This window comes from Dermochelys coriacea, chromosome 26, assembly GCF_009764565.3.
Source record: "Dermochelys coriacea isolate rDerCor1 chromosome 26, rDerCor1.pri.v4, whole genome shotgun sequence".
In the NCBI taxonomy this organism is placed as follows: domain Eukaryota; kingdom Metazoa; phylum Chordata; order Testudines; family Dermochelyidae; genus Dermochelys; species Dermochelys coriacea.
In genome coordinates this window covers 11637528-11698475 of record NC_050093.1, presented here as the reverse complement: position 1 = coordinate 11698475, position 60948 = coordinate 11637528, and the positions used below count along the sequence as shown (strand labels likewise).

The window sequence follows — 60948 nt, the reverse complement described above, 5'->3', positions numbered from 1 at the left end:
TCTCCCCCAGGGAGCCCCCCTCCTTCCAACCCCCCCCAGCGAGCCCCCTCCCTCCAACCCCTCCCCAGCATCTCCCCCAGGGAGCCCCCCTCCCTCCAACCCCCCCAGCATCTCCCCCAGGGAGCCCCCCTCCTTCCAACACCCCCCAGCGAGCCCCCTCCCTCCAACCCCCCCCAGCATCTCCCCCAGGGAGCCCCCACTCCCTCCAACCCCCCCAGCATCTCCCCCAGGGAGCCCCCCTCCTTCCCACCCCCCCCCAGCGAGCCCCCCAGCATCTCCCCCAGGGAGCCCCCCTCCTTCCAACCCCCCCCCCAGCGAGCCCCCTCCCTCCAACCCCTCCCCAGCATCTCCCCCAGGGAACCCCCCTCCCTCCAACACCCCCCAGCATCTCCCCCAGGGAACCCCCCTCCCTCCAACACCCCCCAGCATCTCCCCCAGGGAGCCCCCCTCCCTCCAACCCCCCAGCAACCCCCCCTTCCAACCCCCCCCAGCATCTCCCCAGGGCACCCCCGACCCTTAATGCCCACGGGAGCCCCCCTCCCTCCAAGCCCGCCCCCGCCCGCCGGGCGCCGCCTCCCGAGCCCGCAGACGGCAGCGCGGCGGGATCCCTGCCCGGGGCGAGCATGCGGACCCGGCTGCCTGCGCCCCTGCCCCTGCCCCTGCCCCTGCTCCTGCTCCTCGCCTCCCTGGGGCGGGGGGCGGCGGGGGCCAGCGAGCTGCGCTACCCTCCCGGCAAGATCGGTACTGGGGGGGCGGGGAGAGGCCCGGGCCCAGCTGCGGGGGAGAGGGGGCCTCGGGTGGGGGCCCAGCTGCAGGGGACGTGGGGGTGGGGAGGCTGGGGCCCAGCTGCAGGGGAGGGGGGCAGGGGACGTGGGGTTGGGGGAGGCTGGGGGGCCCAGCTGCAGGGGAGGGGGGCAGGGGACGTGGGGTTGGGGGAGGCTGGGGCCCAGCTGCAGGGGAGGGGGGCAGGGGACGTGGGGTTGGGGGAGGCTGGGGCCCAGCTGCAGGGGAGGGGGGCAGGGGACGTGGGGTTGGGGGAGGCTGGGGCCCAGCTGCAGGGGAGGGGGGCAGGGGACGTGGGGTTGGGGGAGGCTGGGGCCCAGCTGCAGGGGAGGGGGGCAGGGGACGTGGGGTTGGGGGAGGCAGGGGCCCAGCTGCAGGGGAGGGGGGCAGGGGACGTGGGGTTGGGGGAGGCAGGGGCCCAGCTGCAGGGAGAGGGGCAGGGGACGTGGGGTTGGGGGAGGCTGGGTCCCAGCTGCAGGGGAGGGGGGCAGGGGACGTGGGGTTGGGGGAGGCAGGGGCCCAGCTGCAGGGGAGGGGGGCAGGGGACGTGGGGTTGGGGGAGGCAGGGGCCCAGCTGCAGGGGAGAGGGGCAGGGGACGTGGGGTTGGGGGAGGCTGGGTCCCAGCTGCAGGGGAGGGGGGCAGGGGACGTGGGGTTGGGGGAGGGAGGGGCCCAGCTGCAGGGGAGGGGGGCAGGGGACGTGGGGTTGGGGGAGGCTGGGGCCCAGCTGCAGGGGAGGGGGGCAGGGGACGTGGGGTTGGGGGAGGCAGGGGCCCAGCTGCAGGGGAGGGGGGCAGGGGACGTGGGGTTGGGGGAGGCAGGGGCCCAGCTGCAGGGGAGAGGGGCAGGGGACGTGGGGTTGGGGGAGGCAGGGGCCCAGCTGCAGGGGAGGGGGGGCAGGGACGTGGGGTTGGGGGAGGCTGGGGCCCAGCTGCAGGGGAGGGGGGCAGGGGACGTGGGGTTGGGGGGAGGCAGGGGCCCAGCTGCAGGGGAGGGGGCAGGGACGTGGGGTTGGGGGAGGCAGGGGTCCAGCTGCAGGGAGGGGGGTCAGGGACGTGGGGTTTGGGGGAGGCAGTGGGCCCAGCTGCAGGGGAGGGGGCAGGGGACGTGGGGGTGGGGGAGGCTGGGGCCCAGCTGCAGGGGAGGGGGGCAGGGGACGTGGGGTTGGGGGAGGCTGGGGCCCAGCTGCAGGGGAGGGGGGCAGGGGACGTGGGGTTGGGGAGGCTGGGCCCAGCTGCAGGGGAGGGGGGCAGGGGACGTGGGGTTTGGGGGAGGCAGGGGCCCAGCTGCAGGGGAGGGGGGCAGGGGACGTGGGGTTGGGGGAGGCAGGGGCCCAGTCTGCAGGGGAGGGGGGCAGGGGACGTGGGTTGGGGAAGGCTGGGGCCCAGCTGCAGGGGATGTGGGGTGGGGGGTTGGGGAAGGCTGGGGACAGTTTGGACCCAGGTGTTTTTTTTTTGTTTGTTTTTTTTTCCCCCCCAGCTCACTAAAATCCTATAGGTAGCCACAAAGTTCAGGAAACTCCCCAACGTTCATAGACTCTTGAATTTCTGTGTTGGCGTAGGTCATCTGTAACAAAACCTAAGTGAAGCCCATGTGATATTGATTGGATATCTAGTTTTGAAAGTTTGTGAGAATTTGTTACTGAGCTTTAAAATACTTCCTGGATTCACAGTTGGCTCATTACTTTCTTTGCCCTTAGGAGTCTATGTTCTCAATAGTTTCCCCCCACACACACAAGCTTTGAAGAAATGAATCTTGTGTCTCTGGTGTCTTGCACCTTGTGCAGTCATTTGTCCCAGTGCAAGGTGGTGGAACGTACGACCCTTCTCATGTGGTAGCATTTTACACCCACTTAGCATGTTTTTATGCTGGTGCAGATGACTACTGCCGAAGGACCAAGACAGTGCAGGCCCAAGGTGTAATTGTGCAGGCCCAAGATGTAATTATGAAGCCTAGCTGACTCTGTAGTATAGGGAAAGGAGTACTTGTGGCACCTTAGAGACTAACAAATTTATTAGAGCATAAGCTTTCGTGAGCTACAGCTCACTTCATCGGATGCATTTGGTGGAAAAAACAGAGGAGAGATTTATATACACACACACAGAGAACATGAAACAATGGGTTTATCATACACACTGTAAGGAGAGTGATCACTTAAGATAAGCCATCACCAACAGCAGGGGGGGGAAGGAGGAAAACCTTTCATGGTGACAAGCAGGTAGGCTAATTCCAGCAGTTAACAAGAATATCAGAGGAACAGTGGGGGGTGGGGTGGGGGGGAGAAATACCATGGGGAAATAGTTTTACTTTGTGTAATGACTCATCCATTCCCAGTCTCTATTCAAGCCTAAGTTAATTGTATCCAGTTTGCAAATTAATTCCAATTCAGCAGTCTCTCCTTGGAGTCTGTTTTGAAGCTTTTTTGTTGAAGTATAGCCACTCTTAGGTATGTGATCGAGTGACCAGAGAGATTGAAGTGTTCTCCAACTGGTTTTTGAATGTTATAATTCTTGACGTCTGATTTGTGTCCATTCATTCTTTTACGTAGAGACTGTCCAGTTGGCCAATGTACATGGCAGAGGGGCATTGCTGGCACATGATGGCATATATCACATTGGTAGATGCGCAGGTGAACGAGCCTCTGATAGTGTGGCTGATGTGATTAGGCCCTGTGATGGTATCCCCTGAATAGATATGTGGACAGAGTTGGCAACGGGCTTGTTGCAAGGATAGGTTCCTGGGTTAGTGGTTCTGTTGTGTGGTGTGTGGTTGCTGGTGAGTATTTGCTTCAGATTGGGGGGCTGTCTGTAAGCAAGGACTGGTCTGTCTCCAAGATCTGAGAGAGCGATGGCTCGTCCTTCAGGATAGGTTGTAGATCCTTGATGATGCGTTGGAGAGGTTTTAGTTGGGGGCTGAAGGTGATGGCTAGTGGCGTTCTGTTGTTTTCTTTGTTGGGCCTGTCCTGTAGTAGGTGACTTCTGGGTACTCTTCTGGCTCTGTCAATCTGTTTCTTCACTTCAGCAGGTGGGTATTGTAGTTGTAGGAATGCATGATAGAGATCTTGTAGGTGTTTGTCTCTGTCTGAGGGGTTGGAGCAAATGCGGTTATATCGTAGCGCTTGGCTGTAGACAATGGATCGAGTGTATGATCTGGATGAAAGCTAGAGGCATGTAGGTAGGGAATAGCGGTCAGTAGTTTTCCGATATAGGGTGGTGTTTATGTGACCATCGCTTATTAGCACCGTAGTGTCCAGGAAGTGGATCTCTTGTGTGGACTGGTCCAGGCTGAGGTTGATGGTGGGATGGAAATTGTTGAAATCATGGTGGAATTCCTCCAGGGCTTCTTTTCCATGGGTCCAGATGATGAAGATGTCATCAATGTAGCGCAAGTAGAGTAGGGGCATTAGGGGACGAGAGCTGAGGAAGCGTTGTTCTAAGTCAGCCATAAAAATGTTGGCATACTGTGGGGCCATGCGGGTACCCATCGCAGTGCCGCTGATTTGAAGGTATACATTGTCACCAAATGTGAAATAGTTATGGGGCAGGACAAAGTCACAAAGTTCTGCCACCAGGTTAGCCGTGACAGTATCGGGGATACTGTTCCTGACGGCTTGTAGTCCATCTTTGTGTGGAATGTTGGTGTAGAGGGCTTCTACATCCATAGTGGCCAGGATGGTGTTTTTAGGAAGATCACCAATGGACTGTAGTTTCCTCAGGAAATCGGTGGTGTCTTGAAGATAGCTGGAGCGGAACCACCTGATCAACATCCTCTACAGCAAACAGGGGAAGATTAAGAATGAGCTCTCAAAACTGGATACTCTCATAAAGAACCAACCTTCCACACAAACTTCCTCGTGGCTGGACTTTACAAAAACTAGACAAGCCATTTACAAAACACACTTTGATTCTCTACAAAAGAAAAAGGACACTAAGCTATCTAAACTACTATATGCACAAGGGGCCACAACAATGGTTCCCGTAACCCACCCAGCAATATTGTTAATCTATCCAACTATACTCTTAGCCCAGCGGAAGAATCTGTCCTATCTCGGGGCCTCTCCTTTTGCCCTCCACCCCCACGAACATGATACAGTTCTGTGGTAACCTAGAATCCTATTTTCGACGTCTCAGACTCAAGGAATATTTCCAACACACCTCTGACCAACATATTAACCCACAGAGACCTTCCTGCCAACACTACAAAAGAAGGATTCTGGGTGGACTCCTCCTGAAGGTCGAACAGCAGCCTGGATTTCTACATAGACTGCTTCCGCCGACGTGCACGAGCTGAAATTGTGGAAAAGCAGCATCGCTTACCCCATAACCTCAGCCATGCAGAACACAGTGCCATCCACAGCCTCAGAAACAACTCTGACATCATAATCAAAAGGCTGACAAAGGAGGTGCTGTCGTCATCATGAATAGGTCGGAGTATGAACAAGAGGCTACTAGGCAGCTCTCCAACACCACTTTCTACAAGCCATTACCCTCTGATCCCACTGAGAGTTACCAAAAGAAACTACAGCATTTGCTCAAGAAACTCCCTGAAAAAGCACAAGAACAAATCCGCACAGACACACCCCTGGAGCCCCGACCTGGGGTATTCTATCTGCTACCCAAGATCCATAAACCTGGAAATCCTGGACGCCCCATCATCTCAGGCATTGGCACCCTGACAGCAGGATTGTCTGGCTATGTAGACTCCCTCCTCAGGCCCTTCGTTACCAGCACTCCCAGCTATCTTCAAGACACCACCGATTTCCTGAGGAAACTACAGTCCATTGGTGATCTTCCTAAAAACACCATCCTGGCCACTATGGATGTAGAAGCCTCTACACCAACATTCCACACAAAGATGGACTACAAGCCGTCAGGAACAGTATCCCCGATACTGTCACGGCTAACCTGGTGGCAGAACTTTGTGACTTTGTCCTGACCCATAACTATTTCACATTTGGTGACAATGTATACCTTCAAATCAGCGGCACTGCGATGGGTACCCGCATGGCCCCACAGTATGCCAACATTTTTATGGCTGACTTAGAACAACGCTTCCTCAGCTCTCGTCCCCTAATGCCCCTACTCTACTTGCGCTACATTGATGACATCTTCATCATCTGGACCCATGGAAAAGAAGCCCTGGAGGAATTCCACCATGATTTCAACAATTTCCATCCCACCATCAACCTCAGCCTGGACCAGTCCACACAAGAGATCCACTTCCTGGACACTACGGTGCTAATAAGCGATGGTCACATAAACACCACCCTATATCGGAAACCTACTGACCGCTATTCCTATCTACATGCCTCTAGCTTTCATCCAGATCATACCACTCGATCCATTGTCTACAGCCAAGCGCTACGATATAACCGCATTTGCTCCAACCCCTCAGACAGAGACAAACACCTACAAGATCTCTATCATGCATTCCTACAACTACAATACCCACCTGCTGAAGTGAAGAAACAGATTGACAGAGCCAGAAGAGTACCCAGAAGTCACCTACTACAGGACAGGCCCAACAAGAAAACAACAGAACGCCACTAGCCATCACCTTCAGCCCCCAACTAAAACCTCTCCAACGCATCATCAAGGATCTACAAACCTATCCTGAAGGACGAGCCATCGCTCTCTCAGATCTTGGGAGACAGACCAGTCCTTGCTTACAGACAGCCCCCCAATCTGAAGCAAATACTCACCAGCAACCACACACCACACAACAGAACCACTAACCCAGGAAACCTATCCTTGCAACAAAGCCCGTTGCCAACTCTGTCCACATATCTATTCAGGGGATACCATCACAGGGCCTAATCACATCAGCCACACTATCAGAGGCTCGTTCACCTGCGCATCTACCAATGTGATATATGCCATCATGTGCCAGCAATGCCCCTCTGCCATGTACATTGGCCAACTGGACAGTCTCTACGTAAAGAATGAATGGACACAAATCAGACGTCAAGAATTATAACATTCAAAAACCAGTTGGAGAACACTTCAATCTCTCTGGTCACTCGATCACAGACCTAAGAGTGGCTATACTTCAACAAAAAAGCTTCAAAAACAGACTCCAAGGAGAGACTGCTGAATTGGAATTAATTTGCAAACTGGATACAATTAACTTAGGCTTGAATAGAGACTGGGAATGGATGAGTCATTACACAAAGTAAACTATTTCCCCATGGTATTTCTCCCTCCCACCCCACCCCCCACTGTTCCTCTGATATTCTTGTTAACTGCTGGAATTAGCCTACCTGCTTGTCACCATGAAAGGTTTTCCTCCTTCCCCCCCCCCTGCTGTTGGTGATGGCTTATCTTAAGTGATCACTCTCCTTACAGTGTGTATGATAAACCCATTGTTTCATGTTCTCTGTGTGTGTGTATATAAATCTCTCCTCTGTTTTTTCCACCAAATGCATCCGATGAAGTGAGCTGTAGCTCACGAAAGCTTATGCTCTAATAAATTGTTAGTCTCTAAGGTGCCACAGTACTCCTTTTCTTTTTGCGACTACAGACTAACACGGCTGCTACTCTGAAATCTGTAGTATAGGGATACCTTGAGAAACAGAGAGCCTAAGGTCCAGGAAGTTAGGAGCCTAAATACATTTGTACCTAAGTGACTTGCTCAAGTCCATCAAGTGCTTGCAAGTCCCTTATCTTGCTACCACAAATGATAAATATGAATTACTAATTGATGCTGCAACCCCTGCCCTGCAGCAAGATTTGCCAACATTCCTGGAATGCTAAACCGGCTACATAACACAGCCAGCTACATTACATACATGATACATGTTACCATGTGGATGTGAGCAACTCATAATCTTTGGCCTTGTCTACACTTGAAATGCTATAGTGGCACAGCTGCGCCGCTGTAGCGCTTCAGTGTAGACACTACTTCCAATGGGAGGAGATCTCCCATTTGTATAGGTATTCCACCTCCCGGAGAGGCGATAGCTAGGCTGATGGAAGAATTTGCTGTCTACACTGGGGGTAGGTCGGCTTAAATTGCGCCACTCACGGGTATGGACAGTTAAGTTGACTAATTCTCTAGTGTAGACCAGGTTTTCCTGCTTCTCCCAAATTAATGTTCAGCTGAAGGATTGTGGATTTAAAGAATTTAAGGTGGGATTTTCAAAAGCCCAAAAGAGATTTAGGAGCACAAGTCACTTAGATGCTTTGGAAAATTCTACCCCTCAAATGAAACTCCGTCTCTGTCGTCCCAAGGATAGAGACATCCCTGGAGGAAGAGAGCCACAATTGACACTGGCAGGAGGGCTGCCTGAATTCAGAGGGAAATTAACTTCCTTGTAAAATGTATTTTCAGCTGTTATCGGGGCTGGTATTGGGGGGCACCTCGGCAGCCTATTTCTACGCCAGAAAGTTTGGGAAAGACGTACAGATTGACGTGTTTGAGAAAGGAACGGTGGGGGGGCCGTTTTGGCGACTATTAATGTGGAAGGAAAAGACTATGAAGCAGGAGGAGCCATCACTCCATCCTCTTAACCTGCATATGAAGCATTTCGTCAAGGTGCTAGGTATGTGACTTTTTCCTAAGGAGCAGAAGTCTCTGGGCGCATTTCTCCACTCACCACCAATGCAAATACGGAGGAACATCAATTTTAAGTCAATGGAGTTACAATTGGTATCCATGAAAGGACAATCCATCAGGCTGCTGTGACATAGTGGGGTGCAATCCAGACCAATGGGTGGCTTTGTCATCCCTGCCTTCTTACCTGGAGTGCCTTGCAATGTCTGAATCATAGAATATTCGGGATTGGAAGGGACCTCAGGAGGTCATCTAGTTCAACCCCTGCTCAAAGCAGGACAAATCCCCATCAAAGCAGGACCAATCTTGCTGAATGTAGCCTCCAACCTGGACTACTCAAAAACAGCCTTCCAGCATGCAGGTCACTCCCAGATGTGTTTGTGTAATTGCAGCTTGCCAATCACACCCTGACTCTCACCAGCTTTGGTTATACTGCAGGTGATCCCAACACACTCCCAGTCCTGGATTTCCCCTCAGAAAATGTATGCCTTGTACTGCCCCATCCTCTCCTGGGTACAGTCCAAATATACTAAGTCTGTTACTCCTTTAAAGGAATAATATACACTAGCCTGTTATCTTAGAGTTACCCAGACACTTTAACGTAAACCTACATGGATTAGAAAAAACAATAAAACAAGATTATTAACTACCGAGAGAGATTTTGAGTACCGATATGAGGCATAAAAGTTACAAAGGTTACAGAAAAATGAAGATAAAATGCTTTCTAGTGCCTAACTTAACAAACGATATTAGAGTCAAGCGAAGTTTCTCAGCATATGCTTCAAACAGTTTATTGCACCAACTCTTCGGGTCAGGACTCCTCCCACAGAGTCCAAAGGCTGTTTCCTTTCTCTTCTCCGTGCGGAGAATGAGGTGGGTACGGTGTGTGTTTGCTTTTATAATTTCAGTTCCCTCTTGAAAACATTTTCAGCTGAGAACCGGAGAGAAAGTGTGTGGAAGGATGTTCTCTGCTGGTTTTTTCACTTATGTGAGCTTTCTTTCTTTATTTCTCTCCCGTTTCCCCCCTTCTCCTATGAGACTCTGTTTACCGCTTAAATGCAAATTAAGACAAGCATAGCACTCCTTTGTTCAAGACAGGTCTGTTTGAACCAGTTTGGTGCTATGTGAGTCTAAACATGTATTTTAATGTCATACAGGGGAAATGAATAACTTTAGTCCTGTCCCCTGAACTTCATGCATAGATGATCTCTCGAGGTCCCTTCCAGTCCTATGATTCTAAGCTGTTACACACATTTTATCATGACATTAGTGATCTGCAAGTAAAGAGTTTGCAAATGATACCTCACAAGGCATATCTTGTACAAAGATTATTACAATAGTGTGTATGATGTGAACCCAGGGGTGTATTCCATTACATCTGCCCAACTAACACAACTGTTATTAGAGTCTCCTTGGGTTTGGAGGCTGGCAAGATTCAGTTTGGTGACTGTAATAAACAAAACAAAACAAATCTTATGTATTACTCACGGCTACTACTCTGAAAGATGTTATTTTAGAGGGTTGGAACCGCTTGATTTTTTTTTAGGCTTTTTTGCAAGATCCTTTTGTTCCTTCTAAGTGTTTAGCTGCTCTTGACTAAACGGGATGACCACAGCAAAATATCTAAGATATATTGTAATATCCATGAAATTCCTGGTTATTGCTATACTGTATACCACAGCCACTCTGAATTTTAAAGCCAGACAGACTAGAACACAGAGCTTCTTGATTCAAAATACAGGTTCATAGTGCTTGAGCTGAAAGGAAATCTCTATTAGCAGTTTGTGGCCTGTTTGAGTAGCTTTGATTCTCTCCACTCAAGGACAATACTGAACATACTCACTATCCTGCACGTTACATTATTGTTTACTTGAGTTGAAATAATCCTGGTGTAATCTTAGAGGAAGTCATTTTGAACTCCTGCACTCTTGGGGCACCACTCAAATTTTTCAGAGCCAGCTTTGCTGCTCAGATTTTTAAAAGGAAATAATAAAAATCTAGACAGTTTGGACTGATAAGTCAGAATTATTGAACTTGTCATTGTTTATAATGATGCACCTTTTATGCTTCCTGAGCAGTACTGTGCAATAGATAGTCCTGTTCCTTTTTAAATTATGCCAGCAGGCCCTGTTAGCTTATGGCAGATATTTCTCTCCTTTGCAGGACTCTCTGTTCCTGAGAACCAAAATGGCCTTCTGGGCATTTACAACGGAGATGAGTTTGTATTTGAGGAGAGTAGCTGGTACATTATCAATATTCTGAAACTTCTCTGGCATTATGGATTCAACCCTGTGCGAATGAACATGTGGGTGGAAGATATCTTGGACAAGTTTATGAGGTAATGATGTAAAGCCTGAACTAAATTAATTCTCCTACTGGAGTGATTTAAAAACTGGTAGGTACTGTCTATGACGACGAATGCTATAGAAACATTTATTAATAAAAAGGTGGCAGTTGAGGTTTGTTTTTTCTTGACCCTCTTTCTGTTTCTCTCCTGTGATCTTCCAGGGTCTTTTTTCCTACAAGGGTATGTCGCAATATAGATAGGGCAACCCAGGATTCATTCTTCATGGCAGTGGGGTGATCTCTATATGTAGTTTTTGTTGCCTGCTCTTTTACTTTGTAAACTGTTCTAATTAAAATAGGATTACTGTTTAAACAGTGCAGTTTGTAGTAGTAAGCACAATCACAGCAATCACCACTTCTACATTGTAGAATGTAGACCAGACAATATAATTTTGAGCGAAAGGAGTCATCAGTACAATTTGCCCTAATGTAGCGTGTTCATCACACTGGCATTTGGGTGCATAAAACACAGAAACAGGCGTTAATTAATAACTGCCTGCAGTGAGCAAAAGTACCCACCCATGAGGAAAGAAGTCAGAAAAGTTATGAAAAGATCCACAGGGCTTTGTTTTAGATGTGTTAGGCTATGGTTTGGCTGGCAAGATGAGCCTTGTCCCTTGTTCTGAAGGTTGAGAGATTCTGATGGTCCCATTGAGAATCCCTTGTCTCCAGTTTCCAAGAACGCACTGCCGAGGACTATCGGCATGAACACCACAGTTGATCTCAGTTGTCAGGAAAGGAGTACTTGTGGCACCTTAGAGACTAACAAATTTATTAGAGCATAAGCTTTCGTGAGCTACAGCTCACTTCATCGGATGCATTTGGAAAGCTTATGCTCTAATAAATTTGTTAGTCTCTAAGGTGCCACAAGTACTCCTTTTCTTTTTGCGAATACAGACTAACACGGCTGCTACTCTGAAAGTTGTCAGGAGGGAGCAGTGGAACAGAGACAAAATCTAAAATGGTCAGACCGCCGCATACTGGTCTTTGCAGAGAAAAATGAAAAACTGGAAGTGCACTGAGAAATTTTGCTATTTCTGTAAATGTTTTTCATTTACATTAAGTCAGTGACTGCAAGTCAATTGTTCTGTGCTAACTTGTATAGTCAATATTAGTCTTTTACTAATATGTCTCTCCTTTTGGATAAAGAATCTACCGCTATCAGTCTCATGACTACTCCTTCAGCAGCACAGAGGGCTTGCTTCGTGCGCTTGGAGGGAATGACTTTATCCAGATGCTGAATCGGACCATTGATGAGACTATGCAGAAGGCTGGCTTCTCCCAGAAGTTTATCTATGAGGTGGTTACTCCAGTCATGAGAGTCAATTACGGCCAAGGCGCCAACATTAATGGGTTTGTAGGTGTGTGTTTAATTGTCTTCCCTTACTTACATGTTTCTGTTGGCAGATGAAACTATCATTAAAGGGCTGGGTGTTGTGACCTCTGCTGTGTTGTAATGGAAACTCATTCTTAGGATTCTTGCTCCCTAGGCGTGGGTAGGCTTTGAAGGCGATGCATTCAGCCCTAAGGAAACGGGGATTACTTCTCTTGCTCACTGTGATATTCCGATAGCTTCTGAACAATTTTCTTTCCTATTTGGCACCATTATTTTTAGCAAGTTTTGTGGGTCGCTTTCCTAGAGATCTATAGTTTTCTTAGCTCCATTTTACTATTCCAGCCCTGATTGAAGATCAATCTCCTGCTTAATTCAGTGAATGGGATGTTAGAACAGTGTGTCTGGAATATTATTCTGTTCCCTTGCAGGTGCGGTGTCTATGGCAAGTGCAGACTCTGGACTTTGGTCAGTAAAAGGTGGCAACAAACTTGTCTGCACTGGCCTTCTTTATGCTTCCAAAGCACAACTTATCTCTGGCACGGTTACCTCTATAGAGGAGAGAACGCGGCCCAAACGCACAGGTGAGGTGCGCTCGCTTTCTTTAGACTTAAGAGGAAAAGGCTTTAAAACTAGAGATCGACATATGCTGAAACATTTGGATGCCGATCTCAAGAACCCTGGTATTCAGGTCACTACGTACATATAGGGCCCATCTGATTTTTAGGCCCCTTATAAGGAGTCAAATTGAGCACCCAAAAATCACTAGTCTTGTGATTGTTCTAAATTATGTCAATAAAGGATCCGGTGTGCAACATGTGATGCAAAAGTTCTTATTCCAATAAGGGAAAATTCCCCTCCATCCCTCCCCAAAAAATTCTAGTTTACAAAAGCATTAACCCAAAAAAATACACTCATGTCTTGTTGCCAGGAAGATTCTGCATTTTCTTAAATATTACCTTTTTTCCAGGAGGTACAGTTAAGTTGTATGAAGTGAGCTACAACTCTGCATCAGGGTCAACTACAGACATGTATGATATAGTTCTTATTGCTACACCATTGAATCATGAAATGTCCAACATCACCTTCCGGAATTTTAACCCGCCCCTTGCACAATTCTCAGACCATTACCATCAGACGGTGGCAACTTTTGTTCATGGGCGCATAAACGCATCCTTCTTCGGCTACAAGGACCCCTCCCACTTTCATTTAGTTGGCATTTTCACAACAGAAAATCCAAAACTATTTATCAACAGCATAGCTGTTGTCTCTCCTGTCCAAAACATACACGAGGAAGTGAAACAACCCATGGGACCTGCTGTTTGGAAAGTGTTCTCAAAAGAACCACTCACCAAGGAGCAGATGAATTTGCTTTTCTCATCCTATGAATCTGTGAAAGAGAAGAAGTGGCTGGCTTACCCGCACTACAGTCTCCCAAAGAAATGCCCACCTATAATCCTCCATGATAGAATATACTACCTTAATGGCATAGAATGGGTGGCAAGTGCCATGGAAATGAGTGCAATTGCTGCCAAAAATGCAGCTCTCCTTTCTTACCATCACTGGTATGGAAACGTGAACATGATTGACCAGGAGGATTTAAATGAGAAACTCAAAACAGAGCTGTGAGTTTTATCCAGGTATGAGCGGCAAATCCCCATCGCTGATGGGAGTCTAGATTGCCCAGTGATGGCCAGAGGAAATTGGTGATGGTATTGATCAAATGCTACGTCCTTCTTGCCCACCTTACTGTTAAAAATGAATATATGGCAATATTTTCCCCTCTAACCTGATACAGTAATCGTAAGTGTTACCTATCACAACAGTGAAGGTGGAGAAAGTCCAGAGAGGTGTAGAGTTTTTAAATTGCTCCTTCCCCTATGTGTTCTGATCCCAGCTCAGGAAAGCACTTAAGCATGTGCTAAAGCCCATCCCTATTCAAGATAAGCATTTAAGCAAGTATTTAAAGTTAAGCATGTGCTTAAGTACAGTCCTGACTAGGGACCTGTTTATATATAATTACCTAGTTCCTGATCTTGCAAACAGGTAAGCATGTGGTTACGTATTTGCAGGATAGAGGCCTTAGTGTCTCCTGTGGTGTGTGTGTGACTGTTTTACACAGCAAGGAGGGAGGAAACTCTTAAATAGAGGAAAAAGGCAGGTGGATGTGGAGCCAGGTGTAACACACTTTTATTTTAAAAATCAACATCAGATTTTGAAAATAGCGTGTAAGAGGCTGTCTGATCACATGTTATTGGCTCACTTCATTTCCAACTGCTCACCCATGTTAAGTTCAGTACAAATTAATTCCATGGTTTCCTAATATAGTATCAGCTTTCCATGTTAAGCAATTGCTTTTGTTGCTACCGGGGTCTTATATGAATAGAAAGAGGCAATGCTCTACCATCTGAAAGGGTTTGAGAGCTACTAAATTTGACTTTGCCTCTTTTAAGGAAAATAATTTTAAATTGGTTTTAAAGGGGTTTTTTGTATTTAGTTTTGAAGTATGGAGCAGTCTAAGTGCATGTTCTGTAATAATCTTGATTTTTTTTTTCCTTTATTCTCCTATTTTTATTGTAATCTTAGCAGCCACATTAGATGCCCTTTCCTTTGGGAGACAATAGTGTTAGGTTCTACAGTAGAGCACCTGAATATAATTTGGATAACTGTGAATGTGGCTTCTTCCCAGCTGAGGTTAATATACAGCTCTGAAAAAGGCCATAAGTCACGGGATCACAAGGAACTGCAATTGTATTTTTTAAAGTTTGGTTATTCATACATTAGAATCTTACTTTTTTTTTTTTTTTGGACAATCTCAGTACAGAGTATTGGTTTGACATAGCATGTATTAACAGTACTGTAATTTATTTTAAAGCATGCTTTTCAGGTGAGTGAATATAGAGGGAATTTAAGAGGAAGAGAAATAAAATATTTATGAGGGCGACAGAAGGAGAATGGTAGATGGTATAAATTTAATGCAACAGAATCCTAACTAGTCAAAGTGGTTGAGAGACACCAGAAACGTTATGAAAGTCAGCAGTCAATGAAATCACAAAGACATGCCAGCCACGCAGTAAAGAGGAAGACTGGAATAATTTGGGGATTTTACTTTCTAAATAATGAGGTGGGGGGGGTGTCTCTTGTTTCTTTTGATTGCACAACTTGTGTAAATTATTTTGCTTGTAGGGCACTGGGGCCATATTTTTACACGAGGCTAATTCTTGATAATTTTACAGCTTTCACAGACTGATCAAGCACAGTAAATCTAACACGTCTTAATTAAATCTTCTTTTGCTTTAAGTACCAGCACTCCAGAGAGATTATTAAATGTTTGCAGAAATATGTGGTTGTCAGTGGTCAGTTTTTTTGTTTTTTTTTTTAATCAGGCTGCTTTAACCAATTAGTGAGCTGAAGTCCTACAAGTAGTTTAAAGAGTGATACTCAATACTCAGCATAAATTTTGATGGGTTTTTACTTGTAAGTCTACCTGCTGTCTAATTTCAACAGAAATTCAAGGTACCTAATGAAGCACTGTTAATTTGGGGAGGGATCATATTTGATGGAAACTTTTGCATTACCTATAAAAGCTAAGATGCCTAAAGAGGAAGTATTTTGTTTTGAGTTTTACTGTGTGATTTGATACAACTTCACCTATCCCCAGGCACTGTCTTGCTGAAAAGACATCAGCAAGGAGAGAGAAGCCCACCACCACCCCTTTCTTTTTAAAGGTGCTATATAAAAAGAATTTTGTTTTAAAAAATGGATGATGTTTTTAATTCGGGGCTATGGTAGTTTGTAAAATTAAGCTTTACAGAAATACTTCATTTCTCCTTAGATTTTTTTCACTAACACCTGTTCTTCAACCATTAACTACTCCCAATAGTTTTCAATCTTGGCAATAGTAATAACCTGAAACTGACTGAGCTCCTGATCTTACCAACACTTATGGGAAGTCACTGGGCCTAATCGCATCTATAAGACTACTGAGAGAAATGCAAGCAATAAATGGGGCATAAACAGTGGAAGGTAATCTGTACTTTTAAAACTCAATTTTACTAATCTGCAGTGTTGTCAGCAGTATAAGTAAAGCCTTCCAACTGAATTTTCTATGTTTAAAAGGGAATTATATATAAAAACGTCCTCTGAAACAAACTACCAGAGTAGAGGGTGGTATTGAGAAGCAAACTGCATCAGGGGTTTGATCATCCTTTAAACAGTAGCTGCATCTCCTGGGAAGATTAGGTTGTTTCCATAAGTCATATGTCTGTGCCTTCTAATCTACTGTGGAGAAAAGTATAAAGCCACAGAATCTTCATAACAGAAAAGTGTCAAGTTTCTATACAACCATTTTTTAATATTTATGTACATGCTAGTTATTGATAGTTTAATCTTTTGAAGATCCTTAGGACTGGCCTATTCTTTCTTCAGCATTTTTAAGGCCCGTTTCTAGTAGCAGTAGACAATATCAGTGAAAGTTATTCAGGTATAACAGAACTAATTTTGGTTTTTATATAATTAAATAGGTGCCACTCTTTGTAAAGCAAAAGGTGGGGCAAATGCTTTAACAATGAAATCTTTTAATAGGCTTGGGTTTGGCTAGAGGATTTGCACTGCAGTAGCAAAATTGAAATATGAATCACATGTCCAGAGGCCAAATTATCTGCTGCTGTAATTTCACTATCTATAAATGTTAGTTCCACATGATGAGGGAACAGCTCACTGTGCAAGGAGTTCATCTATTGTACTGTGCTAGAGTTGTTCACTATAATAAATATACTGCTGTTTCATTATCAGAACCAGCTGGAATGGTTTGAACTCCAGAAACATCACAGTGGAGTAGTTTTCTTACCACTACACAAGTTCCATGTTTCATGTTTTTGATTTCCCAAGAGCCTGACACACCCAGCTCATGTAGTAATCACTGAAGGTGAACTCAAAGGCTTTATTGGAGAGGCAAAGAGTCTGTGGGCTTTTTCACATCCCTGCTGGACTCGTGACCAGACCTAAATCCTCTAGGCCATCCTGCCCTAGCTAAGGAAAAAGATTAGTAATTCAGTACCTTTCTGCTCTAAACACATTTTAAAATAGGCCAAAATGGATGGGAAAGAGGCAGATTGAAATTCACAGTGCTACCATTAACAATGTAGGAAAAGATTCACAGTCCATGATTCTTGCTCTTTTCTGCTGTGAAGACTGGAGACCTGTTCCCAGACATTTTTCCACTTGAAATAATGAAGGGGAAAGATTAAAAAAGTGTCTAGTCCTGCTGGCCTGAAAGCTTGTGTATTAATAAAATGGTCAAATAAAAAAGGTATAGCTCACTTATTGTGCTACCACAGAACTATAAATCAATACAAGTCTCAGTTACTTCTGGTACACTCCAGAGCCAAGTCTTTCTGGAATACGCACAAGATATTTCAGCAGGCAATTGGCACCAGTTTTAAGAGGAAGTTAAATTAATTTACTCAAGTTATGTTAACCATTACAAAATTTATTTAACAAAAATAAGTTTACATGAGGAATGTACAGTTCCTGAAGACTCCTCATTTGTTAACAAGACAGCTGGAGTTAAGGGGAGGTTTGTCACAGCGCTAGGCAGGAGCTCACTGGTTAATCTATACTCGTTCCAAGGCTTCTAACATAATGATGCTGTTTCCTCGTATTACCTAAAAATAAGGAATATAAAAAGATTAGAATTCTTTCGCAACCAATGTGGTTTAGCAAAACTAGAGATGGGACAAAGATCAAGAGTATTTAATGCTACCAAACAACCCAGCTAGGAAGTGGTCTACAGCATGTATATTTCTCCAGATTAGCTCTTCTAGAAACATGAACAGCAATTAACTTTGACTCATAAACCTCCCAAAGATTATTCAGCGATAGGTATGGTGTGGACTATCTAGTTTCCTAGAATTCACCTGGTTCAGGCACATTTGCTAGAAAATAGTGCTCATCGAGATATTGGAATTATGGCAACAGGTGGGGACTGAGGAAAAAGAGTCTGAAATAAGGAACCTCCCCCCCCCCACTCTAAAAACGTTTCAACCCACACCATCCAATAGGGGTGAAAACTCTACTTACCACCATCCCTATAGTGTTCTGTTGTCCACCTTGTGCCATCTCCACACACTCATCTATCACTAGATTCATGAAGGGGTCAAACCCTCGCAATATCCCTTGGACATGTCGGCCACCATTTAACTTTACTAGAAAAAATATTTGGTAAATAATTAAAAAAAACCTACCAGCATGCAGCTGTAGTATGTAGCTTTCTTGGTTAGAAAGTGTTACCTTTGAGACGGGAGCTTTAGAACCATCTTTTAAAGCTATGAGGGTTTGAAACACAAGGCATACTACATGTGAACGGACCATTGCTTACTAGAACTAGTATTCCCTATTCCACAGGCTTCATATGCAAAAATGCAGTATAATAATGAGGAAGTCTGGATGGTGGTCAATATTAGTAGACCGAAGGCTGATAGCACATATAGTACCCCTCAAAACATAGGAGTAAAGTTACATTAAAGCTTCATAGTGATTAGGCATTTAGCACGCTGGTGACAGTTGTGGTGCATTCCTGTTATCTTTGGGGAATGTTTTTGTACCATCCTTGATATAAGGATGCTTGTGTGAATACACAGTGACTAGCACTTCTTAGGAATGTGCGTTTCTGCAATATCGTCCCTGTTCTTGCCAGATTCTGTGAGCAGGTCCTGCCTCATACCAGGCCTCTAATACACGGGCTTATGTTTCAGGCTCTCTTCCTCCTACAATGGGAACTTTAAAACGACAGCATTCCTTAGATCTAGGCGCATAAATAACTCACGTGACAGCTTCTTGTCCATGAATCTGAAAAGCACAAGGGGGAAGAGACGCACGTTAACAGGGCAGAAAGAGGGTACGAGTTAACCTACAACAGGAACGACGTGGCCAATCGGCCCGCGCCCGGGCTTCCCGCGGGCGCGTAGGCAGGTGTCGAGCCATGGCCAATGCGCCGGCTCAGTGCGGGGTTCTCTGGGCACGTTACCACGGCCCGGCAGCCTGACCCACGGGCAAACAGCTCATTGCAACTCTGCGGGTATTGGGGTGGGGGGGGGCACAGAGCCTTGAGTAAAGCTCTGCTCTGGGGCACCCAGGCTGATGGCACCCAGAATGGAGAGGGGTGGGGGAGGGGGTCCCTACGCACGTGCCCCTTGCCAGGCTGGATGGGGCGGGGCTGCCCCAGGGCCCTACCCGAGGTGGCACCACGTGCCCAGCACGGGGGGAGAGGGGGGGAGGAGCTACCCTAGAGGGGGTCTCGCCCACCCCGCGCAGAGAGGCCCCGCGGGGCAGCGCGGTGCATGCCGGGACGCAGGGGGAGTAGGCAATAAAGGTGGGTCCTACTGAAATTCTGGCCCAAGGGGCTACTCCCCGCTCGCTCCATAGTCTCCCCCCCCCCTCCGCCGCGAGGCGATGGCCGCCCCGGCCGCACTCACTTCTTCAGCTCGGGCGGGTGCGCTTTACTCATGGTGCCGCCTCAGTCAGCCCCGCCACAACCGCCTGGCGCTCCTCCGCACGGCCCCCGCTGGCGTCACCCCGTCCGCGGCTCAGCGACCAATCAGGGATTACGCCGGGGCCGCGTGCTCGTCCCCTTTCAGCCAATCAACAGTAACGCCGGGAGCGCATGCGTATGGCTTCAAATCACTGACCCAATCAGCGCGATCGCCGGTGTCTCCTGCGGGTGACCTCACTCAATTGCGGGCCGTGCCGCTTCCTCCCGGCCGCGCCGCAGGGAGGGCACGTGACTCACTTCCCCCGTATTCCTCAGAATAGAGGCCCCTCTCCACTTAGTGGCAGCTCCGGAGCACGTTAGTTGCAGAACGGGCATGGAGAGCGGATGATCAGGCCCATTCCCCACACGGAGCCGTCAGCGGCGCATTTGCCGCTGCACACTGAAGCACCAAAAATATTGGTGCGCGGCTCCCCACGGCAATACGACCCTGCTTGTACCACTGAGTTGCACACTTCCAGCAGATTAGCCCCAGGTACAACATTTACATGCAAATTCGGGTCTCGCTCTGATTTACAGGCGGCCAGTCTACAAGAAAGTGGTGAATCAGCAACTCCAATGCGGGATTCAGAGCAGCCGTGTTAGTCTGTATTCGCAAAAAAAAAAGGAGGACTTGTGGCACCTTAGAGACTAACAAATTTATTAGAGCATAAGCTTTCGTGAGCTACAGCTCACTTCATCGGATGCATGCAGTAGAGGAAGTGATCTGTAGCTCACGAAAGCTTATGCTCTAATAAATTTGTTAGTCTCTAAGGTGCCACAAGTCCTCCTTTTCTTTTTCCAATGCGGGAGAAACCTTCCCTACCTTTGCAGCCACCCCTTTCATGGCTCTGATTCTATGTTACAGCCCTTTCCCTGTCTTGTCTGTTTCGATTGTAAGCTCTTGGGGGGAAGGGACTCTCCCCTAGTCTGTTTGCAAAGCCCCCAGCACCATTTTGCATTGCCCCCCCCCCCAGGCGCTAAACAGGATTACTAATAAGGTTGCCCTTTGGTTCCCAAGCAGGGAGTTGGAACTAGAACTGTTTTAAATGTTAGCAGCGAAACCCACTGGCTACAGCTATAATACAAAATGAAGAGCTCAAGAGAGGAAAACGCACTAGAACACGTACAGTCAAAACCTAGCACTTCTCACAATGGAGCCACGCCGAGCCGTGTCGTAAGTAAAAATACAGAGGAGTTGTCTAACATTTATTTTGGAATCAAACTTTCAGAAAATAAATCAGTTTTAAAAAGGACAGAACAAAATGGTTGTGTTCATTATAGCTGTTCCTGAGAAGGTACAAAACAGGTCATTCAGCTGACAATACATAGAACCATCCTAAGATACTCGCTACAGTGTCTCCAGTCACAAGGACAGGACAAGATGGTGCTGCTGTTTACTGGATGTCATTTCCCCTTTTTATTTTGGTGGTGATCATCTCTCTGTATCGTGCTCATTTACCTTGAGGACCACGGATTCAGAACTGTCTCTTCCTGCAGCTGAATGGTTCCACATCTGAAGCAGCCAGTAATGCTGCTCTATGACTCACGGAGTCATGCCTTGCCCCAGCATTCAAGCCAACTTCCTCTGCATTGCTCCCTCTCCCCGCTTGCTCCGGGAGGAACAAGAGGTGAAATCCACTTCAAGCCTGCGCTGCAACATGCTGAAGAATCTGATTGTGCACTGATTTATGCTGCTGTAAATCCATTACTTTAGCAGAGAAACTCCCGATTTATACCAGGATGAGGGAGAACAGAGACAGGCTCTCTGTGTGTTTAATTAGGAATACCAGCTCAAAAAGGAGGACAGAATCCACCTATTAAAACCTTCAGTGGTTGTTTTGCAGAGGCTCAGGTGAGGAGTTATTTATGCCACCCTGCATGGAACAATGTACCTGGTATAACTCTTAAAGATAGACTTTAGGCCCAACGCTGCTGTTCCTTACACCGCTACAAATCAGGAGTAACTCCACTAAAGCCAATAGAGTCATACTGGTGTAAAACCAGCAGGAGTGGATCATTAAGTGGTATTGGCCATTCCTTTTCTACAGACCATGCTACTTCTTGTGACTCATTGCTCCAGAGAACCCATACTGGGCTGCATGACCTTGCTCTCTTAGTAGAATTAGACACTGCAGGGTTGGTGGCCTGATGAAGACAAGGGGCTGATTCTCCACTCAGTCACGCTGGGTTTACACACAGGCATATCTCAGTTTATTACAGTAGCATTACTTCTGATTTATACCAGTCTGAGTGGCAGTAGAGGCCGAAGATGTTTTAACTGCAGAGACTTGACCTACCAATGCAAAAATATTCTCCCTGATTCCTGGTGGAAGAAACATTGTAATAGAAAAAGACTGATTATCTAATACATTGCACACACTCCCTTTTGAATTGTTCCTTCCAACGGCAAAAGGCACCTGCACTAGAGGGACAAGGGGGACCTGTCAGTGCTAGATGGTAAGTCCTGCAGATGTGAGAGCAGCTGAGGAGGAGAAAATCCTGTCCCCAAAGCATTTTTTTGTAATCACAACAGCCTGGAGAACAAGTGAGGCAGGAATACTGGCCCTTTGAACTCTAGGGTATCAGTTCAAACCCAACCCTGTGATAGTTTCACTTCAAATCCTCCTAGCCCATCACATCACCACCATCAAACAGACACAGAGACTGGACTTTTGGAGCCAGATCCTCAGTGGGTTTACACTGGCGAAGCTCCACTGTAACTAATGGGGCTGCACTGATTTACATCTGCTGAGAACCTGGCCCTTAACTCCTGCAGGGCACTATTGAGACATATTGGTTAGGCGGCACTGGGGAAACTTGCATTGCTGTTACCCCTGTCTTAGGGACAAAGGCTCTTCAGGCCTGTCAAACTGGTGCCTTTCAGCAGCCCTAAATTCAGAGGGAAGTCAAGGTCAGTGGAGGACACTGCTATTATCAGCATGGTGTGTACATCCACTAACCATTAACCCTTTGAGAACTGGAGTCTGTCCTCTCCACAACTGGTGACATCCCTCAAATCAGCCCCAGACCACCAAGCCCTTAAACCAAACCAGCTCTTGAATGGACAACTTCAATACTTGGAAAATACAAAATCACCCTAATCATCCATTTTCATTCCTCAATTTCCAACACGGATCTCCGTGTACATGTCTCTCTTTTAATAGGAACTACACTTCTCCCTCTCTCTCCCCAAACAGACACAGCTTTATTGTGCAATGGCTGCCAAAGTCTCCTTCATTTTCTTGGCCATGCTGGGGATGAGATGCACATGATCGTCCACACACTTCGTCACGCAGCTCTCCAGCTGTTGTTTCACCTGCTGCTCCTTGCTCCCTGAATCCAGGGAATCTTTGGCTTTGTCATTACAGTGCATCGTGCAGCGAGCCAAACGGTCCTGCAAATGAGAATTCCGGACAGTTAGAGTTCACGCAGCTGCGAGCAAAATGCATTGGGTGGTGTAATGTCTGGACAAACGAGCTCTTATCCACTTCTTAGATGGCAGGCTGTCATGCCATTGGACACAGAACACAAATATTTGTAATGGAGGGATGGATGGAAGAAGAACGAAGCTTGCTGCAGGCTGGAAGGTTTACACATTTGCAGAGACCTCCAAAGTCATTTTGCTATGTGGTGGTCTACGTGCAATAAGTCGGGCAAGGTGTCTCAGCCTAGCTCATTGGTTCCAAGGCCAGAGGGGACCACTGTGATCATCTAGTCTGATGTCCTTTACAACAGAGGCCAGAGAACTCCCCAAAATAATTCCTAGAGCAGAGCTTTCTGCAAAACACCCAATCTCGATTTAAAATTGCCAGTGATCCATCAGAACTGGAATGCGTTACCTAGGGAGGTGGTGGAATCTCCTTCCTTAGAGGTTTTTAAGGTCAGGCTTGACAAAGCCTTGGCTGGGATGATTTAGTTGGGGTTGGTCCTGCTTTGAGCAGGGGGTTGAACTAGATGACCTCCTGAGGGCCCTTCCAACCCTGATATTCTATGATTCTAACTCTTGGTAAGTTGTTCCAGTGGTTAATTACTCAGTTCCACATGGCCAGCAGTTTACATTGAGACGAGGACTGAATGATGTGTATTTGACACAGGGCATTTCACCTCTAGGTCATCAGTATTAACCAAGATCAGGTCAGCAGCAGCTTAGAGATGATGCGATGGCTGCTTGGTGGATCTCAGCCCAGTTCCTAGTAGGCATCTACACTACATAAAAAAAGCTGCACCACTGCTGGGACCTCTACTGAGGTTCTCAGGAGAGAGGCCCTTGAAGATCACATTGTTCTATGACCCCCACATGCCATCCTTCTGAAGCAGGACGGAGTCAAATTCAGTGTGTGACAAAAAGAGAAAGGACGGTCCTGGGGTTAAAACATGAGAGACCTGAGTTTAAGTCCCTGCTTGGCCACAGCCGTCCTGTGTGATCTTGGGCGAACAATACCGACTCTGTGAACAGCACTGCCCTACCTCCCCGGGTGTTGAGAAGGTAATTACACACCATGTGAACAGACTGCGAGGCTCTCAGTACAATGGTAACAGGGGGCCATAAAAATACCTCAGATAGATCAAGCTTTCCCTCTGCCCACCCCGGAGCTGCTCCAAGGACAGAGAACTCCAGCCACCCCGCTTTCAGACTGGCACCTTTCACCAGCATTAGATCTGGAGTACTGAAAAATATATCCTAACGATACACATTCTCTTTGCAGGAGGTTCTCCTTTCTTCAAGAGCTTTCAAGCCTTGTGTTGCACAATGAGCCTGGATTTAACGCAGAACAGAACCCTGAGTATCCAATACCCCCCTCCCTCAAAGTCATCTCTTCTCCAAAACGAGATGCCCCGTTCATGTTACCAACTCACTGCTTGGGTACATCCCTTTTTGTCCAGGTTACTTCTGCAACGGGGTTTGGCACAGCACTGGCTCGCCCCACACTCCAAACCTGGGTGCATCCACCGGCAAATCTCTGCGCCCAGCTTGAGACTAACCCGGGATAAGATTCCGTGGGCAGCTAGGGCCCAAGAGACCGCCCCTGTCGATGCTATTTCCCGACGGAAGGTCAGGGATAGCCCGCACCGGGGTCCACCGGTCACCTTCTCCTCACCTGGAACCTCTCCAGCTCTTTGGTGACGACCGCCTGCGCGTGGGCCAGGGGCGCGTGGCAGCGCTCGATGCAGTGGTGCACCTGCTGCATGGAGGCCGTGTCGTTCTCGCAGCAGTCGGCCTGCATGCACCGAAACATGTTACCCTGCCAAGAGTGGGAAAGAGAGTTGGCTGGGCTTCTCCAAAGCCGTCGCCTGTAGCAATGCACTTCTGAACGCCCCGCAATACACTTATCCCATTCAGTGGGGGGCCCGGTGCATATCGTGCCGACCTCCCATCCACCTGGGATTTGCCGAACGGTCTGGCTTTGCCCCCCCAACTCTCCTTGAGCGTAGCCCTGACTCAGCCCACCCCACTTCGGTGCGGGGCCCAGAGCCCTGCTCGCACACACACACCACACACCCAGTGGGCATGGGGCAGAGCTCATTGACCCCTTCCCCCCCCTTCACTAAGGGTCCAGGGCCCCTCTACATACACACACACAAGGGCAGGAGAAGTGGGGGGCGCTAGGCTCACGGGTTTTCCTCCCCTGCGCACAGAGGGGCCCAGATCCCTGCACACACACACACCAGTGGCATGGGGGCAGAAGCTCACTGACCCCTTCCCCCCCTTCACTAAGGGTCCAGGACCCCTCTACATACACACACACAAGGGCGGGAGGAAGTGGGGGGCGCTAGGCTTGCTCCCCGCATTGCCAGAGGCGCCCAGGGCACGCATTGCAATGGGTCAGAAAGCGGGGAGCTGCTGAAGGGTGGGGGGAGAGGGGCAGGTCGATGGTGGGGGGCTGGCAGCACAGAAGAGGGGGGGGGAGGTGGGAAGGGCCAGTGGGGACCCCCCCCCCTCCCCGTTACCTGCATCTTCCGGATGTTCTCCCGCTCCAGCCCCTGCACCATGCTGTCGATGGCCTCCTGCATCCTGCTCTGCTGAGCCTCGGCCATGCCGCCCGCGTCCACATGGGCCAGAGGACACGGGCTGCCCCGTGCGTTCGCTTCCCGGGTCAGCGCTTCCCCGGCTGGGGGGGCCACAGCGGCCTCTGGTGTCCGGCTGCGCGCACTGCAACTTTGCATCGCTGCTTCCCTAGGGGAGCACCCCCCCGCCCCCGGGGATGGAGGCATCTGTGTGCTGGAGGGGAGGGAAGGGGAGCGTTGCCAGTGCCCCTCTCAATAGGCGCCCTGATTTGGGGACTCCTTCAGTGTGCCCCCTGGCGTCGTTCCTCCCCCCCAGCCTGTCCCTGCAGGGAGGCTTCTACCAAAGCCCTGGGTAGAAAGGGAAGGAGCAAGGACAAGAGCAGCCGGCTGGCGATGGGGCACTACTGACCCTGAAAGGGGATCAGAGGAAGGAGGAGCTGGCTAGGAATTGTCCCCTGAAAGAAGCAGTTTAGTTGGAAAAGGGCAATTCGTCAAACCGTAAATGTCGGATGGAAACCATTGCTTGTGCTGTCACCTACGCTAGTGCAAAGGGAGCGTGCAAGATGCCCTGCCCGCCCCCCCCCCCCGGAACACTAGTGTCGTGCATGCACTTTGCATTAGAAAAATCAGTCCCAGTGACTGCACGGAGAGGAGGGACGGCGTGAATAAAAGCTCTTGCATTTGATTCCTGTTTAACTCAAGCAGGACACTGCACAGAGCGCTGTATTGCTGCCCTTTGGAGAGAGAAGTAGCCTAAAAGTAGATACAGATTCACAGTGGGCCACTGAGGAACCGCTGGGTTTCCATCTCCATTCAGTGCCATGCGCCATATAAATAAATAGAGAGCAGCTATTAATCTTAGCATGGCTTAAGCACGTCAGCGGTGACAGAAACCCGCTCCCGCCCCCCCCCCCCCGTCTGTGGGAAACCCCAAAGCAGGGGTGGCTAACGTGTGGTTCCAGAGACACATGCAGCTCTTCATACGTTAATATGTGGCTCCTTGTGCAGGCATCAACTTTCTGGGGGGGGGCCCACTGCTCAACTCCTGGCTCTGCCGCAGGCTCTGCCCCCACTCCACCCCTTTCCACTCGCTTCTCCCCCCCCCGCCTCCTGTACGCCACAAAACAGCTGATTGGGAGGTGCTGGGAGGAGGAGGGAGGTGCTGATTGCCGGGGCTTGCCAGTGGGTAGGAGGCTAGGGTGACTAGATGCCCCGATTTTATAGGGACAGTCCTGATTTTGAGGGCTTTTTCTTATATAGGCCCCCCACCCCCTGTCCTGATTTTTTACACTTGCTATCTGGTCACCTTATGGGAGTTGCGGGGCGGGGGGGGGGAGACTGATGGGAGGCTGCTGACATATAACTGTGGCTCTGTACATTGGTAAATTCTGGCTCCTTCTCAGGCTCAGGTTGGCCACCCCTGCCCCAAAGTGTCACAGTTGTCAATGGCAGGGTTCAGACTGCAGACCTCTGTCTCTAACAGCATGCGCCTCTGATAATGAGCTAAAAGATTCACCTTTGTTAGCAAGAAGCAGGCATAAAACTCTGTGTGGTCCAGACACTAGGGGAAGACAGAGAGCTACACTAAGTCTGCTTGGGTTACAACCATTACACTAAGGAATATTATGAGCAGGGATCACAAAGGAAATTACCCAGACAATGTTCATCCTGGAAGGGGTGGGAAAATAACCTCCAGTGGCGAGCTCAGTGTGTGTTCTGTCCCGGATCCCTGGAAAGAAGCATTGCATTCCTGGAGAAAATATTCCCTTGCATTCAAACTAAATGAAACTAGAAAGAGAAAGAGCTGCCCCATGCTTCATCATGGGGTGGGGGACATTTCTAAAGAATGAAATTCTCCGCGTTTCAGCCAAAACATGAATGTCAGCCCTCTGGTCAGGAAGGAAGCTGCCTCTTTCTAGAAAAGGTTTGGGGCTCCAGTTCCACAGAACAGCAGGAAATGTCTTTACTTCCGCATGCAGATCTCTTAATAGCGTTTTTGTTCCCATTGCAGTGTTTTGGTGGGCTGCTAGCCGGGCACGTAGGAGTGGGAAGAGAACAATGAAAACAAGGCAGCCCCAAACAGTGAGCTAGCAGCCTAAACATGGGGTGGAGGGGACTGGTCAGTGGAGATGGCCTCATGGTCTACAGCTCAGAGGCTAGAAGGGTTACGTGGGAGGGATGGCTTCAGCAGGGGTTCCCAAACAGTGGGATGCAAACTTGATGTTCCAGGCATTCACTTCACACCATTTTTAAGGTGGTGGTACCTGAACCAATCAAGTCTGGGAGCCACAACCGTCTGAACCTTCATGGATGGCCTGGTGGGGACAACCTAATAGCCCAGCTCTCAGTGGATAGGAGACAGCCTGGTAGTCCAACCCTCAGGAGCCTAATACCTGGACTTCCTAGAACCATGGGTTCCAGTCCAAGCAGTATCAGCTCAGCCCTTTGGCCCACCAAGATAAGTGAACTAAATTCCACGCCGTTTAGCTATGTGCATGCGCCTTTCACAGAGGCTCTGGGCAGACACAGAAGCCCCCAGTTCAGTCCAGTGTTTGCCTGGTTGTCCTTCACCTAAAATTCCCCCCACCCCTGCCATTGACAACTGTGATGCTTTGAGTAGGGCTCTGGGCTGCAGTTGGTGGCTACCCTCTGCCTGTGGGCCGTATACTCCTTGGGCTGGCCCTCTGGAAGGGGGAGTTTCATGCTGGGTGCACAATGTTCTCTGCCTACAGCAGCTGGGTTAAATGAGTTTTCTGGGAGCGGTAATGAACTCTTCCCTTCTGCCCCCACCCAAGTCTCCGCCTTTATCTGAGTCTCTCCCTTCCTTATCACCCTCCTGCTCTTCTAATGATCAAGGTCTGCTCACTGCCTCTTGCTTGAGGGGTGACATCCCTTATCCTCAATGAGGGCTGGGTGCTCTGGGGATGGTGAATGGAGGATGGACTGAATGACGGCCCCTGACTGTTCTCTGAAGTCAGTCAATGCACCAAGCAGCAATAAAGGAAGGGTACAGTCAGAGAGATGCCATCCCCATCTCATGGCCCTTTGGTAGGTTATGTCAGCTGAGTGGGTCGTTCTCAGGCCAGTGTGTCATGCAGGCTCACTAGTGTGTTAAACAAGCATCTACGGCACAAAACCACCATCACACATAGCACTAGATGGCGAACTTATCTCAGAGCCCACAGACCAAATGGACCATGGAGACCAAAGCACCCACTGTGAGCTCCCCTCACACCCACTACTAACCCAAAAAAATATTAATTGGGTCTTTTCTACTTCCCAAGGCCAGAAATTATGCTACCTTATACCAACCAGTGCTTAAATTGTCTCTGGTTATGAAATGACTTGATCACTCCACGTTGTAATAGAAAGAATAAATTAGCATCAGCAGCAAGAGGCCTGAGAAATGCATCGGAATACAAGACTTCCTGGGGGAATTCTTTGAAGATGAACTGTTGTTCTCATTTCCAGAACCCCAGGGTCATGCGGTGGCAAAGAATAAAGGAACTTTCAAATTCCAACATGTTTACGTAGCGTCAGCGTCTTTAATTCCAGCTGCTTCATCGGATGTTATGGAGCTGTTTGAAGTGAGAGATTTCAACATGTCTCACTCACCAATTTAAAGAAGAGAAAGACAGACCAGACCAGACCACCAAAACTGCTATGATGGCCCATGCATGATGCAAGGAGCATGCACGGAATATGCAAGAATGGCCCGCCCGAGGCATGGGCCGTATATTAAACCTTAAATAACTGAGCCTTGCACCATCAATTTTATTTGTATGGAGGGAGGGAGAGACTGTCAGGGAGCTGAATTGTTCTAAGAGCCTTATAATGACGAACCTAAAGGAGTATGTTTAGATGTCGTTGACAGTTGCAAAATAGGTGTGCATGCCTGTTGCATGCCTGATACATGCATTTGTTGGGCCCCGTGAGCTCATAGGTGTGCAAGGATCCATTCAAAAAACCCCAGTGTGTGTGAATCTCTTGTGGCCACCACTTAGGTGCCCATGGTTTCAACTGTGACCTGGAAAGATCTCCTCTGTGTTCTGAATGTAGAGCTCCCACCCCCAACATTGGCTGTAAGTGTGAGGGGCTCGACCTTCCCAGCTGGAGTCCTGTTGCTGACTGGTGTCCTGTCACGTCATTGGAAACAGCCAGGCTGTGCCAAGAGACCCACTCCCTGCCCAGGCCAACAAGATCCACCCTTCCATTAAAACCTAACTAGAACACGGCCCCACCCTGAGGACTACTGTCCTGCTTGTACAGTAATGTCCAGGCCCAGGGTTAATGGCTGCAGTGCATTGGACTGAAGGAAAGCCATTTCTTGCATGGGAGACATTTTTAAAATGGCTGAGATCTGACTTTCCTTTTTGCAGGTACAATGGACCAGGTTTGCAGAGGATCCGAGCCCCTATAACTTCCACTGGCTTCAACTGGAGCTGGGGGTGCTCAGTACCTTTGAAAACCAGCCTTGAAATGCACCAATTATTTTCACAAGTGGCTGGAAAGCCGAGTGCTTGTGCCTCCAGCTACCTAATTTGCACCCACTGTCAGGCAATTTGGTCCTTACAGCAGGTGCCAAAACATGGGAGCAAAAGGGCGGAAGCCCTTTGAAAATGTATCCTTAATAGAGTGTCATCAGGGAGATATGGAGCCCAGAAGATGCATAAGGCATTCAAGGCAGAGATGGACATGGGTTGAACACAGAACAGCGTAACCCCAATAAAGACACATCTGCAAAGTTTGATTCATTGGTGCTACTGCCTCTGGACCTGCGTTATAATAGAACCATAGAAGGTTAGGGTTGGAAGAGACCTCAGGAGGTCATCTAGTCCAATCCCCTGCTCAAAGCAAGGCCAACCCCAACTAAATCATCCCAGCCAGGGCTTTGTCAAGCCGGGCCTTAAAAACCTCTAAGGATGGAGATTCCACCACCTCCCTAGGTAACCCATTCCAGTCCTTCACCACCCTCCTAGTGTAATAGTGTTTCCTAATATCCAACCTAGACCTCCCACACTGCAACTTGAGACCTTTGTTCCTTGTTTCTGTCATCTGCCACACTGAGAACAGCCAAGCTCCATCCTCTTTGGAACCCCCTTCAGGTAGTTGAAGGCCGCTATCAAATCCCCTCTCACTCTTCTCTTCTGCAGACTAAATAAGCCCAGTTCCCTCAGCCTCTCCTCGTAAGTCATGTGCCCCAGTCCCCTGATCATTTTCGTTGCCCTCCGCTGGACTCGCTCCAATTTGTCCACATCCCTTCTGTGGTGGGGGGCCCAAAACTGGACGTTATGGGAAAGGACTGTTCAGAGTAAAGTAATAACCAAATGCTTCCCAACCCTAGTCGGACAAGAGTGGGCAGCACCATTTTGTAGTTTCAGATGACTGGAAATTGACAATTATTTTAAAAGAGGTGGAGGTTCTGCTTTGTGAATACAGCCAAGGAATAATGGAATGGAGTCGTTAATTGGAATGGCGGAATCAATGGGGGAGTTAGACATTCGAAGAAACCCTTGATTTCCTGTTCTGCCTTTGAGATAAGGAATCCAGCTGGGGGTTCTTCACCCCTCTAGATCTGGAAAGAAAATTAGATGATGCCATGGATTATAGAGAGCAAGTTGTTGATCTACAGACGATCTGTTTCTACAGTCTTCAGAAAGCTTAGCTTTACTTTTACTGCCTGTCTTCATCTAGGCTGATATTGAGTATGATACAAGGTCTTAAACCCCGATACCCCAGTTACAGCCATGTTTGTTCACCCATTATGGATCCAATTCCAGGACTGGGACCTCAGTCTTGGATGATTTCACTCACATCCCTCTCCCTTTCCTTTCTTACCCTAATACCCACAATACTTGGCACTCTGATGGCATTTGTCATCCAAGGACCTCACTTTGCAAACATCAATCCATTAAGCCTCATAATATCCCAAGGAGATAAATACTAATTATTAGGCACAGATGGGCACACTGGGGCACAGAAAGGCTAACTGACTTGCCCATGGATACGCTGTGAGTGGCAAAGCCAGGAACGGAACCTAGGAGCCCTGACTCCAAGTCCTCTCTGTATAATACACCCTGTCTCACAGATTACTATGGAGATGCTGATGGTACTGGACTGATGGCTCATCATGTAACTCAGTAGGTTTAATACATAAAACCAGCCTTGGAACTCTCAAAGCCCCCAGAGACTGCAAGCACTGCAGAGTCATGGGTGGTGCGTGAACCGCCAGCTCTGGGAGGCTAGCCCCCCAGCCCCACCCCTTGCGTGCTCCCCACCCACCCCGCTGGAGCCCAGAGCTCCCCCACCATGGCCATCAGCCCCAGGCTAGTGCTCCCAGCTCAAGAGCTCTGGGTGGGTGGTGCGGCCCCCGCGCCCTGCCTGAGCTGGGGCCATGACACAGGGACAGGGGAACTGGCAGGAGGGGACCTGGGGGCGGGGCCACGCCTGGCTGTTTGGGGGAGGCACACCCTCTCCCAGCCTATGATACTCATGTGCAGAGTGGTCTCTCTATGGGTACATCTAGAATGCACACTCCTTATGATGGTGTGTAGCGTACATACACTGCATGCCCTCCTAGCACCTGTATAAATAGCTTTGTAGAGGGTGGGGCACTGCTTAAAGCCACACCTGCACCCTTGAGGGAATCTACCCTACAAGGCTCGAAACATGCCCAAGCAGTTCCTCCCATGCTGTTTTTAGCAGTGTCCTCTCTCGTTGCCTCCTGCTGCCAGGGCCTTTCCCCTGGCAGGGGTGAGATAATAGGGAAAGGCTCCAGAACTTCTCGGGTCAAGGGAAGGCTCCTGCAGCAGAGAGCTGCTGGAGACCTTCCCTGCTGCAATTAAAGACTTTGGCAGCAGGGAAAGGCTCCAGCGGCTTTCCACTGCCAGAGCCTTTCCCCGCTGCAGGTACGCACCGCAGTGTGGATGTAGCCTACTTTTCACTGTGGCAGGTAGCAGCCCGTACTCTACACATCGCCGTGAGTGGGGAGCAATGTAGACATACCTATGTTGCTTATCGGAGCACATCACAATCTGTAACGTACTGATCCGCAGAACACCCCCTGTGAAGTAGAGCAGTCCGATTATCCCTATTTTATGGCTGGGGAACTACCCAAAGGCACACTGAAGTGTACAGCAGAGGCAGGGAACTTCACAGGGGTCTCCCAAGTCCTAGGTTAGTGCCCTAACCACTGGATCATCCTGCCTCTAGTAGTAGCTTTCAGACTATACAGACCAAGCTGCTAATTAATCCCTTTTGGAGCCTGTCTACCATCTTGGCCTTGGAGTTAATGCTGCACCAGTGACTGCCGGACGGGGGCCAGAAAACCTGCAGCCCCCCAAAAATGAATTTTTGTTTTTGGTTTTGGTGACCAAAACCTGAGAAATTGTGGCTGTAAACTGAGAAATTTTTGGTCCAAGACAAAAAACCCACTGTAGTGGTTGGATACCAAGTGTTTCAGTTGGGAACTTGGGGTTTTCAGAATAAAGAAATAATGAAAATTTTCAAAGACAACATGACACCGTCCACACGCATTTTGTTTGGTCAAAAAGCCAATTTTCTGCTGGGGGGAAATAAGTTTCAGTGGAAAAATTTCAACCAGCCCTTGGGAAACCCTCCCGACACTTCTGAACAGCCTCCCCATTCCGAGACTGCCTTAAAGGCTTCTCCAGCCGGTTTCACTGGTCAGAACAGCGGGTAAAGGAGAGAGCATATCTGAATGCCCAGTGCTTCCCCTCTGAATGGAAACAATTATGATCAGGCGGCCTATCTCTATCATGAGAACAGTGTCACCATGCCATCAAGTCTAGACTTCTTTGACCTAAACAGTTGAGTGTGATGACTCATTACATCAAAAGCCACAGTATGTATGACTCACTTGAGCTCAGTAACGATGGAAAATTCTGTTCATTTTTTAAATCAAGAATAGGTTTCCAGGAGCTCTGTGGCCCAGACCCTCAAGGAATTTCAATTGAAAGTTAGGATCCTAAATGTGGTGTATGTAGGGTGACCAGATGTCCCGATTTTATAGGGACAGTCCCGATCTTCAGGGCTTTGTCTTATATAGGTGCCTATTACTCCTCACCTCTGGTCCTGATTTTTCACACTTGCTGTCTGGGTCACCCTAGGTAGAAACTGTTAAAAATGACAAGCTATCACTTTAAGAGTGAGGGATTCCTTCTTGCAGGCTAGGAGGCGCTCTGTAGGGAATGTGCAATCTGGGCTTTCAGAGTTCAGTCTACAGAGACCCTGATTAGGACAAGGTGAGGTGAGTTCTGCCTTGCTGCCTTAGGGAGCAGCCTTCTTTGTCTCTCTCTGTTCTAGGGTTCTGCATTCTAATAAATAAAGTAGAATTACACTGCAACCTTCTGGAAAGAGTATTTACCTAACTTTTTTGTGTGTATGCTGTAAAACACAGTACTAAATACCTTTATTCCTCAAGCATCCAGCAGGAATAGTCTTGCGTTTCCACAGCTGAATTGCTTCAGGCTTGCAGCTGCTGGGGGAAGAGGAGAGGACACACACACACACATAACCTTGGAATGACACTTATGCAAATACAGGAGATGACATGACATTTACTCCCAATCCTACAAGACCAGTCAGGCCTACCTCATGAACAGAATTCCAGTCATTGTGTGTGGTTTCGGTGATCCCTTGAGACAGTGGTGGATTTAGAGTGAGCGGGGCCCTGTGCACAGATTCATTTTCGCCCCCCCCCTCCCTGGGACCCAGCCCAGGAAAAGAACATTCTCTCTTATTCCCCCCTCCCCATTTTTCATTTTTTTCCTTCACCCTCCTCCTATAAGTAAATGAAAATAAAATGAGGGACCTTGATTGGGGCAGGGGGTTTGGGGTGCAGGAGGGGTGAGGGGTCTGGAAGGCAGTTTGAGAACGGGGTGTGGGCTCTGGGCTGGGGTAGGGGGTTAGGGGGTGAGGGGTGTGGACTCTGGGATGATGTTTGCGTGCTGGGTGCGGGCTCTGGGCTGGGCCGGGGCTTGGGGTGTGGGAGGGGAGCAGGGGGGAGGGGAGCGGTGCTTACCTCAGGTGGCATGGCTCCCAAAGCGACCAGCACACTCCCACCCAGCAGTGGCTCCTAGGTTGGAGCAGTGCAGAGGGTCTCCGCGTGCTGCTGCCCGCAAGTGCCACCCCCACAGCTCCCATTGGCTCCTGAAAGGAACATTTCCTGAACCCCATTTCTGGCTTTCAAACTCCCCCAAACTTGCCAAGGAGTAAGCTCCCAGAAGCAAACTCCCTGCAGACATAGCTCCACTGTGAAGATTATACAACACAACTTTCAAGATCCATGGGTCCTACACCTTTCTATCGCAACACGTGGGGTAAGGCACTAAATGCCCCCAGAACAACTATATGGATGAAACCAGACAATCACAATGCTCTCAAGTGAACTCACACAGAAAAATGAGAAGAGAAAAACACCTATTACCTACGAGCAAACACTTTTCACAGAATGACCACCCCACATCTGACCTCTTATCTTCGTCCTCAAAGCGCAATACCATGAAAAGACGAGCCTGGGAGCTTAAATTCATAACTTTGCTAGATACCAGAAATCATGGATTCAATAAAGGCGCTGGATTTATGAGTCATTACACCAATCTGTAACCCACTAACCTTCCTGTGTCCTATGATCGCAGAGGTGTTAACGGCCCACCCTTGAATGGTCTCTTGCAACATGTGCTACCTGCTTATGCTAGAGAATCTGTTCCACTTTGTATTTAGCTGTGACACCCTGAGTACCTTTCCCACACTCAAGGAAGAGTTCTGTGTAGGCTTGAAAGCTTGTCTCTCGCACCAACAGAAGTTGGTCCAATAAATATTACCTCATCCACCTTGTCTCGCTAATATCCTGGGACCGACACGGCCACAACGACACTGCAAACAACAGGTGTGTCGCTGATTGTCCCTAAACACCTTTTGAATCTCTGTCTTGAAACTTGCATTGATGTTTATATGGATGCATATTTGCTGGTGTAGATAAGGACCCTGGTATGTTTATTTGTGCTTGCTGGACCATTAACCTTTTGTGATCTAGACAAAGATAATTTCAAGGCAGATTTTATTTGTGTGAGCAGAGGAGAACTCAGAAATGAGGTATATGGACGGACAGCAATTGTTTGTGGTCATTTGTGGCAATGACTGAACCTCAATCCTGCAGCCTTCACTCAGGCCTTCACTTAATTGGTGTGAACCCCACTTTGTGCTTCTCTGCACCTAGGAGTGAGCATTAGTGCAGCTACACCAATGGCTAGCCACCAATTGCTGGAGCAGGGCTGTTCCTGAGTGGAGAAAAGCTCTGATGAAGGAACGGGAGCTCCATCAAAGGAGATAACTAGACTTTACAAGACAACCGAACATGCTTGGTAGGAACCAGTCCTGCCCTGACCGGGAAATGCAGTTGATAATGTAAATCAGTGTTTTTAATCGGTGGGTCATGACTCCCGAGGGGGTGTATGGGGTCATGGAAAGCAATTGGTGCAAATGAGACATTGACAATTTTAGTGCAAGTGCAAAGCAAAGCAAATAAAATTTCCAGAATAACTTTCAAAATTTAGCAGGCTAAATGTAGTAGCAGTTATATTACATAGGCTTAGCATTGTTATAACGGATACATTTTTTACCCTTCCTTTTATTGTAAATGTAAGAGTGGGGGGGAATCATTACAATTTTTGACTTCTAGTAAGACACTGCCAACCCAAAAAGGTTGGGAAATCCTCATCTAACTGGTCTTTTCCATCTCTGATTTATATCATTCTATCTTATATCCTCCCTGACTTTGTTATTCAGCTGTTTCCAACCATACCCAGTGCTCAGTACGTTTCACATTTCTGCCAACCGTTTGGGTTATTTCTCCTGGAAGGAAATAAATGGTCCATCACATCTACAAAGAAATGTGCAGTTCATTTAATTGCTGATGCCACCTTTTGCTCATCACAACACAGACGGCATGTGAGCATCCTGACCAGTTTCGGCCAATAGCTTGCGTTTGTAATAGTCATAAGATAATCACTGATGTCAGTGGGAGCCCGGTGCAAGAAATTACCCCAGGATCTGGTCTGAATCCAGAGCTGGACGTATAACACTTTACAGTGCTCTAATGTACTTTCGGATAGAAACATGCCACCAAAATCTTTGTCTGCTTGGCCATGATTGGAGCAAATTTTTGACTTGTTTCCTCTGTTAAAGAAGTACTTACTGTTTCATATTTCAAGCAGCACAAAAACCAAAGCCACCAAACAAAACAGAAAAGCAGTTATTTATGTAAAAAATAAAGACTCTTTAAAAGTGAGAACAATTACATCAACTCTGCGACCACCGACCAGTTTTGCACTTGTGGCTGTGCTGTACAACAAGGCTGTTTGCAACTTCAGAGTCACAGCAATGAGAGGGCTCAGCTCCTTCTGCCACAAAATCAGAGACCGCGGTCGTTCACGCCAACAGAGAGCCTTTGTCAGCTGTTTATAGCAGAGGGCCTACGCTGACATGCAGTTGTGCAGTTCTGATCCCATCCAGTAGAGGGCAGCGGTACACAAGCCAGCCAATTATAGTAGGGCTAGTAAGAACAGATGAACACCTGCAGGGCGTTAAGAAGAAAAATACCATTGTCCTTGTAATGGAAAAGCTTTCACACCAAGTAATGCATCCGATGAAGTGAGCTGTAGCTCACGAAAGCTTATGCTCTAATAAATTTGTTAGTCTCTAAGGTGCCACAAGTACTCCTTTTCTTTTTGCGAATACAGACTAACACGGCTGCTACTCTGACACCAAGTATGTACACAAGAGAAACGCCAAAAAGAGGATCGGTATCTAGAAGTTTGGGCACCCTTTTCAGCAATACTCAGAATTTTTAGCCATGTTCCTTGACTATTAACCTGCTCCCGAATAAGTAATAAGTAACGTACAACATCGTATGTTCACCTTTTATTGTAACTTTGCCTTAATAAAAAGTTTTTTTAAAAAATCCAACCGCACACAGCATTGCACTATAGATTGGATACAACAGATTTTTCTTTGTTGTCTTTGTGAACTGATGGTCCGATCTGGGCACATGACAGAAATTACTCTTCTGTCTATGTGGCCACAGCAAGAAATTCAGCCTGGAAATCACAATGATCGCTTCCCACTGCTCTCCACAGCCCTCCGTCCCAATAGTACATTGTCTCCACAGTTTTCAGAGTAGCAGCCGTGTTAGTTTGTATTCGCAAAAAGAAAAGGAGTACTTGTGGCACACAGAGAACATGAAACAATGGGTTTTATCATACACACTGTAAGGAGAGTGATCACTTAAGATGAGCTATTACCAGCAGGAAGGTGTTAGTCTCTAAGGTGCCACAAGTACTCCTTTTCTTTTTGTCTCCACAGTGTAAAGTCTAGAGTTGGTCACAAAACAGATTTTCCAACCCGTGAATTATGTCAAGAGTTTGATTTCCACCCCCACCCCTCCAGAATGGGACAAAAACCCCCCAAAATATATACATTTTCCAGAGAACCACATTCTGTTTTTTTCCCCATTTTCAGTCAATTGCAAGGTTTCATTTTGACTTCAACTACATTTTACATCATTTTTATATAAAATAAAGTACATTTCAAACCAGAAAGTCATTTCAAAATGAAAAACATAAGCTGTCCATTCTGAAATAGTCAAAACAGGAAGTTTTCACATTTTCAAAGCCTCAGAAAGTGTTTTTAAACAAAACATCATCAAAATTGACAAAAAAAAAAAAAAGTCAGCCGGCTCTCATAAATACAAGGACAGGGTGTAAGAGAAGAGATACCCTATATTACTTTCAGAGTAGCAGCTGTGATAGTCTGTATTCGCAAAAAAAAAGGAGTTGTTAATCTCTAAGGTGCCACAAGTCCTCCTTTTCTTTTTGCCTATATTACTTACAGCCCATAGGGGGAGATGTTCCCCCTGCTAGATACACAGCTGCTGCTATGCACAGCCCTAGCAGAGGTCCAAGGTGTCTGCTTAGCCTTGGGAGTGGCTTATGTCACTCACTGGACTGCGGCCACTAACACCATGGATAACAGCAATTCCAGGATCTCTTACTGTACAACATGTGTCAGCTCAGAGTAAGAGCAGGTGGAATTGCTATTTACAGAAGAATGGTGAGTGTGGTTAGCCTACTCCAGGGACTCTCGGCAATACCTGTCATGAGTGGGTTGGTGCTCAGATGGGCTAATGTCTAAATAGCCCTGATGGGAATCACTTCTTTTTCTTCCTCTCCTGCCTATGGGCTCAAACCTGCAGGGTGCTGAGGCCCCTTGGCTCCCACGCACTGCCCCAGGAGTTGAGGGCGCTCAGCAACTAGCAGGATAGCGAAGGAGAATGTACCTTTTCCCACCTGGCTATGCTAACTAGTGAATAGAAACGATTCCTTTTCTTGTAAAATCTCTTGCTAACCTGGTATCTGATTGAAACAAATGAGTCCAGCTGACACTTTGATTGGCCACTGTTTGTCTTCGGCAGAAAGGAGTCCTGGTCGCTCCTGTACCTCTTGTGGGATTTTAATAGCAGGGCAGCTGCATTTCCCCCTACTTGGATCACACAGCTACTGCTCTGATTTCCCAGGGCGGGGCACCCTCCTGGAGACGCTATCTCGCCATCTCTTTGGACCATGACTCACTCGTTCCATAGCACAAACAAGCTCCCTGTTGCAAAGTGGTATGTTCTTTCCCCTCTGATCGGGCAGGCCAATGTTAACAGCCAGCATTGCCATGTACACCCTGGCAGGAGGAAGAATGGTACTTCTGTAGGCTTGGGTCCTAAATTCACCTCCTTCAGGAGTTAGGGGCCCAACTCCTATTGGCTTGCAATAGGATCTGAGCACCTAACTCCCTTAGACTCCTTTGAAAATACTAGCCACAAACATTTTTGGAGAGCAAACTCTTTGAGAGATGGTCCACGGGGGAACTTCTCTATAATTAATATGGGGGAACTGGTCGTGACCTCTGTATTTAAGTTGCTTCACGCTTTTCATGATAAAAGATTCTTGCAACCTTTTTTTGAGAAACTCTCGCACCTCCATGGTTTGCAGCAGGCCTTTGAAATGCTGTGGGGGGAAAGGCCCTTGGGGTGGGGAAGTGCCTTTTTTTTGGCCTGGGAAATTATTTATATTATGGTTGAAGCTTCAGTTGAAAACAAGGACCCATTGTGCCAGGCACTGCCCAGACACAGCGTCATACAGTCTCCTGCCCTCAAGAGCTTACAGTTTGAATAGAAAAGACAGAGAATTATCATCCCATTTACAGATGGGAAACTGAGGCATGATGAGATTAAAGTGACTTGCTCAAGGGCCTACAGAGCTGGAAAATGAATTCGGATCTCAGTCCCAGCCCAACGCCTTAACCATAAGACCATCCTTCCTCTCCATTCAGCAGAGACAAGACTCAGGGGTTTTGCACACAGCTCTGAGTGGGGTGAGACACCCTGATGGTTCGCAAATGCCTGCAGCCCCACCTGTGCTGCCAGCATTAGAGAAAGGAGGAGGACTGAGCTGACAAGTATAAAAAGAACAAGGAGGGGGCACTAAGGTTTCTCTCCTGTGCGTTGAAACACTGGACACCGAGATACGAGCAAATGATGAGGAATGCAACAATTTCAGCACTTTTTATGAAAGGTTTCTCATAATAGCATTCTTGGCTGGCCTGGACCCAGGAACTGAGGGTAACCCTGGCCTATTATACCCGCCGCCCATGGTAACGGTTTTCAGGTACATTTTAGCAGTACAAATTCCCTTGAAGAATAAACAGAACATCATCTCCCGGTCCCTGACAGCAACGTACAGTGGAGGAAAGAGCAAGAGGTGGGGGGGGGTGTTGCTGGGCCAGTTCCAAAATAGATCCACTTACCACGGTGCCTTTTGGATCCCAGGCCAGCAGGTGTCAACCTTTTCCATGTCACAGCAGAAAAAAGTTCCAGGGGTCTCTTCATAGAAAGGAAAGGAGACTAGCAACGGCCCCCTGAAACCCTTCCTTAGATTGCAAGGACCTTGGGGTCGGGGCCGTCTTTTTACCCTGTGTTTGTCCAGTGCCTAGCACAATGGGGCCCTGGTCTGTGACTAGGGCTCCTAGATGCCATGGAAACACAAATAATAAATAATATTTGCAACCCCCAGTTTGAAAACCTATGTCTGAGGCTACTCTCTAGGTATTTATGTGACCCTCATCACTGTAACATATGAGTGCCCAGCAATCATCAATGGATTTTATCTTAACAACTTTTCTGTGAGGTAGGGAAATGTTATCTGTGTTTTATAGATGGGGAAAGTAAGGCTCAGGGATGATTAAGAGATCTGCCCAAGGCCACGCAAGGTGACTGCAGATGACGCAGGAACTAAACTCAGCTCGTTTTCTCGGCACTGGCCCCTCCTTCCTTCCCTAGCCCAAATGGAGCAATCAATGGTGTTAGAGCTGGGGTGACTTTGGCTCTCCATGAAAACACATGGGGTTTTATTGGGAGAATGTTTCGGAAGTGCTCCGTGACCACAGCTCCCTCTGACTTCTCTTGTGGATTGTGGGTGCTCAGCACCCCTGAAAGTCAGGACCTAGGTATGCCCAATAGATCGTCCCCACCCTTCCAGGATAACCCCAGGGCTTTTTCCTCCTCATTGCAACCCGTACTGAGAAGTTATGGATGATGTGGTATGATCCTGCTGCAGACAGAGATTTTTAAAGACACCTGCAGGATATGGGTGCCCAATATCCATGGATTTTAATGGCACTTTGGAACTCTTAATCTAAGAATACGCTAGGGCTAGACAGAAGGTATAGGGGCGGCGCTGGGTTAAATCCTTGTGTAAACCTCAAGTACCTAGTACTGAATCTTACTGTTCTATGATAATTCTGCTTCGAAAGGCCACACATTTCTATCATCTAGATAATAATGGAAGACTAAAAATCATTTCAACTTGCTTTTACTACATACTGAAAATCCATTAGCAGAACTGACCTAAAGTAAATGGTTACTAATGTAACCGTTTAACAAGTTACTCTATTCAATACTTGATATAGAATCATAGAAACACAGGACTGGAAGGGATCCCAAGAGGACTTCTAGTCCAGTCCTCTGCTCCCAGGGCAGGACTAAGTATTATCTAAACAATCCCTGACAGGTGTTTGTCTAACCTGCTCTTAAAATTCTCCAATGGATGCTGGTTCTGGGAAGGGAGTGTGATTGGTCATTCAGGATACCTGGGTTCCCGTCCTACCTCTGCCACTGACTTGCTGGGTGGCAAGTCGGTGAACTACCTCAGTTGCCTCATCTGTAAAATGGCAATAATAATACAGGCCAGCCTGCAAGCCTTTTTATCTTCAAATCACTTTATGGACATTGTCCAGTGATAGCAGGGCAGAGCTCCTCTTAAAAGCTCTGGGGGCCACCCAAAAGGGGTGGGGAACCAGCCTAGCTGTGTCAGCAAGCAAAGCCTGTTGTCCAACTCAACTCCAAGACAGCCAGGCACCAAAGCCATGCAGTTAGAGCCCTGCTGAGCGGGCTAGCCTAAGGCAAGCTGCTGGCCTGGTGATCTGAACCTTGTTTATTCACTCCACCCCCATTATCTGAAATGGGATCATGTCCCCAGCCTGCTAATGGATGTCAGGGATGGTGGCTGATTGAGGTTGCCCTTTTCACAGCAATTTGAGCAAGTGATCAAGGAAACTTCCAGGTAATGAGAATTCCAGCAGGGCTGTGGGAGTGAAAGCATACTGATAACAAATGCAGCCCATCTCCGAAGTCTCTCACGCTTTCACAGTGTGCTGATCATGCCCCTGGTAGCTCCTTGGAGTTTCCCATGACCCCCGCCAGCTGGGCTGGCTAGTCCCAGACTCCCTAGGCTGTGTGCCTCGCTCAGTACATCTTAGCTGGTCCCAGCTTCGCCAGTTCCTCACTTAACCAGGCCCTGGACTGACAGGGCAAGCACAGGGTTTGATGATTTACGCTTTACTATTTGTTAACAGCCACTTGTCTCGTCTGAGCAATAGCGGGGCCTGGGAAGCCCCTCTCCGTACATCCACACAGGATAGGAGATGTCACAGCCCCCGGCTCCGGAGGCACGGGACTGTAGCAGCTCGCGCCTTTAGATCTGCAGCTTCCTGTTCTCATTCCTGCTGTGCCTGCCGCTGAGAGGACCCATGTATGGGAGAGAGAATCAAGGGCTGGGCGGCTTTCCCCTCCGTCACTCCCGGTGGCTGGCTCTACTGTGGTACAAATGGCCACAGCCCAGTAGGCTACATGCTCAGCCAGCTAGGTAGGACAGGCACTGAGCACAAATACAGGGCTCCCATTAAATGAAATGCCCAAACTCTCACTGCCTTTGGCACGGGCAGAGCAGGCCCTGAGGTTGCCAAGGACAGTCATAGAATACAATAGAATATCAGGGTTGGAAGGGACCTCAGGAGGTCATTAAGTCCAACCCCCTGCTCAAAGCAGGACCAACCCCAACTAAATCATCCCAGCCAGGGCTTTGTCAAGCCTGACCTTAAAAACCTCAAAGGAAGGAGATTCCACCACCTCCTTAGGGAACCCATTCCAGTGCTTCACCACCCTCCTAGTGAAAAAGTGTTTCCTAATATCCAGCCTAGACCTCCCCCACTGTGACTTGAGACCATTACTCCTTGTTCTGCCATTTGCTACCACTGAGAACAGCCGAGCTCCATCCTCTTTGGAACCCCCTTTCAGGTAGTTGAAGGCTGCTATCAAATCCCCGCTCGCTCTTCTCTTCTGCAGACTAAATAAGCCCAGTTCCCTCAGCCTCTCCTCGTAAGTCATGTGCCTCAGACCCCTAATCATTTTCATTGCCCTCTGCTGGATTCTTTCAATTTGTCCATATGCCTTCTGTAATGGGGCGACCAAGACAGGACGCAATGCTCCTGTGGGCCAACACCAGCAATCCTTCCTCAGGCAAACTCTCCATCAAGCGCTGATCCTGCATTGGCAGGGGAGCCCTCAGAGCCCCACTGGCTTCAGCGAGGACTCCCCCACCCCAACCAGGCTGCCAGATCAGGGCCTGAGCAAAGTCTGTGACATGCACCCCACTCAGGTTTGGAATCCTGCTTCGTCCATCACCGAATGCCATAAATCTGCATTCAGAGTCTCCTCAGGCCTCCGGCAGGACTAGTCTGGCTCTAAGGAGACTTTTAGCAAACCTGGTAATGTGGTCTGGCGGTGCAATGCAGCTAATTTTTCCTCCAGAGAGGCTGAGCACCAAAGGCTGCATTACCACCTGCCATTTGCCTTTGCATAATTCACTTCAATTGAGTGGCTCTTAGGGATGATTGCATTTATCACTCCCCGCCCTGCACTACTAGCCAATAAAATAGTGACCGAAACCAGTCACCCCTTCGGCCTGCTGCACAGATGGCAACTCACTGCAAACGGGCCATCGAGGTAAAATGAAACCACGGGAGGGAGGTGGCTTGAAATGGACGGAAAAGTTGCCGTTAAACGGCCACAGTGTGTGAAACTGGGCTATGAGAGTTTGAAAGCTCCTGGACACACATGGTACATTTACCGCTGGAAAGAGCTGAATGAAGCCAAGGCAAGGCAAAGATTTAGTCAGGGCCAATGTAATGAGTTAGTTCTTTGACCCCCATCCTGCCACGCCCGGACAAAAAGCCTTCAAGCTGCTTCCACTGATGCAGGGTCAGGCCCTGGAAGAAAGAGTGCAGCACCAGCTATAGCAGGGAAAGGACAAGAGGTGATAGGTCAGTTTGTACTTCGTCATCAGCGCATGGGTTGGCTCTGTATAACTGTGTACTCTTCGGCAGCTGGCATATCTCTGCCTCCCCCTCCTCCCCCCCGAAGTGGCTGCATTTCAGTGGTGGGTGAAGTGAGCACTGCAGTTAAGAAAGGAGACAGCGCACCTGATTGTTCTCTTAACTGTCCTGGTGTAAATGGAGGGCGTTACACCAGTGCAAAAGCAGTGTGAGTGATGTCAAACCAGGCCCAGTGTGAGCAAAAGAACCTTCTCTTGCTAGGCTTCTGTTTAATCTCATTGCCTCCCTTCTTTCTCCAACCCTCCCGTTTCTGGGGAGCTGGATGGGCTCTTGAGTCTCCTAATGCAGCAGTTATACAGTACTCAAAAGGTTTAGGCAGGTAAGATTTCTCATACCCAATCAGACCATTGGTCCATTAAGTCTGGCATCTTGCCTCCAGCACTGGCCATTAATGCTTCAAAGGAGAGAGAGAAACTTTCCTAGGGCACCAGGCCCATATGCCAAAGAGGACACATCACTTCCTGACCCTTGCAGGTGATCACCCAGTGCCTTGAAGCATGAGATTTGACTATGGGTCAAAGCTTGTTCTCATCAGTGTGAATACAGGGCAATGACTTGAGCGGAATTACTCTGGATTGACACAGGTTTAAATGACACTGGCCCCTTAAGTGTACATGCTATTCTTAGTCACAGCATTATCAATCCCCTTTTAATTCCACCACTGGGCATGACTCAATGAATTTCTGCGCTAGGACTCCGCTGGACAGAAGCAGCCAGATAAGCCTGATCTTAATTTTGGATTGCATTTCTTTAGCTCTATGAAAACAAAATAAAGACTCCCCCAATGTTGCCTGAATACCACTGACCGCTTCTCTACTAAGCGTTTGCTCTGTATTTCCCAAGATTCCTGTAAAGCACTTCAGGAAGGTCAGCCACAGCCAGCAAATACATTTGGATGAATTTTGCTCTACATATTTCTTTTTTCCGTAAAGGAATTACTTTGTTTATCATCATCTCAGGAAAGAAGCAGCAGGATTCTTGGCTCACAGCTAAGAGAATTACTCTGGTAATAGAGTTAATAGACACAAGGCCCTGGTGTAAGTAAATCATTAACCTGATGTTATCAGAATGTAGCAAGAAAAAATATCCATTGCACAGCAGACACAGAGTTTAAGGCCAGCTGGGACCACCAGATCAACTACTCTGACCTCCTGTATTGCAACGGCCCAGCACCACCCAGCACATGCACACTAACCCAACCACTGAAATTAGACCGAAGCATCGCACCCCTCAGCGGAATAAACTGTCATGTCCCACAGGCAAAGAAAAAGAGGGACTGAGGGGCACCGGTGCCCAAGGCCCCCGCAATGACGCTGAAATGTTTACGTGAGATACGCTCAGATAATCCCGGCAAGAGACCCACATCCCACGCCGCAGAGGAAAGTGAAAACCCCCCAATGTCCTTGCCAATCTGACCTGGGGGAAAGTTCCTTCCTGACCCCCCTTTGGCAATCAGTTAGACCCTGAGAGAGAGGAAACTCAATTCCACCTCAGAGCCCTGGCCCATCGCACCCAGTGTCCCATCTCCAGCTATGGCCATCCCTGATGCTTCAGAGGAAGGCGACAAAAAACAACCAGCTAGAATACATCAGGGGGTGGGGGAGAACGTGTCACACGGCAGGCTGAAAGTGAAGCATGAGCTTTCAGAAACATAAGACATAAACCGGAAGCGAACCCCAGGGCTGCCGAGCCCAGCCCCCCACCATCAGAAGCAGCCCTGCCATACAATCACATTCATTTGTTGGTCCATCTCTCTCTCTCAAACTAATTAAGTTGTTTGCCCCTACAACTACTAGAGCAGTGGTGGGCAACCTGTGGCCCATGGGCTGCCTACCACTGTCCTAGAGGCTTTCCCAGAACCAACCTGCACTGATAGTTAGAAACCTTCCTCTCCCGTCCAGCCTGAATTTGCAAAGGAAGTTTCCTCTAACTCACTCTGCTTGTTTAGATCCTTTGTCTATACACGTAAACCCGTTTTCACATAGCTAGGCCATGGGGTGAGCACCACAGCCAGCTTATACTCACATCCACGAGCAAAGGATAAAATCAGGGCACCGACACAAGATTCCATGGCCACGTCAGTTTCATACAGAGGAGGAAGTACTGTCTAATGGTTAAAACAGGGCATCAGGAGTCTAGATGCCAGGGTTCTATTCCTGGTTCTTTTACTGACTTTGGGCCAGATCCTCAAAGGGAGAGAGGCAACTAGTACCTTTGAGGATCTGGGCCTTAACCCCTCCATGCCTGTTTGTGCTCCGTGTGTAAAACAGTGACTTAACCATCCCCTGTCCCCGGAGTGCTAAGAGACTTAATTAACAGTTTGCAAAAAGCTTTGCTGAGGAAATTGTTAGCGTCTAGCTGAGATGAGCGTTGTCATTGGAGCTGCTTGACATTTTTGTCACAACATAGTTTGGGGACCAAAAAAAAAAAAGGCTTTTCAACCCCAATGAAAATGTCAGCCGATTTTGTCATGTAGGTGCAATCTCCGCCTGGAGCCGCCTATGCCTGGAACCTCTGGATTCCTGAATCAGTAAGAGGTGCCTTCTCCCAGTGGAAACTGGCTTGAAATCACAAATAAGAAGGACACTGCACGATGGGTGAATTCAGGGCCCCTGCAGGTATACCAGGGAGCTGGGTGTGGTATATTTGCATAAGCAAGTGCACAGTTTGGGGTCCTGAATTGTGTCAAAGTCCAGCTTCCTCGCGCAGTGGTGCGGTTAGTCAGAGACTCTAGGGATCAGAGTACATGTGATATTAGCATCGATTTCAGGGTAATGAAACCCACCTACAGAAATTCAGTCCAGGTTACAAGGGGCATAAAAGACCCCTGAGCCCATGAACTGGAGTGTTTATTTTGACCAGTTCATTCATTCATTCATTCACTACAGAATTATCAGCACTGATACAGAGCTATGGATGTGCCAAGCAATTCCCAGTGCCCAAAACAATGCTGGGCAAGATGGGTCAGGTGGTCAGATACGACAGAGATGATCAGGGACTATGGTGATGGATGACATTATGAGAATTTACATACAAGGACCCTGGTGTGTCTAGACAGTTCCACCGATTTGTCTGGTTATTCAAAATAAACAAGCAAACTGGAAATATATGGAGCTCCTCAGACTTTCTAGGACCTGAGTGACTGGGGCTGGTGTATCATAAATGGTAGCTTGTGTGGTTCAGTTTCAGAGAACCCCCTTGAATCATGCTTTCACGTGCCGGTCTTTCCCAGCAGGGGGCGCTGCACAGAAAGTTATCCTAGCAAAATATGCAAGCGGCTGAATGCAGCCTGGATTAAGAAAAATAGTTTAGCTCAGCCTGTCATCAGTTCTGCTGCTTTTGTGCCTCTTGGGAAAAGAGTGAGCAGATAGCAAGTGGGAAAAATCAGGACACTTTTTTGGGGGTGGGTGTATAGTTGTGTATTTAAGACAAAGGCCCTAATATTGGAATGATCCCGGTATTATCAGGACGTCTGGTCACCCTAATTGGGAAAGCCTCATCACAGGGCTTTTATTTCCTTTTGGGTTTTACCTTTAAGGGTGTAACTCACCTGCAGTTTGGGGGGTGGGGGGCGTGTGTGTGTGTGTGTGGGGGGGGTGTCCTTGTTCCAGGTTTACCAGGAGCTGGATGTGTTGTACTTGCAACTTGTCCCAGGTTTGGCAATATTTGGGAACAAGGGGTTGCTTGGCCATGCAGCTGAGTTTTCAGCAACCCACCTTCCTCCCCTGGGGAGAGACCAGTAGTTTGAAACAAAGAAAAATATGAAGATCTAGGCATGGCCCCAAACCAAAACTGAAGATCCAAAGAAACTTAAGCCCTCCAGATTTTTTGTGGCTTGAGTCTCTCTCTGGGCACAGGAGACAGACGTTAATCCAGGCCAACTCCATAGCTTTGACTGAGCCTTGCTTTGAGTTTTGGGGTGCGTTTGATATGTGAGTGAAATGGCAAGATCCAACAGAATGCAAAGGGAAAAGCTGTCAATCAGCCCCACTAATTGAAACAGCTGAGGTCAGTGCCGCTCTCGACAAAGACCATTTGCCAAGCTGGACAAATGGAAACAGCCACTAGCACAACGGGACCATGACCATAATAGAACTGCCTAATTCTTTATACTTGTGGACGATTCAGGGCAGGATGTACCTTGTTGTGACTGATCCTGCACAGAGTTATGGGCATGCCAACTGTTACTCTTGCAGGGAATTCCCGTAACACAAGAACTGCCAGATTGGATCAGGTCCATCTATTCCTGTACCCTGGCCAGCACCAGATGCTTCGGGGGAAGATGCAAGAAATTACTCAACCTCCCTAGGGGAAGCATGATCCCAAGCCACACAGAGCACGTGAAACTCCCATATACAGAGGTGTCCCCATTTTTTTCTGCCTCATTTCAGCTCCTTTCTACTGACAGCCCTCTGCCAAAGGGCAAACTGCCATGTGGCTGAGCGGGAATCCTCCACCTTAACCTGCAGCTAAGCCCTTCATTCCTCTGGCAGCTCTGCGGGCAGCCGAGACTAGAGCGGGTAAACACCGTGGCAGAGCAAAACATACACAAGGAAGCTGGTAACTCAGCTGGAAAGCATCTCCAAGGAGGCGGGGACATGCCACTCCTCTCCGCAGTGCCTCTCCCGCTTGGCTCAGGTGGCATATACCTTTCTGCTCTCTTCTGCACCCACCCTAACAACAGCCCTTCAGTGAAAGGACTTGCATGAGCTTTTTCCCCGACCAGCCCTTCTGAATCACAACTGGAAGCTGTAAACGTCCAGGAGATCCTTTCAGCTCAGCTAGCGAATGAGCACCAGCATGGAGCTGCCAGCATACAAGCATACTTGGCCTCGGTTCCAGGCATTATTGCGCATGCAACAGATTTTACTTAAGCACCTAATTTTCTGTTTGTACAGTGCCTAGCACAACGAGGCCTGATCTGTGACTGGGTGTGAGGCTCTGCAGGGATTAGAACCCAGGTCTGCAGGATGGCCAATGCTTGCACACCGCTATCCGGCAGCCATGATAGGGTTGTGTGCATCACCATAGAAACCCTATGGAGATAAATATCACCTCAGAAGACCAGGCTGACAGCTTCCCTCCTGGCCCCTGATTGGTCCAGGTGCCCTATTTAAGTCTAGGAGGAGTGCCAGGAAGTGTCTGTGCAACAAGGTGGATTCCCTTGCAAGCTGTAGTGACGGACTTGGCTCTGGTTCCTGACCCCGGCTCTGACCAACATTGCTCCAACCACTAGGCCCGACCGCCGAAGCCCGCATTATGACACTGGGGCTCCTAGGTGCTACTAGAGTTACTACTGCCAATTTTGGTTGGACGTATTCCTGGAGATTTCATCACGTGACATAATCTTTAAGGAAAGATTAATCTTTAATTCCTGGAGGATTGGCAACCCTAGGTGCTACTGCAGGGCAAATCATAAATAATAATAAACAGACAGTGAGGTAAACCCTGTGATATGACACAGAAATGATCTTCTCTATCTTCCTCCCAAACCCACCAGGATTCCAAGGAACCATCCTCACCAGAGAAAGCTGCACATCTGGATCACGTGACCAGTGGGAGCCCACCCCTCTTGGAACCACTTGCCTGATGGCCTCCTATCAGATGGGGTGAAAAGTCACCCTAGGGAAAGCCACTGTTATGCTAATCATCCACTTGCAGAGCAGATGGGAATAGCAGAGACCGTAGGGCACTCGCGGCAGCACTCTCTATGACCAGAAATAGCCGATGACCTGTGTCCGCCCTGGGGGAGCCCTCTCAATGGACTGTGTCTTCACAACATGCAGTGTTGGTTCCAGGGGCCCTTGTCAAGAGTGGGGAGTAGGAATTCTTGCTGCCTGGTGTTTGCCAGGTGAACAGAATGAACAGAAGTCTGCTCTGTCTATTACATCTGGGAAATCCTGAATGGCTGTAGTTGCAGCGAAGTCAAAATTCAGCGCTGATTTACACCGGCTGAGGTTCTGGACCCATGAACCAAAGCGACTCTGATGTCCCCAAGATATCAGACATCTTACTGAGGACTCAACACAAGGCAAACCATTACATCTTTAGAAACCTTCTTCATTACTCTCTAGATGAGCACGCTAGCCTCTCAGGGGGCTGCATAATTAAGCCAAATGCCCAGTGGTCGATGGTGAGTAATTTTCATGACTAGATCCTTGGTCTGCAGCTTATTCTTAACAGTCCATTGCAAGTGCTGGATATCCAAAATTCAACCCAAGCTGGTTGGTTCTGATGGAACACACAGATCTCCTGGCATTGGTACCGTTCCATTCCTTGGTCAGATGAGCATAAGTCTAAGCATCAAGTTTCTGACAAGAATGTTCAGTGCAAACCCTTCAATATTTGCTTGAAATTTGCAGTTTCCACCAGCCACTCCTGCCAGCAACCTCAGTCACTAAAATATTAATGGAGGGTGAAATCCGCTTTGCATAACATGACGTCTGTCCATCGCCGAAGGCCCACCTAACTCTTCAGACCAAAGGTCTTAAGTAACACACAGACCTTGTCCTAGTTCTCTGCATGGGGGGTGAATTTCAGGCACCAACGATGCATCCAAACAGCCCAAAACAAGGTGATTTTTTTTAAATGTAAGCAAATAGTCACAGAAATGGGTTTTGAAATATCTACCCAGCTCTGCCTCCAAATCTGAACCCATTACAGCTGTTAACTTTCCCCAGAAAGGCACGAGGTTAGAAAATTGCTAAGTAACTAGTATTTCATCACAGTAATTCCACATAAGACAAAAAAAAAACACATCCCAATGTAACCACAGCCTGCTGGACACCCACTGAAATAAATACACCATATTAAAAGTGGCAAGCACTCTGCTATTCCCCCTGACCAACAGCACTCTGCTGCCTAACCAAATGCAACTGTAAGTGGCACATAACCACTCCTATTTCCTCCTCCAACCCATATCCTCAAGCTTGAAATACCTCTGCAGCAGATGCCCATTCAAGATTCCAGCCCGAGTGACCTACAGGTTAGCTGCAAACTGGGCATGCATCGTACACGCTTCCTGTCTGCTCCAGTGCCTTCAAGGCACGTCCCACTGGTTCCAGTAATGTGGTTTCTGCAGTTCATCATGGATCTGCCTGGAGCCGAACTGCCCGTGACGCTACCCAGAGCATGCTTGGTCTACCATAACTTGGCCAAACTAGTAATTTTCCTGTAGAATATGTTACGAGCTGCATAGTGCCAAAACCACCCTCGCACTGTTTGCTATGACTTTTGCCTTAAAGAAGCTGTGATATATCTTGACATTTAAGAGGTCAAAGTCATAAAATTACAGAAATTGGAGATGGAAATAGCTTACTAAAAGTCACCCAGGCCATCCCTGATCCAAAATGCACAGGGCTGAAACCTGTAGTTTATTCCCAAATGCTTAATCTACTCCTCTTTTGAATTGTTCAAGTAAAGAGGCTACTATTTCATTAACATGGAGCAACCAATCAAGCCCCAGGCCAATACCAGAGGCATGGAAAGGGGCAAGGAGAGTCACACTTAGTAGCTTCAGGCATACACAATTTAAATCTTTATATGAACCGAGGAAATCTAAAAGAGATGGAGAACCAGACACCTCCAGGAGTTGGTAATTGGTTACAGAACCTTTTGCACATACATACACTTCCTCGGGGCACTTCACTGGGAGGATTTCAACCTTCTTGGTCTCTGGGTAATGGTGGCCAAACTGTCTCTAGGCCAGGGCACACCAGCTCCTTGTAGTCTGGGAAACAAGGGATAGCCCACAGTCCTTCAAGCTTCCTTTGAGTCTCTGCAATGGCAATCTGTAGTTTGCACAGCCCGCAGCAATTGTAATCCTCTTCTCTAAGGGGTGGGGGTGGGAGAAGCCTGCAGTCTATGTCCATCAAAGTGGAAAAGTCTCTGGAACACAACCTCACTGCAGGCCTTCCGGGTCTTTGCATTGCGCCACAGCTGAGTTCTCCAGCATTGCTCCTGCTCTGCCTATTTACAAACCCCTCCTCCTCCCCTTGAGTTCCCATTGGCTCCACTCTCAGAGAGTGATCCTGAGTGTGTCCTGCCAGGCTACTTGCCCACAATGGAAATCACCCACATCACTTCAAAGAGCTAATGAACACACCTCGTACCCATCACACCCAATTTCTGGATGAGTCTGGTCCATTCAGCAGAATCATCCCACCCATCTTTGGCACTGCAGACAGAGTTCTCTAATACAAATCCTCCCCCATATATCCTTCCCCACTGCTTCTTCCCTTATTAGAATAATAGAATCAAAGAACTGGAAGGAACCTCGAGAGGTCATCTAGTCCAGTCCCCTGCACTCAAGGCAGGACTTAGTATTATCTAGACCATCCTTGACTGGTGTTCGTCCAACCTGCTCTTAAAAATCCCCAGTGATGGAGATTCCACACCTCCCTAGGCAATATACTCCAGTGCTTAACCATCCTGACAGTTAGGAAGTTTTTCCTAATGTCCAACCTAAACCTCCCTTGCTGCAATTTAAGCCTGTTGCTTCTTGGCCTGTCCTCAGAGAAGAACAATTTTTCTCCCTCCTCCTTGTAACAGCCTTTTATGTACTTGAAAACTGTTATCATGTCCCCTCTCAGTCTTCTCTTCTCCAGATTAAACAAACCCAATTTTTTCAATCTTTCCTCAAAGGTCATGTATTCTAGACCTTTCATCATTTTTGTTGCTCTTCTCTGGATTTTCTCCAATGGGTCTACATCCTTCCTGAAATGTGGCGCCCAGAACTGGACACAATACTCCAGTTGAGGCCTAATCAGTGCAGAGTACAGTGGAAGAATTACTTCTGTGTCTTGCTTACAATGCTCCTGCCAATACAACCCAGAATGATGCTTGCTTTTTTGCAACAGTGTTACACTGTTGACTCATAATTAGCTTGTGATCCACTATGACCCCCAGATCCCTTTCCGCAGTACTCCTTCCTAGGCAGTCATTTCCCATTTTGTATGCGTGTAACTGATTGTTCCTTCCTAAGTGGAGTACTTTGCATTTGTCCTTATTGAATTTCATCCTTTTTACTTCAGACCATTTCTCCAGTTTGTCCAGATCATTTTGAATTTTAACCCTATCCTCCAAACCACTTGCAACCCCTCCCAGCTTGGTATTGTCTGCAAACTTTATAAAAGTGTACTCTCTATGCCATTATCTAAATCATTGATGAAGATATTATACAGAACCACATCCAGAATCGATCTCTGCGGGACCCCCACTTGTTATGCCCTTCCAGCTTGACTGTGAACCACTGATAACTACTCTCTGGGAACGGTTTTCCAACCAGTTATGCACCCACCTTATAGTAGCTCCATTTATGTTGCATTTCCCTGGTTTGTTTATGAGAAGGTCATGCGAGACAGTATCAAAAGCTTTACCAAAGTCAAGATATGCCACGTCTACCACTTCTCCCCAGTCATAAGGTTTGTTACCCTGTCAAAGAAAGCTATCAGGCTGGTTTGACATGATTTGTTCTTGACAAATCCATGCTGACTCTTATTTATCACCTCGTTATCCTCTAGGTGTTTGCAAATTGATTGCTTAATTATTTGCTCCAATTATTATAACTAATTACTGCAATGCATGCCTGTGGGTCACACAACTATCTACAGTCACACACACACAAATCATATATATAATCATACCCTAATTGCTGCTTGCTGGCCAGAGGAAAACTCAACAGCAAGGCCAAAGATTGAATGCACCAATCAGGCAAGCTGATATCCCCTCACACTGCTGGAGGCGATGGCTTCCCACCACAAGAACAAGCTCAATAATCGGACTGCTGGGTCTCTTGTACTCCATTCTGGGCTTAACAACCCAGCTGTGGCCTGTGCGCATTTATAAAGCCCTCAGCTGCTGGTGGTTAGGATAGATGCATCCCATCACCCTGAGGTGGGAGATCGCCTTCATTGGACTTGGATATTTGGTGAGATCTGACCCTTAGGCATCTCTCTGGCTTTCAGTTTGAGCAGGGAAGCTCTGAGTCTTCTGATGACTGAGTCTGGAAGCTGTGTGCCCGGGGTTGGACTTGCAAGGGGGAGACCACCCCCAACCACAACTGGGGCCAGTAGGAACTGCTGGAACTCAGCGCCTCGGAAAATCAGGCCTGTGGATACCTAAGTCACATGGTGTCACTTGTAATCTCTAATGAGATCGTTCCAGTGCTACTCATCTGAACAAGTTTCAGAGTAGCAGCCATGTTAGTCTGTATCCGCAAAAAGAAAAGGAGGATTTGTGGCACCTTAGAGACTAACAAAATTAGAGACTAACAAGCCTCCTTTTCTGTCTGCAAACCATTTGCTAACACTCATCCCTGGATGACCAATCTCTGCTCGTTATCACCTTCAAGCTGCTCTTCTGATCAGTGGTAGCGCCCGTTAAAAGGAAGTGTGGGGACTGAGCTTGCAGAACCTAAGACCTAGAAGTTTGGCATCTCCACTTATCCGAGACACAGGTCAGAATCTGCAGGCTGGTCAATGAGATTGTGAAGAGAGAAATGTGAAGATTACATATCCAGGGCATGCCTGTAATTGATTTCCCCCCAAGGGAAGTCTGGTCCATTCAGCAGAATCATCCCACCCATCTTTGGCACTGCAGACAGAGTTCTCTAATACAAATCCTCCCCCATATATCCTTCCCCACTGCTTCTTCCCTTATTAGAATAATAGAATCAAAGAACTGGAAGGAACCTCGAGAGGTCATCTAGTCCAGTCCCCTGCACTCAAGGCAGGACTTAGTATTATCTAGACCATCCTTGACTGGTGTTCGTCCAACCTGCTCTTAAAAATCCCCAGTGATGGAGATTCCACACCTCCCTAGGCAATATACTCCAGTGCTTAACCATCCTGACAGTTAGGAAGTTTTTCCTAATGTCCAACCTAAACCTCCCTTGCTGCAATTTAAGCCTGTTGCTTCTTGGCCTGTCCTCAGAGAAGAACAATTTTTCTCCCTCCTCCTTGTAACAGCCTTTTATGTACTTGAAAACTGTTATCATGTCCCCTCTCAGTCTTCTCTTCTCCAGATTAAACAAACCCAATTTTTTCAATCTTTCCTCAAAGGTCATGTATTCTAGACCTTTCATCATTTTTGTTGCTCTTCTCTGGATTTTCTCCAATGGGTCTACATCCTTCCTGAAATGTGGCGCCCAGAACTGGACACAATACTCCAGTTGAGGCCTAATCAGTGCAGAGTACAGTGGAAGAATTACTTCTGTGTCTTGCTTACAATGCTCCTGCCAATACAACCCAGAATGATGCTTGCTTTTTTTGCAACAGTGTTACACTGTTGACTCATAATTAGCTTGTGATCCACTATGACCCCCAGATCCCTTTCCGCAGTACTCCTTCCTAGGCAGTCATTTCCCATTTTGTATGCGTGTAACTGATTGTTCCTTCCTAAGTGGAGTACTTTGCATTTGTCCTTATTGAATTTCATCCTTTTTACTTCAGACCATTTCTCCAGTTTGTCCAGATCATTTTGAATTTTAACCCTATCCTCCAAACCACTTGCAACCCCTCCCAGCTTGGTATTGTCTGCAAACTTTATAAAAGTGTACTCTCTATGCCATTATCTAAATCATTGATGAAGATATTATACAGAACCACATCCAGAATCGATCTCTGCGGGACCCCCACTTGTTATGCCCTTCCAGCTTGACTGTGAACCACTGATAACTACTCTCTGGGAACGGTTTTCCAACCAGTTATGCACCCACCTTATAGTAGCTCCATTTATGTTGCATTTCCCTGGTTTGTTTATGAGAAGGTCATGCGAGACAGTATCAAAAGCTTTACCAAAGTCAAGATATGCCACGTCTACCACTTCTCCCCAGTCATAAGGTTTGTTACCCTGTCAAAGAAAGCTATCAGGCTGGTTTGACATGATTTGTTCTTGACAAATCCATGCTGACTCTTATTTATCACCTCGTTATCCTCTAGGTGTTTGCAAATTGATTGCTTAATTATTTGCTCCAATTATTATAACTAATTACTGCAATGCATGCCTGTGGGTCACACAACTATCTACAGTCACACACACACAAATCATATATATAATCATACCCTAATTGCTGCTTGCTGGCCAGAGGAAAACTCAACAGCAAGGCCAAAGATTGAATGCACCAATCAGGCAAGCTGATATCCCCTCACACTGCTGGAGGCGATGGCTTCCCACCACAAGAACAAGCTCAATAATCGGACTGCTGGGTCTCTTGTACTCCATTCTGGGCTTAACAACCCAGCTGTGGCCTGTGCGCATTTATAAAGCCCTCAGCTGCTGGTGGTTAGGATAGATGCATCCCATCACCCTGAGGTGGGAGATCGCCTTCATTGGACTTGGATATTTGGTGAGATCTGACCCTTAGGCATCTCTCTGGCTTTCAGTTTGAGCAGGGAAGCTCTGAGTCTTCTGATGACTGAGTCTGGAAGCTGTGTGCCCGGGGTTGGACTTGCAAGGGGGAGACCACCCCCAACCACAACTGGGGCCAGTAGGAACTGCTGGAACTCAGCGCCTCGGAAAATCAGGCCTGTGGATACCTAAGTCACATGGTGTCACTTGTAATCTCTAATGAGATCGTTCCAGTGCTACTCATCTGAACAAGTTTCAGAGTAGCAGCCATGTTAGTCTGTATCCGCAAAAAGAAAAGGAGGATTTGTGGCACCTTAGAGACTAACAAAATTAGAGACTAACAAGCCTCCTTTTCTGTCTGCAAACCATTTGCTAACACTCATCCCTGGATGACCAATCTCTGCTCGTTATCACCTTCAAGCTGCTCTTCTGATCAGTGGTAGCGCCCGTTAAAAGGAAGTGTGGGGACTGAGCTTGCAGAACCTAAGACCTAGAAGTTTGGCATCTCCACTTATCCGAGACACAGGTCAGAATCTGCAGGCTGGTCAATGAGATTGTGAAGAGAGAAATGTGAAGATTACATATCCAGGGCATGCCTGTAATTGATTTCCCCCCAAGGGAAGAAGAGTTTGGATGCTGTTCTCAGGGAGGCTCCCGCTGCTTCTTGCCCACTTTTCTGGTTGGTTTAACTGATACACAAGGTGGGGAAGTAACTCCCGCAAGGTCACAAGCAATTAGTGGCTCAACCACAATTAGAAGCCTGGATCTTCCTGGCATCCCGTCACACTGGATTCTGAAGCCTTCCTCACTTCCTAACTCAGGAGAGAGCCGTAGCCAAGACTTCCTGGCAGGCTGCATGCGAATCAGGCAGGGAAACAGCCAGGTTGGGAGGCACGGTAGCAACCTAAACTTGGAATGCAGCCATTTCTCCAGCCGGGAATAGATTTTCAGACATTAGTTTCTTCAGACTGGTTGGATTAGCTTTGCACATTGCTTCCTGAACAGTTCAAATAGCTGGATGTTGGGACTGCATGGAAGGAAGGGAGTTGTGTAGGAGCGGCAAGGGTATGATCATCATCACCATCATCCAGGTGATTTACCACCAGCACCTTGTGGAGATGTACAATTCCCTCAGTTGTAGCCCAATCCAAGTCAAAGCATTCAAAAGTCATCGGGTGTCTCCATGCAAAGAGCAAACATTCATTGAATTCTGCGCCTTGCTTATTTCTGGGTGGGTCATCATGGGGGTTTGAACCCAGGACCTTTCCATTTAAAAGCACGAGCTGCTACTGCCTAACCAAAATATCCGAGACTAAAAGCCTACCCCCTCTGAAGTCAATGGAAGTTTTGCCATTGACTTCAATGGATTTCACCCTCAGTCTATTGTCTTGGAATTTAGCAGCTGAGCCGTAAACTTCCTTATGTAACTCTTCTGCCAGGTGGAGCCAGCAGCAACAAGAGTCAGGTTCAGTATCCAGGGGTTCCTTTTCACCAATACAACATAAAACCGGCTCGAGCCCCCACCCAGTGACCTGGGACAATTACACACCATCCCCTGGGCGCCTCTAAGAGGCAATACTTCCCCTCTTGCTAGCACAGAGTCTGAGTGTAGCAAAAACTTGTAATAAAAGGAGGGAAGTAACTCAGCATTAATTTGGGAAAACACCACGAACAGGGTTCATAAACAAACCATGAGCAAAACCATGATTCCCCAAGGCTACCATCCCACTCAGGAGTATAGCATCACATCTGCCCTCCAGGAACTGAAACATCATAAGGGAAACCAGATCTCCTGGCTCCCTGCGGCATTAAAAAGCAAATAAACAACAGCAAACAGAAATAAACACAGATGCTGGAACTTGCCATGTTACGTTCCAAGTGCTGCTGGGAGCTCCATATTTAGTGTGTCATGAAAATTTTCCTGGCAGCCTAAGTAAGGATTAAACTGCTACCTGTCAGTGGTTAGACTTGGCCAGCACCAGCCAGGGTTGGTGACTGCTGTCCTGGGAAAGGGCCTTGTAAAAGGGAATAGTGGTTATATCTGGCAGATGTCAGCTATTATAATAACACATTCACCTTGTTTATTTTTATTTAGTTAATTAAAATCAGGGGGAGGAGGGGTTGCGTAATTTATCTTCTGAAAGGTGGTGAAACCAAGGAAGAGTGCAAGGGCTGATCCTCTATGGGAATAAGAGCTGGTCGAGAATCTCACTGTTTTTCCATTTGAAAATGCTGATTTGCCGAACTCAAAACATTCTATATCAATGTGTCAATTTCAATGACATTTCATGTCTATGAGACATGAAGCAGTTTCCTAAGAGCCTTATGGCAATAAAACATTGTGATTTTTTTTTCATTTGGAAGCGACCTTTCACTCAACCCATTTATATTATAAATTATAATATAAAATTTAAAAAAAAAAAAGTCAGAACAGAAACAAACCATCTTGGCTGACCCAAAACAAAATTTGAAACTTCAAAATTCTTTGGTTTTGTTCCAGTTCGGATCAAACCAGACTTCAACACTGTGGAATTACCACAAAATGGAAACACTGGTTTCTGCACAGCTCTAATGTGAATCTTGCAGTAATGGGTGAAATTCACCCTTGCGTGATTACATCTTGTGTAGGTCTTGTCCTGACCCCAGATTGGACACAATATTCCACTCACCAGTACCAAGAAGAGCAGACCAATTACCTCCCGTGTCTTACTGGTAACACTGGTGACAGCCCAGAAGTACAGGAACTGGAAGACAGGCCTCCTGGCTTCTTTTCTCAGATCTTACTCTGTAACCATGGGCAAATCACTTACATCTTTGTGCTTCCATCTCCCCATCTGTAAAAACAGGGACAATACATTTTTCCAGGGGTGTCACGAGGCCTAGTTCATTAATGTCTGTAAAGCTCTGTGGGAGGCTCAGTTACAAGGTGCTTTAGAAGTGCAAAATATGATTAAAAATTCCACAAAGAAAACAGGGCTCAGAGGTCCAGTCATCATATTTCACTGTCACCTGAATGTGGTTTGGGAAGGCCATGACAGAAAACTGTTAGTGTCTGAATGCTGTTGGGTGGCCCATGCGATATGGGTTTTGTGGAGATTAGGTGTCCTTCTAAATACAACCCCAGCACCACAATCTGGCACCTTTATTTCCCATTTCACAGATGGGCAATGGACTGAATGGGCGATTGAGAATAACCTTTACTCTGCCTCCATTAGTGGCCTGTCCAGCTCACTGGGCATGGACGATGTCTGTTCTGTAGATAAACAGGCCACCATAAAACAGATCAGAAGCATATATACAGGGACCCGTCCCCTTGATGATTCTGCCGCATGTATAGCAGAGTGTACCCCAGAACCTAAACTTTCATGTGAAAGTTAGAGGCCAAATTACCTGCTGGTGTAAACTGGTTTCATTGACTTCAATGGTGTCATACCAAGTGACCTCAGCAGAGAATCTGACCTTAAATTCCTAGCTCTTATGACTGCAAGGAAGCTCTTCCAACTATAAACTTAGCGCAAACCGCTGTCAGACAGACTGAAATTATAGTCCTGGAGGAGGTGTGTAATGATCCCACTCATTCTAATGGGGGGTTAAACTTTGAAACCAACTGCTAAACATTTAGATTTCAACTTTATTAACTATTTCACTGCTGATCATTTTAGCAGAAACATCCAGTTTATGTGCTTATCATACCAATCCCAGACTCTCTCACACACAATCCAAGTTGCTAAAAGCTTGTCCCCAACCAGCTGCTACAGCTTTCATCTCCACCTCCCACACTTCACGGTAACTCCGGCAAGGCGGTTAGGTTTTCAGTGCTAATTTATATACTGCCTTGAGAAGGAAGAATTTAAAGATGAATTCAATTTAATATCAAATTAAATAATACAAGGAGCACTGCCCAGATTGTATTCATCACAGTCCTATTTAATTCAATCAAACCATCCCAGTTTGTAATAATCCCTAGCTCTTATACGGTGTTCTTCACCAGTAGATCTCAAAGCGCTTTATCAAGGAATCAATATCATTAGCCCTATTTTACAAATGAGGCACAGAGAGATGAAGTGACTTACCTAAGGTCACCAGCAGGCCAGTGGCAGAGCTAGGAAGAGTAACATAGCTGAAGTTGCTGTAGAGTTTGCCATCTGTTGTGTTGGAGTACTGAAATATCCACGAACCTTGGTGCAGAATTTAGGTCAGGCTCATGTGGCAGGGGGGTGGTGGGAGGGCTTTGCAGTCTTCTCTGAGCCAT

At 47.6% G+C, this 60948-nt stretch overlaps 3 protein-coding genes and 1 long non-coding RNA gene across 4 annotated transcripts; 1 reads left to right on the top strand and 3 right to left on the bottom strand.

The window, feature by feature from the left end:
- Positions 1–566: 566 nt before the first annotated feature.
- Positions 567–15832, top strand: PCYOX1 (prenylcysteine oxidase 1). Its single transcript, XM_038384942.2, is given in 9 exon segments — positions 567–741; positions 8113–8132; positions 8134–8223; positions 8226–8276; positions 8278–8323; positions 10498–10672; positions 11830–12041; positions 12445–12597; positions 12984–15832. Coding segments are annotated over 9 exon segments (1524 nt in total). The 5' UTR covers positions 567–623; the 3' UTR covers positions 13643–15832.
- A 1651-nt stretch (positions 15833–17483) lies between these two features.
- Positions 17484–19630, bottom strand: SNRPG (small nuclear ribonucleoprotein polypeptide G). Its single transcript, XM_038384943.1, has 4 exons — positions 19489–19630; positions 18840–18862; positions 18095–18219; positions 17484–17679 (listed from the first exon to the last, which is right to left on the bottom strand). Exons 1-4 carry the CDS (start codon positions 19518–19520, stop codon positions 17629–17631), a joined length of 231 nt encoding a protein of 76 aa, XP_038240871.1. The 5' UTR covers positions 19521–19630; the 3' UTR covers positions 17484–17628.
- Positions 19631–20737: 1107 nt separating this feature from the next.
- On the bottom strand, positions 20738–25681 carry FAM136A (family with sequence similarity 136 member A). Its single transcript, XM_038385115.2, has 3 exons — positions 25494–25681; positions 24644–24787; positions 20738–22938 (listed from the first exon to the last, which is right to left on the bottom strand). The coding sequence occupies exons 1-3, from the start codon at positions 25578–25580 to the stop codon at positions 22750–22752; spliced, it is 420 nt and encodes a 139-aa protein (XP_038241043.2). The 5' UTR covers positions 25581–25681; the 3' UTR covers positions 20738–22749.
- Positions 25682–32331: 6650 nt separating this feature from the next.
- LOC119848713 lies at positions 32332–41498 on the bottom strand. Its single transcript, XR_005290321.2, has 3 exons — positions 34594–41498; positions 33980–34050; positions 32332–32613 (listed from the first exon to the last, which is right to left on the bottom strand). It is a non-coding gene; the product is annotated as an uncharacterized LOC119848713 (long non-coding RNA).
- Positions 41499–60948: the final 19450 nt, after the last annotated feature.

What these genes read in the sequence shown, in the direction of transcription:
- SNRPG (XM_038384943.1), bottom strand. Translation starts at nt 19,520, where the DNA reads ATGAGTAAAGCGCACCCGCCCGAGCTGAAGAA. An exon ending in CACCCGCCCGAGCTGAAGAA is followed by an intron (nt 18,863 to 19,488) that starts GTGAGTGCGGCC and finishes TGTGCTTTTCAG; the next exon opens with ATTCATGGACAAGAAGCTGT. An exon ending in AGAACACTATAGGGATGGTG is followed by an intron (nt 17,680 to 18,094) that starts GTAAGTAGAGTT and finishes CCTTATTTTTAG; the next exon opens with GTAATACGAGGAAACAGCAT.
- FAM136A (XM_038385115.2), bottom strand. Translation starts at nt 25,580, where the DNA reads ATGGCCGAGGCTCAGCAGAGCAGGATGCAGGAGGCCATCGACAGCATG. An exon ending in AGAACATCCGGAAGATGCAG is followed by an intron (nt 24,788 to 25,493) that starts GTAACGGGGAGG and finishes CACTCTTGGCAG; the next exon opens with GGTAACATGTTTCGGTGCAT. An exon ending in AAGAGCTGGAGAGGTTCCAG is followed by an intron (nt 22,939 to 24,643) that starts GTGAGGAGAAGG and finishes TCTCATTTGCAG; the next exon opens with GACCGTTTGGCTCGCTGCAC.